The following is a 60,948-nucleotide window of genomic DNA, read 5'->3' on the forward strand; positions in this document are numbered from 1 at the left end:
TCTTGGAGCACCGATCTGTAGACGTGTCAATTTGAATTTTGTTTAATTTGTGATAGACCCGCCATCTATTGATGATTTCGAAAGCGTTAAAAGAGAGTTTTCTTAGGAACAAAGATAGATGATGAGCTGTTGGAACCTGTAAGAGCATGAACTGCTGGTAAAGGAACATATATTTAATAAAAAAAACTATACATGCACAATAAACATGGTGCATCGCGAACCATAATTCCCACTGGTTATAAAACTCGTAACCAGCACACAGTTGTTCCATGTCTAGAATACAAAGAAGTGTCAGGTCATCGTTGACCCTCTGACAATAATTCTCTTAAATTGTCAATCCGTATTTAGAATAAGAAGCCTGAAGATATCATAGTATAAGCCCGATACCTTTGATAAGTATGATTAAAAGGACACTATGACTAAATTCTCTGAGGTAAACAACTATAACTTATCGTATGGCCTAAATGAAGAAGCAATAGCCAACACTGTATAATAATCTATAAAGGTTTTGAAACAATTTTAATTAGATACCCAAAAGCTTGATTCATGCTCAAAACTACAAACAAAAGCAAAAATCATAAAAATCAACTAACGACAACCATAATGAATAACAAATCAATTTGAAAGATATCCAGCATATGATCGATTGTTTACGTTAGACACGCGTTTCGTGTACATAAGACTCGTCGGTGACGCTCGAACCAAGTAAAACTTGAAGAATATTTAAAAACACGTAATCCTATTTAAAATACGACTTAGGTTATATGTACGCCTGAGGTAGAACATTTATTGTATTTGAAATATCTACGAAGAATTAAAAATTTGTCAACCGAATTAATAGATATCCCCATATATTAAGGTATTTATAGCATGTCAACATACAGGCCCTAGCACATACACTATGCTTCCTCTAAAATACTGACCAAATTTGAATCATCAATAAGTCTACCGTATGCGATGGTTAAAACGGTAGGAAATTTAAAAGGTGGACATATATCACGTTCAAGTTCATGGGGAAAATATCAGATTGGACACATTTTTGCGTAATTTTAGTTGCAAAACTTAATTGTGCATTGATCAATTGAGAAAGACGTATGTTTCAATAGTTATTCATAATATCTGCCTTTTGTAAGTGCTAATTGACTAAGAATAATAAAATATTGGTTTTCTACCAAGCCTAAAAGAATGTTGACATCTCAGCTTCTATGGTCCTTTGATTATTTTTAATACTTTGCGCCAAATATTTGTACCAAACAAATTGCCTTCATGGTTATTCGTACTCTTTTTCGAAGCGTTTAGGTCCGTTAACTTGAGGGAAACTAACAGAGAAAGCCATTTCGAAAATTTGATTGAAAAAGAGGAGTGTGTGAACGTGTATAAAATCCAGAATAATACAGTGATAACAATATTTATTTAACAAGTATTAGTAATGAACTTACGAACATCATAAATTTGGGTTTCAGGCCGAAAATATCTAAGAAATGAAGAAAAATATGAAAATTGTACCATTTTTATAGAAATTCCAAAAAATGTTACAAAAATCTTATTCTTTTCGCCAAAATTACTTCTTTTATTTTTGAAAAGTATTTTTTTATACATTGACATGTTAAACGTACATAATTTTTGAATTGTGACAACAGAAAATAAAGCTACATGTTATGTTTTCACGCTTCAACACCGTTGGTCATTTTTTAATTTGGAATTATTTCTCGATTTTAATTCAAATTTTACAAAAAATGCATCGTACGATTTTTTTACGACCGACCAAAAAAGGAAGTGCAGATATTATACTATAACATATAAAAAAAATCAGCTGTGTGTTAGGTGGGTGCATTAAAGACACTAACTAAGCGTCTTTTCTGAAAATGTCACTCGCCTATAACTGAGACCCCTAAATATCAGACAAAATGGGAAAAATTGTATAGCAAGTACATAAATTGGGGAAACAATTGGCTAAATCTCAATAAACTAGATATTAATAGAAAAGTTTAAGAATTTCAATGGAAACGTATACACAGGATTATATATACCGAAAACAGACTGCAAAAAATGCGTATGTCATAAGGAAAATGTCACTCATGTGATGAAAATAATAATATTGAAACTTTCGAGCATTTATTTTACCAATGTAACAATGTTAAACCATTGATAGAAACAGTTATCAGAAATTTACAACTGTATAACTTAATTAATAACGATATACTCGTTGAAAAAAGATATTGTATTAGGAGTCTGTTTAGATAATTCGAATAATATAATTGTTAACGCAATAATACTTTATTTTAAATGGGCTATTTCGAAAATACGTAATAAATGCAAATTCGAAAAAAATAAGCTGAGTATGCAGTCTATACAGGCTATGTTAAAATTGCATATGAAAAACGAATTAAAACTACTTTTACTACGGTCAGATATAAAATATATGTAGATTAAAAGTTGAACTCTTTATCGGAAATATGTAGGTAAGTATTTTTAGTTTAACTGCTCTAAACTAACAGTGTGTTTGATTCCATATGTAATAATAATACTATATCTTAGGAAGAACTTAGGGAATAATATTTTTTGTTTGTTTGGTATCGGGGTTTTTTCACAGAAAAAAAGATTTGTACTGTAATTGATATTTGAATCTATGTCCGTGCATATTAATATGTATATTAGTAAAAATATAAAACAACACGTTTAATAATTTATTGCGTCCGAAGCGCTTTTCTGGATTTACCTTCATCAGGAACGCTCAAAGCCAAACATTTGAAATCCAAAGATGTATAAGTACCGAAAATCGTTGAAGAGCTATATGTTAAAAATACCTAAATTAAATAGCCAAATTCATCTAAAGCCAACTTTGCCTGAGGGAGTTGAAACCTTAGTTTCATAATAATTTCAAAATTTATAAACGGACAATTTTAGTAAAGTTTGTTTAATCATGTCAGTACCGAAACACTGACTACTGAGCTGATGATACCCTCGGGGACTGAAAGTCCACCAGCAGAGGTATCGACCCAGTGATGTAAAAATATAAAACAACACGTTTAATAATTTATTGCGTCCGAAGCGCTTTTCTGGATTTACCTTCATCAAGAACGCTCAAAGCCAAACATTTGAAATCCAAAGATGTATAAGTACCGAAAATCGTTGAAGAGCTATATGTTAAAAATACCTAAATTAAATAGCCAAATTCATCTAAAGCCAACTTTGCCTGAGGGAGTTGAAACCTTAGTTTCATAATAATTTCAAAATTTATAAACGGACAATTTTAGTAAAGTTTGTTTAATCATGTCAGTACCGAAGCACTGACTACTGAGCTGATGATACCCTCGGGGACTGAAAGTCCACCAGCAGAGGTATCGACCCAGTGATGTTAAAATATAAAACAACACGTTTAATAATTTATTGCGTCCGAAGCGCTTTTCTGGATTTACCTTCATCAGGAACGCTCAAAGCCAAACATTTGAAATCCAAAGATGTATAAGTACCGAAAATCGTTGAAGAGCTATATGTTAAAAATACCTAAATTAAATAGCCAAATTCATCTAAAGCCAACTTTGCCTGAGGGAGTTGAAACCTTAGTTTCATAATAATTTCAAAATTTATAAACGGACAATTTTAGTAAAGTTTGTTTAATCATGTCAGTACCGAAGCACTGACTACTGAGCTGATGATACCCTCGGGGACTGAAAGTCCACCAGCAGAGGTATCGAACCAGTGATGTAAAAATATAAAACAACACGTTTAATAATTTATTGCGTCCGAAGCGCTTTTCTGGATTTACCTTCATCAGGAACGCTCAAAGCCAAACATTTGAAATCCAAAGATGTATAAGTACCGAAAATCGTTGAAGAGCTATATGTTAAAAATACCTAAATTAAATAGCCAAATTCATCTAAAGCCAACTTTGCCTGAGGGAGTTGAAACCTTAGTTTCATAATAATTTCAAAATTTATAAACGGACAATTTTAGTAAAGTTTGTTTAATCATGTCAGTACCGAAGCACTGACTACTGAGCTGATGATACCCTCGGGGACTGAAAGTCCACCAGCAGAGGTATCGACCCAGTGATGTAAAAATATAAAACAACACGTTTAATAATTTATTGCGTCCGAAGCGCTTTTCTGGATTTACCTTCATCAGGAACGCTCAAAGCCAAACATTTGAAATCCAAAGATGTATAAGTACCGAAAATCGTTGAAGAGCTATATGTTAAAAATACCTAAATTAAATAGCCAAATTCATCTAAAGCCAACTTTGCCTGAGGGAGTTGAAACCTTAGTTTCATAATAATTTCAAAATTTTTAAACGGACAATTTTAGTAAAGTTTGTTTAATCATGTCAGTACCGAAGCACTGACTACTGAGCTGATGATACCCTCGGGGACTGAAAGTCCACCAGCAGAGGTATCGACCCAGTGATGTAAAAATATAAAACAACACGTTTAATAATTTATTGCGTCCGAAGCGCTTTTCTGGATTTACCTTCATCAGGAACGCTCAAAGCCAAACATTTGAAATCCAAAGATGTATAAGTACCGAAAATCGTTGAAGAGCTATATGTTAAAAATACCTAAATTAAATAGCCAAATTCATCTAAAGCCAACTTTGCCTGAGGGAGTTGAAACCTTAGTTTCATAATAATTTCAAAATTTATAAACGGACAATTTTAGTAAAGTTTGTTTAATCATGTCAGTACCGAAGCACTGACTACTGAGCTGATGATACCCTCGGGGACTGAAAGTCCACCAGCAGAGGTATCGAACCAGTGATGTAAAAATATAAAACAACACGTTTAATAATTTATTGCGTCCGAAGCGCTTTTCTGGATTTACCTTCATCAGGAACGCTCAAAGCCAAACATTTGAAATCCAAAGATGTTTAAGTACCGAAAATCGTTGAAGAGCTATATGTTAAAAATACCTAAATTAAATAGCCAAATTCATCTAAAGCCAACTTTGCCTGAGGGAGTTGAAACCTTAGTTTCATAATAATTTCAAAATTTATAAACGGACAATTTTAGTAAAGTTTGTTTAATCATGTCAGTACCGAAGCACTGACTACTGAGCTGATGATACCCTCGGGGACTGAAAGTCCACCAGCAGAGGTATCGACCCAGTGATGAAAATTACACACACCATGTTTGTTACACATCAGTACTCACTACAAGTGTTTTATACTTTTATCATCCATACGTAAGTCACAGAATCATTTCAACTTGTTTTCACTCACATTAATTCAATAATTACCAATTCCAACAATAACTATTTTTTTTCTCAATCAAATATATAGTTTTCACGTTTAACAATGTTAAACCATTGATAGAAACAGTTATCAGAAATTTACAACTGTATAACTTAATTAATAACGATATACTCGTTGAAAAAAGATATTGTATTAGGAGTCTGTTTAGATAATTCGAATAATATAATTGTTAACGCAATAATACTTTATTTTAAATGGGCTATTTCGAAAATACGTAATAAATGCAAATTCGAAAAAAATAAGCTGAGTATGCAGTCTATACAGGCTATGTTAAAATTGCATATGAAAAACGAATTAAAACTACTTTTACTACGGTCAGATATAAAATATATGTAGATTAAAAGTTGAACTCTTTATCGGAAATATGTAGGTAATTATTTTTAGTTTAACTGCTCTAAACTAACAGTGTGTTTGATTCCATATGTAATAATTATACAATATCTTAGGAAGAACGTAGGGCATAATATTTGTTTGTTTGTTTGGTATCGGGTTTTTTTCCAGAAAGAAAGATTTGTACTGTAATTGGTATTTGAATATATGTCTGTGCATATTAATATGTATATTAGTAAATTACACACATCATGTTCCTTACACATCAGTACTCACCACAAGTGTTTTATACTTTTATCATCCATACGTAAGTCACAGAATCATTTCAACTTGTTTTCACTCACATTAATTCAATAATTACCAATTCCAACAATAACTATTTTTTTCTCAATCAAATATATAGTTTTCACGTTTAAATCAACACATGTATAATGTAAGTCAGTGAACCGGATATACGTTAATTATTATGTTGTACAGTGCCAGTGATGCGTATCAGGTAAAATCAATTGTATTGGTTATTCTTAAATGTATACCTATGTAAAACTATGGGAAGTTTAAACTCATTTGATATTTTCCCTGGTCAAGTGAGGCTGTTAACAAAGAGGGATCCCTAAGTATGCGACCTGGGCAAACTTAGGTATTTATATATCAGGAAATAATTGAATGAAAATATTTGTTATCGATAATAAAAAATAAAACACAAAAAAAAACTACTTTTTACTATACTACAGGTAGGTCAATGGTTATTATTTAAATGATATAAATATAAATTTTAAACAGTAAAGGCACTTAAAAGTCGGGTTGATTGTGGCTGAAATGTTCAAAAGCAGGACATCTTTCAGATGTCCAGAAATCATCAAGAGAACAACATTGTTAAAATATTCAAAATTGTTAACTCTTTTAGACAAATCCTTTATTATAGTTATCAAAGTAACCAGGATTATAGTTTTTAGCCAGTCTGCCTAAGAATCAGGCAGTGGTGAAAACATGACAAAAAAAAACCCACACAATTAAACATTGATTTTCAGTTCATAAAATGTAGTTATGCACAAAAATAACATTCATTTCTGTTTTCTGTTCTGGTAATAGAAGATACAATTTGGTTGAAATGCACTAGAAATAAACGAATAAGGGGAGATAACTCGGTGATTTGCTATCATTCTAACCAATTGTCTAACCAAGTCATTTGATATTACCAGACACACACATACGAAAGACCAATTGTTTTTAACTCAGGATGATGATAAGTATTAAATAGCATGATTAGCTAGGTGGGTTTTTTCTGATCATGTTTTGATTTTTGCCTAAATTGCCTGATTCTTACAAAGACTGGCACTTAATACGCCAGAGCATACAGGACACCAAATTCCAAGATGTTGTGCCGAAAACGGCTGAGGTAATCTATTCCTGGAATAGAAAAATCCTAATGAGTTTGAGCTCTAATTGTATAAGACACTATTGCGAACACGCAAAAATATGTTGTCATTGAGAAAATGTAGGACTTTCATGATTTCTCCCCACTTATAGTAGGTAGATTTAATATGTATCCCTTATTCAGGACAGAAAAAGGTTGTGTATGAATAATGGCAAATACATTTCTGATTAGATTTGCAAAATAATCATTGACTTAAATAACCAAAATTCTGTTAAATGACATTGTATGGAAGTTTAATAAAGTCAGCCGAATCCTTATGACTGTCAACATACTATCGGCCGGCACAAACATATATGCTGGTGGAAATTTGTTTCCCCGAGGGTATCACAAGCCCAGTAGTCAGCACATCTGTGTTGACTTGAGTTATCATTTATATGTTCTAAAAATAAATTAACTGTTAAATACTAAGGTTTTTCTACCTCAGGAATAGATTACCTTAGCTGTATTTGTCAAGACATTCAAAGAATCATAATATAATTTTGGAGGTATTCCGTTTTCACCAAAATTCACAGTCAAAGTTTAACGTGTCAATCCTGTAATATCATTGTGGGGATGAATCTCATTTCCAATTTGATGTTTTACAGTATCAAGTTGCAAGAATATTTTTGAGTGAACTGACGAAAGGTGTTTTTGGCGTACATATAACATATAAACTTCTATATACTTGTATTTCACAATATGAAAACCTTGATGTTTCGATGTTACAAAAAAAGGAAGTAATAAAGGTTTTCAAATTTACTAAATTAGAGGACAAATGAATTTTTCTTTTTCATATTTAATATCAAGAAAATGACATGTAGGATCCTCAAGATTACATTATAACAAGAGTAACTTTTGAGACTTTCATCTTTCCAGTGCACGTCAAAATGTGTAAATAACTAGATTTGTTCTAAAAATAAATAACGAATTCTTCACTTGAAACGAAATAGATATGAAGAGTGCCTCGCAATATATAAACCACGAAATGCAATTGAACACTGTTTTGAAAAATATGCACAATGGACAACACTACGATTGTAGGGATTATAGCGATGACAATTGGCGCCAGTAAAGTTTTAGAAGCATACTACGTTTGATTGTCGGACTAAACGTTTTAATTGCAAATACTGTTAGAATGTCATAGCTCAGTTTGTATGTTTAAATAAGTAATTCTCATATCATAAAATGTCTTTTAGTTAAAAGTGACATGGGATGTTTAAATTGGTGTTTGTTGGTTTTTTCCGCATTGCTCACACCGAACAGCAAGCTATAAAAGGCTCCAAAGATTTATGGTGTAAAACCATTCAAACGGAAAAACCAACTGTATAATCTATATAAAAAAGGACAAACGAGAAATACTTATCAACCACATAAACAGACGACAACCACTGAACATAAACCTTTTTCAATGAGTTGTATAGTCTGTGTCTGTACGCAAATACTGTACTCCAAGTAAAGAGTAAATGTTTACGACCAAGATCTACTTGTCTTAGTATTTTTTCTGGGCTTTGCAACCCACAAATCCAGTCTCTATTTGTATTATTTAAAAACTGTTTACTATAGTTGAGAGAGCTCTTAGGCGCTTGTTAAAATGATAAAGCATAAATCAGAGAACAATTGAAGGTCTTCCACATCAAGGTTCAAAGTTATTGAAAAAAAGCTAGTTCCTGTTTACTGAAAGTAGAAATTGGCATCCAAATATAAGTTTCTTCATACTGATCAGATGAATAATCGGTTTCTAATGACTTTTGTGTGAAATAAGGAAGACAATTAGATACTTCCGGTGAAGTACATGTCTCTTCCGGTCTCATATGAAAGCTTCATTCACGCTTATTCCAAAAATATATAGTTTCTATATACTGTTGCCTTAAAACCTGAAGATAATTGGCCACTTCCGGTCTTTCTAGGTTGAGTGATAAGTTAATGTATTTAAGTTGCACAATAGATGAATTCCCAGTACTTTTACATAAAAAAAGTGCAAACATGGCTTATTCCAGTTTTTCAAGCTCGCTTCCGGGTGTAATTTTTCAAGGTCATATGTCACCCGACCTTTTGTTAAAGGTCATTTGCCTTTATAATGAACCAACTAATGAAAAATTAACCGTATTAATAAACATTTCAGGGACAGTTACTCCTATAAGATGTCATTGGATTGTTACAGACCAAATATAATATATCTCCATTACAATCAAGCAAACATTTTGCACTGATTCTTTTATGTATATATATATGTCGTGTAGCAGTTGCAATTTTGTACAAGTTTAAGTTGCACAAAACTTTTATTCTTTTACATTTACACATACCAGACATATAACTGCCTTTCTTACCCTCACACTCATATAACTCTTGGGATTTCAGACACATTTAAAATTGTGTTTGCAAGAAATTAAACCTGGTTTCTACTCAAGTATCCCTTTATTTGTCCAACTAAGTCTTTAGTTCCAATTTTATAGTTGCCATGTTCATTCATATTCATCACAACGCCTGTTCTGTTTTTCTCATCGGCAGGACCCATATCAATGGACGGAATAGGAATGTTTACGTTGTCACCTTGGGAGATAACAGTTAATCTAGTTTTTCAGTTTTTATCAAGGCATCAGCTTGTAACTGCTGGCTAGAAAGGTCCCTCTTTCGTGCACACTTGATGTCAATATTTACAATTTCAAATAAAACCTTCACTGGTATTGACAGCAAGAATATCTCCACCAGGAAGTGCCCTCTTTCGGGGTAGATGTCATGCTGAAACTTCCTCACCAACCATGTTAGCATCACATCATTTCATTCAATTACCATTGTTTCTGTTTCTTACTCAATTGTTCTTCATTGTTGTCTGCTGAATCATGACCATTTAATTCACCATCAGTTTTAGAGTTTGTGTCAGTATTAATGTCTCTGACCTTATTTTGTCAGTATCAATTTCAGTGTCGGTATTATGTTCTGTCTCGGTAAAATGGTCTTCACGATCATTATTATTGGATACAGAACTTGCTTCAAATATTGCTTCTAAGTCTCCTTCTGTTTAAATGCCAGGTAAGAATACCAAATAATGTTTATTGACTACATGTGTATTTTGAAAGTCGTTAAGGTATGAAGTAATTATAAAAATACCCTATTAAACTGGTCATTAACTGTATCAAAAAGGTATCAGACTAACATGAATGGACAATAAAAACAAAACAAAAAAAAATGATTAAATATCATTGATGTTAATGGCATGTGTTGTAATAATAAAAACCTATTTTTGGTTTCAAATTTTGTACAAATTAAAACCATTTTCAAGCAATATTTTGTACATGTTATAACATGTATGAGGCACTTTTTTACATGTTATAACTTGTATTTTTGCATTGTACAAATTATAACATGTACAAAATTTTTGTACATGTTATAACCTGTACAAAATTGCAACTTGTACACGACATATATATATCTTTAAAAGTCTTTGAGAAAATGCAAAAATAAGCAAAAGTAAAAATTTAGGACTTGACCTTGACCTTTGACCTTGACCTCATTTTCTAAGTTAGGACCTACGAATATCAAATAAAAAAAATCAGGATTATACGGTAAAAGGTTTATGAGTTAAAAAAAAACACATTTTTTTTCTTAAACGTAGGTAACTCTTATAATTTTTCATCGATTCGCTTCAATGAAAATTAACCAAAAATTCCTGATTATGCAACGAACAATTTAGAGAAAGAATTTTGTCTATATCTCTTTTTGTTACAAAGGAGATGCACACATTTGATAAACAGTGAATAGGAAGATAACTCTTCCAAAGAAAACTGTTCATCTTTAAAGCGCATAAACTGTAGGATACAATGTAAGAAATATTTAAGCGACATATTGCGTAACAAAAAATTCAAAATTTGGCAGGGAAAAAAAAATAACATTTATAAACCAATTGATCGGGGAAAAATTGAAGGTCTTTCCACACCTATTTTTAAAGTTATAAAAAAGAAGCTAGTTCCAGTTTTCTCAAAGTTAAAATTGGTATCCAATCATAAGTTTCTTCATACTCATACGATAAATAAGTTGTTTCTATTTACTTTTGAGTGAAATAAGGAATACAAAAAGCTACTGCCGATTAATTTATTGTTACTTTCGGTCTCATATGATAGCTTCTTTCACACTGATTTCAAAAATATATAGAGTTTCTGAAAACTAAACTGGCGTACTAAATTATAATCCTGGTAACTATTTACACCACTGGGTCGATGTCACTGTTGGTGGACGTTTCGCCAGCCTAGTATTCAACAACTTCGGTGTTGACATGAATACCAATAATGTTGTCATTTTTTTTCTCATAAATTTCCTGTTTACAATACTTTGAATTTTTCGAAAAACTAAGTAGTTTCTTATCCCATGCATAGATTACCTTAGCGATATTTGGCACAACTTTTTCGAATTTTGGATCCTTAATGCTCTTCAACTTTGTACTTGTTTGGCTTTATTAATATTTTGCTATGAGCGTCACTGATGAGTCTTATGTAGACGAAACGCGCGCCTGGCGTACTAAATCATAATCCTGGTAACTTTGATAACTATCTATATACTGTTGCCAGAAACCAGGAGTTAGTTGGCCACTTCCGGTTGATTGGAAGTCACTTTTAGACTTTAGTGGCAAGGTAATGTATCTAAATTATACAATATATAAATTCCAAGTACTTTTCACGAAAAAAGAGCAAACATGCCTACTTCTGGTTTTCTTAATGTCACTTCCGGTTGTCACGTTTAAAGGTCATATGTCACCCGACCTTTTGTTAAAAGTCATATGGCTTTATGAAGAACCAAATTGAAGAAATAATCAATTTACCTAATAACTAGACATTTCATGGGCACTAACTCCTATAAGATGCCATTAGATTGTCTCAGACCAAATGTAACATGTCCGCATTACAATTATGCAATCATTTTGCACTTGTCCCTTTAAACATATCTTTTAAAGTATTGCAGAAAATGCAAAAACCAGGAAAAGTCACATTTGAGAACTTGACCTTTACCTTTGACTTTGACTTCATTTTTTCAGTAAGGACCTAGAGGCCTCAAATAAAATCATTCCCGGGGAATACGGTAAACGGTTTCTGAGTTAAAAGAAACATCCCGAAAAATGTATTTGGTAATGGGAGATAACTCCTATAAAAATCATCGAATCGCTTCGATCCAAACTTGCCAAAAATTCATGAGGATGTAACGAACAATTTCGAAAAATGATTTTGTCGATATCTTATTTTGTAACGAAGAAGATGCGCACGTTTGATAAACAGTAAATAGGGAGATTATCGGTTTATCGAAAGTCACTGTGAAATTTAAAAGCGCATAAACTATACGAGAAATATGAAACAAATATTATCGCAAGAACAAAATTAGGCGGGAAAAAAGAAATAATCAGAACAAATACAATAGATCTTTCCACAAAAAAGTGGAAAGACCTAATTACCAGAACAAATACAATAGGTCTTTCCACATAAAAATGGGCCTTTATCTATAAATACGTTCTTTAATCAAAGTGTGGCAATATGGGATTAACTTTCAATGTTATGTTCAGTAGACTTTGTTATACTTAACGTGTCTAATATTTAAAGTTTTCTAAAAATTGTATTTATATTTTAAGTATTTATAAATATAACATATAGTGCAGCATTCTCATGTTTTTATTGGCTATTAAGATCATCTGTTGAAAGGTTATTTGATGAAGCCGAAGCCTTGTTTCTATTTTTAAGCTATATTGACGCTGTGTTCTATTTATATGTATACTGGTGGTCAATTTAAAAAAAAATGATTTATGACGTCATGGCGTCACACATAACAACCATGGAGGAAGCGCCACATAAGACGAAAATAAAATGTTCAGGTTAATCAGAAGGATATATAAAAGATTTAATGTTCAAATACAAACAATATGAATACAAGAAATCTAACATAAAAAGCTGTGATCCAAAATTATTCAAGGACTATTTAAATGTTAAATAACATGTAAAACAATTTGCAAAATACAATTTAAAAATTCACAGACAGAATCCAAAACGACTGCATACGGAGTATATATCTTCCTATGTATACGATATTCCCGTGCTTGTATTTCCTATCATGATTTCCTTAATAAAGGATTGCCACTCACAAGAAAGCTATTAAACCAAGAGTTCCAAATGATGAAGTTGAAATCATCCCTTCGTAAATTTTACCGACGCCATCACGAGTTGGTTGACCGTTATGGAATAACCGTTTCACAGATGACATCGGATATGTTCCTTATGTCGTAACTACAATACCTTTCCCTTTTCATGATTGTGACCTATATAATTAGACATTTTACCGGATTTCTAATTACATAAGCATATAACACGACGGGTGCCACATGTTCAGTAGGATCTGCCTACCCTGCCGAGATCATCCCCAGTTTTTGGTTGCGTTCGTGTTGCTAAGTCTTTAGTTTTCTATGTTTTGTCTTCTGGACTATTATTTGTCTGTTTGTCTTCTTTTTTTTAGCCACAGCGTTGAAAGATTATTTTCAATCTATGAGTTTTAATGTCCCTCTGGTATCTGTTGTCCCTCTTTAACGGATATGCACAATATACAAGATATTGTTGCATATTGATTTAATAATGCTAATAATAATTACATTTCAACTATATTTATAGAAAGCATTTTCCAATTAACACCTTCTTTATCTACAGAGTCGTAGGAAGGTTTTGTCAAGAGGGGGTGCGAAGGGGGTTGTTGGAGGGCACTCCCCTCCCACAGCTTAGATCTTTTTTTTTAAATGGATAAACCAATTTCAGGGTTTCATACGTTTTCAGAACGTTAAATTCATGACTATCCATACTCTTCCAATAAGCTTATAAGTTGCACGTTGTAAATACAGCTGTTTCTCAAAACACGCCTCTTTTGGGGAGATCTTGAATATTAATAGAACATTAATTTTGTTTACATACTGGTTCCTAGTTATGCTCTCTGTGTTCCATCTCACAGAGACATAAATTGGGAATGTTACCAGTAAATAAACATATGCATATTGTTTACATTGAAATCTGTGGTAACCTTTCATTAGAGGTAGGGTTAGTTAAGAAACAGTGTTAGTTTAAACTCTGAGAAGTTCAGAGCAAGCATATAAACGTTGAAAATATGCCGCACAGCCCTATATTTTGACCTTTGAAAAATATTGTGGTGCATACGAACTTTCAATTATAGGATAAGATTTCAAAACTTCATAGTAAAAGTGATACAGTTTTAGCCGTAAAAGGAGTTCCTATGGGAAATTGCATTGTCAATATTTACAGAAATGCAACCTTTAAACGGTTATTATGTTGATATATAAATGAAGAAAACGTATACGCCATTGATCAAACTGAAGGTACTTTTTATTTCAACATATAAGATCAATATACCAGTGGTACCTTTCAAAGTTAACGTTACAATTTCATATATATGATAAAAAAAAATACATATATCACTTTTGTTCCGCAATTATTCGGATAAAGTTTACTTTTATTATTTAACACATACTGTGTTCATAATAAAAAAGTAAACTTAATAAGACGAATTATATGAATGACGTACGTGTATCTTATTACAATATGATGAATTATAAAAAAACAAGCAGCTAAATAAGCATCTATTAAAATCCTTTAGAAAAACATAGTTGATTCTTTCTAAAAATTTCTCAATTTAAGATTATGTCCTTTGACGGATGCATGATAAGCTTGGCTAGGGGCGATTCTGATTCTACAAATCTCATTTTAACACCCTCCACGGTCGCAATTCAGGAGTATTTTGGTCATTGGCGAAGCATTTAATTTTTTAGAAGTTTTGGAAGAGGAGTACATGTACCAACGATACAAGAAGAGATTTTTTGGAAATTATGCTTGCTTTAAGGTTAAGCCTTAACCTCTTGGGTTGAACTGTTATTGTTTTATTTGACATACAGAGCTGTAAGTAAGAAGTTCCTGTTCTTTTGAGAAGTAGTTTACGTTGCCAGTTCTAAATGACTTTTTTGTGTTACATTTAGTAGATAGAGGAATGTGACTGTCTTCGTGTCATATTGGTACCTTTTTCACATAACCTTCGGACATTTAGACCTCAATGACATAGAATCACCTGCATTACAACTTACTTTATACATATTAAACAAACTCGTCCTCTAAACGTAATATTATTTTTTTCAATCAAAAAGATTTCATCAGGTTCAGAATCTTTTTAGTTTGGGACAATAACAATCAAAACCAAGGAGTAAACAAAGACTCAAAAAATAAAAGGACATTTACATCAACAGTTATAAATAATAAATAAGAAACAACACGAACTCCACTAAAAACCAGGAGTGAAATCAGGTGCTCAGAAAGGGTAAGCATTTCCTGCAACGTATACGGCACCCGTCGTGCTATTTTTTTTAATCAGTTCGATTATGATGGAAGGTTAGGATGACTGAGGGAAAATATCAGATATGATTTCTGACACAATTTTTTCACTTCATGATGGCGACCGTAAAATTTCTTAAGTGATGTCCTTAATTTGATTGATTCATAGCCCTGTATTAGCAACCTTTAATAAAGCAGTATGTCTCGTTCAACAAAATCAAGATAGCTGCAGAGTAATGTATCGATTGAGACACATATACTCCATATGCTGGTGCCGTTGGGATGTTGCTTCACAGAAATTGAAAGTTGACAATAGTAAAATTAAAATCATCGCGTTTGTCATAAATGTTGGTATTCAACCTACCATTAGTAGTCATTTCGAGAAAAAAGGTCTAAATATGAAGCAGATTTATACTATCGTCGATAGTACGTGTCTGACCTTCTATGTTGTCGCATTCTGTAACACGGTTGTTCCAGTGGATGTATTATATATTATATGAGCAAACAAATCAGTGCTCTCACTCTATGATTTGAATTAGACTGTTATTGTTCTGAAAAATACTCGACCCTAATAAACAACTTTGAGGTAAGGAGATAATGTTTTATATTTTTTTGCACACCTGTTATACGCATGTTGACAAAAAATGCGTTAAACGCACAACAACGTTTTATGCACGTTTATGTCCATGCTTAAAACATGATTGTCACTTTTTGCTGTGTACAATATCATAATTTGTTTCAATATTTAACGTATATTTAAAATCAAATGTTTATGTAACACGTAATATAGAAAGAATAAGGATAGCAAATGCCTGAAAAATAAAGTATTCGGTAGGTAAATAGGGGGTTATTTGTTTTGTTTCAATTAATTGTTAATTTATTTTTAAATCCATGATTCGATATGAGTTAAAATGTGTGTTAGTCAGTGTGAGTTTGATTTGCGCGTATCGTTTATTGTTGGGTTTTTGTACTTCATTAACCACGATTGTAATGAATATGTCTTCCAACAATGAATACGTCACTACAAACGGTTTTATGCTCGCATTAAACACATTGCAGTTTTAGTCTCATTTGCATGAAAAGTCAATCTTTCCGAAAGATCTCACAGAAGTAAAAGAAAAATATATGAAATGAACAATATATAAATATCAGCCGAAAACAATAAAACCAATACATTTCTAAAGGGATGTGTGGCCGTTATATACTTCTCTTACGCTGATTTGTTTAATGTGTAACAATTTTATATCATCGCTATCGTTATTGCTGTATTTTGCACGACATATATGATAAATAAAGGCAACAGTAGTATGCCGCTGTTCAAATCTATGGACAAAATACAATTTTGATTTAAAGACCACCCTCTTTTTTGTCAGTGTAGTTTGCATTAAATGAAAATCGAACATTCTCAATCGAATTCCGTTTTGTATAAATAAAGGCAACAGTAGTATACCACTGTTCAAACTCATAAATCCATGGACAAAAAACAAAATCGGGGTAACAAACTAAAACTGAGGGAAACGCATTAAATATAAGAGGAGAACAACGACACAACATTAAAATGTAACACACACAGAAACGGACTAAGCATCAGACAAAATGAGAATAACAAATATAACATCAAAACCAATTTAAAATATGAATTTGGGATAGATAAGTACCGTGACACGTCTTATAGTAATGTGAATTTACACTCAAAAATAAGAGGAAACAAACGACACAACGTTAAAATGTAACACACACAGAAACGAATTATAATATAACAACGGCCATATTCCTGACTTGGTACAGAACATTTTTAAAAGAAAAAATGGTGGGTTGAACCTGGTTATGTGGCATGCCAAACCTCCTTCTTTTATAGCCAAGTGAAATATAACATTAAAACGTTATTAATGCTTAATCAAGGATGGTTCAACTGCACTACACACTGCTGCAAGTACAGGAAATACAGAAATTGTTCAATTGCTTATTGATAATGGAATTGAGATCAATTTTCAGAACGAGGTAAGTAGTACATAACAATAATTAACAAGCGAAAAACTGATCTGAAATGATTATGTTAAATTTTTCGTGGCAAACAGTGTACAAAATGTAGATTGCATGTGAATATAAACCCAACGTTTGCTTAATTCACTTACGTTATGACAAAAAGTAGCCTGAACTATTGTAGTCTGATATTGAAGTAACTTTCTTCATTTTGTTTGTTTTAAATTAACCCCTTATACGCTTCTTTTTCGAAAAATACTACGAAAAGGGTTATGCATATTGTTGTTTGTTTGTCCTTTTCATTTTTAGCCATGGCGTTGTCAGTTGATTTCGATTCAAGAGTTGGACTGTCCCTCTGGTATTTGTCGTCCCTCTTTTAAAGTGCACGTAAATATATACCCAGCCTGTACTTATTGCAGTAATGTTATGAAAAAAAAGTTGCATAAGCTATTGTAGTCTTATATTGATGTTTTGTTTTTGTCATTTGATTTGCTTTGAATTAACCACTAATACGTTTCTTTTTTCGAAAAAAAAATAAAAAGGGTTATTTAAAACATCTTGTCAATTACTAACAGCATGAAATAATTTATGTCATCCTATATAACATTTTCACTTCCAATATAATTTTGTTGTTAATAAATATCTACGTTATATGATAAAACATTTGACGGGAAAAAGTTAAATTTTGTCGACTTAAAAGTTTGTGTCTGGACGCAATATTCGAGGCCAAGTTTAGAATTTACTGAACTTATTTCTTTATGAAATGATATATTTTAAATGCAAATCCATTAACTATTTTGTCAGTCCATTTTTACACATTATTATCCTTTAACAGTGAAAAAGTGACAACAATATATTTTAAGAAATCTACGTGTTTTTACGCAACATGTAAAAGAAGGGTAATAATCCTGTACTTCAATATTTCATAGGGATTTAAAGATTCTTTTTGAAAAAAGCTCTACAGTTACAGGATATTCTATCTAATTGTAAAATTGCATTTTTTTTTAATTGTTCTTATTAGGGAAATGATTTTTATGTTCCAATGTTCTTCCCGATCACATTTCTCTTGGATAACATTTCTCTTGGAAACACTTCTCAAAGATATTGTGGAAGTAACTTATGCTCTATAGAGCAAAACTAAATTTCAAGGGAAAACAAAATATAAATATACCGGTTATTGAAAGTGTTTTAGCTTTGAAAATGTTAAACATGTGGTGTTCATAAATCACAATGTTGCATACTTTGTTCTTAAAATTTGATCCTCTGAGTAGAACCAATTTTATGAAATATGCAATTTGGTTGTTTCTGATTTTTATCAATATTTACATGTACTATCAATAGGAGTAAAATCTACTTTAGTCTTACATACTAGGCGGTAATACAAACTATCATAATAATACTTGCAGAGGTATACTGGTATTTTTCAGTCATATAAAAACCTACAAGTTGCATTGAACACGACATTTTGAGACTAAATTTATTTATATGTGTTCGGTTTTTTCGAGAGCAGTCCGGGCTTTTTCGAGTGTGTCCGTGTTTTATTAAGTGATTATACAAATTTCCTTTAGCGTATTAAACATCTTAAATGTCTGTGTATTTATGTTACACAATTAAAAAAAAGAGTTCAAATTATACATGAAACCAATGCATTCATCAGTTTGATAATGGTGTACTACGATTAATCTTTATAAATAAGTATCGTACTTTTGTATATATTGTTGTTTTTCACTTCACATAAATTACATGTTCATTATATATTCATGATGTCAACAATCTAATGAAAGCATACAGAATTTGGATTGAGACGTACATATAGTGTGTTGCCTTGAACTGATGAACTATTCATTTCATTGTAAACCGTCAATATAATTATGAAATTTATTAATTCAAATCTATTGTAAATGGGGGAAAAAACTGGCGGAACTTGTGTGTGCATGTTTTATTATATTTTTTGTGATTTTATTTTGTGGAGGCATGGCTTAGACTTCTTTCATTATACTATATCGTATGACATAGCATTTTCCTGATTCTTCTCCGCTGTTATGTAGGAGTCTTACTGCGTTTTTTATGACAGCTGCGCCATGCGCACATGCTTCGCCCGTAGCGTTTTCAACGAATAAATATGAAACAAAAAAGATGTGGTATAATTGACAATGATATAAAGTTCATTCTCTTATGGTTGTGGTTTAATATCAATGTCTTGCATGAATAGACATATCTCGTAGCACACTGCAGAGAGTGTGATACGAAAAAGTGATACGAAAATCTGCCTTAATGTGATTTGCTTATCAAGGATTTTAAAATGATATTACGACATCTCATTGGCTATTCGTTAGGTCATTGATGAGAATGGTATACCGTTTGATATCAACTCTCGTTATCTTATTTAAATTAAATAAACTCGCTGTATATATATATCCATTCTCACTTGTTATTAAACCAATCAATAATTTCTCAATGTCATATCAAAAACTTGTGAAAAACTTAAGGAGGTTGCCTTAATCTTTGTTAATCAGTCACCAAAGTTTCGTAAAAACTTCTAAAAGCTCTTTAAAAATATTGTCTGAAAACTGTAAAATCACCGTTTTTTGCTAATGTGGCCAAAAAGGGAAGGGAGATTTTCGCATCTCTTGGCGTTCGTCTCTGGTCGTTTTAATCGTCCGTTTACTTTTACAAAAATCATGTCCTCTGAATCTCCTGGATCAAGTTCATTATTGTTAGAAATGTTCGCAACTGTAAGCAGCGATAATGTTCAGTAAAGTAAGAATTACAAGCAGGTCACAATCACCAAAACATGGAAATTTGTCATGAATGATATTCTTGTCTGATGAGTCCCTTTTACTATGTTTTAAAGACCTTTTTAAAGGATCAAATAATTTCTAACTTAATATTTGGAAGTAGTTGTAGAACGTTTTCCGATCAGAATTTAATGGAAAAAGGTAAACTTTGATCACCGTAGTAATCTGGTTTTGTGATTTGTTGGGAAGATATGATATTGTCTTTCACTTGATTACAGTTATAAACTAGAAAAAGTCCGAACTACACTCGAAAAACACAGACCGAATCACTCGAAAAAACACGACCCTAGCCGGACATCGTGTAGACATTCACTTTAATATTTTTTGTTCTTTTTTATCAAGGTTGGAAATACTGCGTTACATTTAGCTGCTGGCAGAAATAACGATGGGATAGCAACTCTTTTATTAAACAGAGGTTGTAATCCAAACTTAAAAAATACAGATGTAAGTACCAGTACAAGAGTCTGTTGTATTATTACAAATCCAGTAATTGCTGTAAAAGAAAACAAACATGCATTGTTACTTCAGCTGATATTCATCGATGTTTTTGTTCATTTTGTATTCATGCATGCCTATATTGTAATCTAGACATTTGAATGTAGCTTGTATTTTTTTTTATTGAAAATTCATTTAACAGTGTTAAACTGTGTTATCATGAAGTAATGTACAAAACGATAAAATTCGAAATTTTGTTGAAATAAAATATTCAAATTGTATAAACCAGGGAAGCTTAATTTAAAGTAGAAGTCATCTCTACAGAAAAAAAAATCTAGTTGACTATGCATTTGAAAAAAAGTTAATATTAGAAAATATACTAGGGGCAAACGATAACAAAACTTCATACATGTGCTGATTGTCAAAATGTATAAAATATAGAAACTTTATGTTTAAAATTATTATAAGAAAGTCAAAATCAAATGTCAATACAATTCCCTAATATGCTTACTAAAGAAATAAAATATTTCTTCAAAGATCTTAAAAAAGACTATTCAAAAATATGTTTTCTTTTTCTTGACAAGCATAGTAGTTTGAAATTATAGTTGTTGGTAACACTATAAATTTATTGATTAATTTACTGATTGATAAGATTTTCAACACAATTGTGATATTTCGTGGAACCCAGTTGTTAATGGCGGAGGAAGCTATAGTGCCCGGAGAGAACCACCGACCTTCGGTAGGAAAACTGACATTCCTTGTCAGCCACTCGGCCTCCGAGGTCCCTTAAATAAGATGAAGAAATATCTTAACGGTTGACCAATTTCAAACATGTTGCAACACTTAATCATATTTATCTATGTATGTCTAATATTTATCTTAACTGGCATATATCAATGTAACAGGATAAATGCTTGTTTATTTTTTCAGGATACAATTACTCTAATTACGTAAAGTGTTTTTCCTAGATTTCAGTCTCGTATGAAATATTTTAAAGAGTCTGGTTTCTTCCAAGTAAAAATATTTACTTTCTTTATATAATCTTCTAACGGGGTCATTTATGTTGAAAAATTTCCTTGGTAACACAATTTTTTCTTTTAGTTTTTTAATATAAATATTTCAGTAATGAGACGTATCTTGATTTTCCACTTAGATATAATCTCGAATTAAGAATGGAAATGGAAACAACCATCTAAAATAGTAGAAAACAGTCCCAATGACTGTCTGATTATCAAATTCCTCAACCTTCTTTTGTCATATAAGTCACAGGTATATCTAATACGTAATATTCAGATTATCCGTTCCGTGTTTCGGTTTACCTTTAGTCTCGCCCTAGTCATAACGTTTACTGCGAGACTTTGGGTTATTATGACATGTTTTTTGGTCTAAACACATGTACAAGATGGACGTCATGTAAAATTATTTTAATAGTTTTTGAGCGGTAAAGCTTCGAAAAGAAGCATGGTGAATTTTCCTTTCATAGCGGAGGGTTGCTCCAACAATTCACAAAAGAAACATAACGCTCTTTGGGTATCCTGATATGATTTTAAATGGATGTATCGTCGACTTTCATATACTTCCTTCAGCCATAAAGAATCCTAAACGAAGAAAGCTCTGGGTGTCTCAAATTAGAAGAGAAGGATTCAATCCCGACCCAAATTGTCACTGGCATGCACTTTTCTCCCGTCATTTTATTGAAGAAAGACCTACGAAGGAAAATGCAGTCCCAACCCTATTTGCCTACAACAACTACACAACTGGAACACCAAGAGAGATCAGGAACAGTCATTAATGTCCAATTGAACAATTGATCTTGACAATACGGTAAGTAGGAAAATAGTTGAAATTAGTGTCTTCTTTTACTTTCATCCTTCAATATTTGTTCTCTTGCTTGCCTTTTTTTTTCATGAAACAGTAAAATTGGTTTGGGAAGAACAAACGTTTGTCCCTTTTATAAGAGGCGGAAATAACCTCTCTTATGTCCATGACGCCCCAATATAATAATCTTTGACAATTTAAAAAAAAAAGTCTGAAATGTTGGACATACATGAAGATATATATATATATATATATATTTAGAATTATATATTTTACAGGCCAGCAAACATTGTTACAGTTTACAACTACCAAAAATACCAAGACAAAAAAAAAACATACCAGATATTCCAGGTATTTTTTTAAGCAAAATTAGTACAAAAAATATGTCAAGACTAAATAGTAAGTGTGCCACTATGGTACTGTTCAATCATACGGAGTTGCATGTAACGAAACCAAGAAAAATTGGGGTCAGTCTATTGCATGACTGCATGTTCTGATAGGCATATAGTTAAAATGCATGGAAGGTTTTCATAATGTGATTTTACAATAGTAACTTTGATGAATGATGATCAATGACGATATAGAATAAATTAGTAAACAATGCTAAATAACAATTATAATATTATTCTAATTAAAATACAAATAAAAAGGTCAAATATCAAATTTAAAACAATTTATCTTCACAATGTCAAGATGAAGTTAATGCCAATATTATTTCATCATAAAATAAACAACTTAATTAAAAAAACAAAAAATGTAAAAAGTAGTCACAGATTAATTTTGTCTGTACACTACACCCTCAACTGATATACTGGTGGACGGTCTTAAAGGTCCAGTAGAAAAGATATGTGTTCTGAGAGTTATGGTTCTCAAACACATGGTTCTAGTTTCTACAAGATGATTACTTACTCCAACTTTCTGAATTACATGCACACTTTGTACTTTCAATTCTTTTAATCAACAATTTTAAGAGCCTAACTGATGTACATTGTAGTCAAATGATTTTATTTAAATGGAACATATTTACTTACTTTCAGTAATTTCCTACATTGAAGAGCCAAGTTTATACCATACTTATTGCTGTAGTACTGAAGTTAGTGAAGATGTCTCCATTGAAGAAAAATGTGTGTAATTAATTGAAAATAACAACACCTTAGAGGTATGAAATTAAATGTGAATTTTTCATTAAATTATCGTTCATTTTATTTGATATTGAAAATTCCTCCATTGGATATAGGTATAGAAAGATGTGGTCTGAGTGCCAATGAGACAACTCTTCATCCAAATAACAATTTATAAAAGTAAACAATCATAAGTCAAGGTATGATATACATGTAAGAGTCAAAACCATGTGATAATTATTTTTTAATCTTTCTGAACAAGAAATAATATTTCAATCCAAAATTGATTTGTTTTTCATTCATTAGATGGCAGCTTATACTTCAAAAATGATGTAGGAAGCGAAGTGTTTTTTATATTCAGATTACATAAATATATCAGATCATATATGATCTATTCAAATATTTTACTAAATATATATTTACTTAAAATTTGTAATCCAACTTGAACATGCTGAAATATAGTATTATATCATTTTACCATATAACTGTATGTATGCATGAAATATTTGCCACTGAATGTTAAGCAACCAAAAAACAATCAATCATACAACTGTATTGTTTTATTGTTACCAACTTGACTAAAGTAAACAACAAATATAAACAAAAAACATTTCATAACTTGTATGCATTGATTATATTTATAATTATTATTTTTTTACAGCAAAAATGTCAAAGATATGAAACAGATAATAAACAGCTACGGAAGCAAGTTCAATTGCTACAAGTTGAGCTAAATACTACCAAAGAGTAAATAACATTTGAAATGAGAAGTTTAATAATACAGATTAACTGCTAAAGGACAAACGTTTTGAAAAGTTGTCTAAATCAAAAAGTAATGTTAAATGTTTTCTTCGACTGCCAGGTATTTCAATGCTTTTAGGAATTTTCAAATTATTGGAAGGACATGCATCAAAAATGAAATACTCGATGGGGCCCGAATCAAGTGACGGTAAAAGATGGCAAGTAAATAATAAGAACAAACTTGGTGTTTCAAGAAAGTTGACTTTTTTGAAGAATTTATTATAACTCTTTTGAGGTTAAGGCTAGAACTAAACGCACATGTGTTGTCTCTTTTGTGTGGTGTTTCACCGTCACAAATTAGCAGGGTTTTTACGACTTGTATATCTTTAATGGCACAATGTTTAGGACCACTTTTTAAATGGCCATCTAAGGAAAAGATGTAAAAGAAAACACTTGCCTCAATCATTTCGAATCACTCGTGTAATCATCGATGCAACTGAATTGTATGTGCAGAGACCAAGATACCCAACGGCAACAACACAGTAAAAAAAATGGTCAAATTACAAGTCAAAGAACACTTTTAAAACACTTGTAGGTATTACACCAAACAGAGCGTTTTCGTTTATATCTGACTAATGGACTGGTAACATTTCTGATAGGAGCATTACTGAAAGAAGTGGATTCATTGATCTCATTGAAAAGGAGGATCATGTAATGGCTGACAGACGGTTTTTAATCAAGGACTTATTATTATCAAAAGGTGCCACCATAAATATGCCACCGTTTACCAGACCATGTAAACATGGCAAAGGAAGATGTCTTACGACAAAGGAGATTAAGGAATCAAAATTCATAGAGACTACATGCAGAAAGATCAATCCAGAGACTGAAATCTTATAAATTCTTAAGTTGTATTATGCAAATAAATTCACTTCCTGTTGCTAATCCGGCTCTAAAGGTTGCAATAGTTTTTTGTAACCTGATGAAACCGTTAGTTCAAAAATTATAAAACGTGCTTTGTTTTATCATTTGAAATTAATTTGACATATATATTAATAAAAGGAGCAATGATTGGCAAATATTTTTTGCAATGTTTCTCTTTTTATTTAGTCTATTAATCATGTTGATAATACAAATTATATTCCTCGATTTCAAAAAAATATATATATATAGAGTAATCTGATTTTTTTATTTTATTAACCGAAGCATTTCTTTTTCTACAGCATGTGATGACATGTTTTGACAATAAGGCTAGAAATTGTCACTTGTGGGTTGTTTGTCGGTTGTTCTTTAGGCTCACTTCCCAGAATTTAAGAAGTGATTCTTGCTGGAGCTACTGTCGTGACTGGGTTAACCCATTTGGCTGCCTTGTCAGTATCAGAAATATCCGATCTATCGGACAAATCCTGACAAAATGTTTGCATTCCGAACAGGAGTGCTACCACTGTAAAACAATTACATACACTCAAGTATTCATTTATTAGAAGGGCTCGAGGGTTTAAACATTTAAATAATAATGTTTCCTTATATTTAAATTTTTTTTTTAAATTTATTTTGCTTGAATAAAACATCGTTTGTCTCTGAAAAATTAACTTATGACTATGTTTTCCTCGCTTTACTTGTTTGCATCCCTTTTATGAAGGTTATAATTCTCGGTAAAAACTAGAAATTAATTTTATGTGCCCTTTCCAGTTAATTTGGAGTGAACTGACAATATGGTACATGTAGGTTATATATCATAAACAAATGACATAATAAAAATACACAAGACCAACTTTCCTTACAGATTCAAACTCAAATTCAATTTATACCACAAAAGTGTACACATTGTGTGCAAATCCAACCTTTCAAGTGGCATTGAGGTTATCAAAATTAATTTACAATTTAATTGCTTTTAATGCAATTGATACATATTTTTTTTTTACACATCTTGAACATACACATGTAGTAAGCTGTTGTGGTAAAGAATATATTTTCATATCTTGATGGGACTATTATTTTTTTTTTAATCTTTTTTTTTTTCGTTCATTATTTTTTTTTTTATCTAAAGGAAATAATGGCTAATCAGAATTCTGTACAGTACTTGCAACCTTAGGCGTTACTATTTCAGCGATCAGTCAGCGGTCATCGATCAGTCACCGATCAGTCAAGTTCGCGTCAAACTCACGTCAGCAATCCGTCAGACTTATGGTAAAAATAATTGACTGATCGGACTGATCGGACGGATAGTACCGATCGACCTTGATGACGGATTGAACTTTAATACGTCACATGATAAACTAATACAAATTACGGAATCTTAGTTTCGTTTAATCTAATTAAAATGGCGACTCTTGAAAATCGAACGTTCAATGATACATTTTGTTTTATTAATTATTTAGCAAAGTTTTATGAATTGAAATTAAAAGAAATGTACAGATAAAACCTAAATTAAAATATCATCATTAAAGCATGGTCTTTTTCGTTTTATTTAGGTTATATATTTTCAAAACCGGCGACTTCTAAAACGGTGTCTACATCGCGATTTTTATTTTATTATTTTCCAAACATTCTCGGGAAAAACAAAAAAGAAAGAATCAGTTATTGAAAAATGTAGTCTATTTTTTTTCCAATATTTTCAATTTTTGTATCCTTATCATCATGATCATCATACAATTCTTAAAAAAAACTTATCATAATAACTGACTTTCAATATTCTCGTCACAATCGAAGCATTTAAAATAACAAATTACAAAAATAACTGCTGTATTTTTTAACAAGAAATAGAAAAAATTTTAAACAATGCAAACAACATTACGTGATATTTTTCTGATAGTCTTTTTTTTAATAAAAAAGATAACTTCTCCTAAACAATAAAAAGTACAAGAATCCAATGGTGGTAAACATAGATATATTCCTTAAAAAGAAAGAAATAAGCAGATTTATTCTTGAATAATTCACAGACTTGTCTCTAGATGGTAAAAATAACTGATTTCAAATAAAATAGTATCATTTTTGAAAAAAAGAAGAATAATTTTGGTTATTTTAAACAATGCGAACAAAATTTTAGTATGATTTTTCTGACATTCTTTTAATTTATGAAAAAAAACTATTCTTAAATATAAAAAGTACAAAAATCGAATGGCGGTCAATAATTTTCAGTAAAAAAAAGAAATATTTGCATTTCAGGCAACGCGTATAAAAATTTAATATCTTTTTCCTTAAAGTAAGCATATTTGATGAAGAACAGCCAATCATGATTTACAAAAAGTACTGAAATCATGTGACGGTTATTATTTGTATCAAAATAAATCAATAACTACATTCTTATTCCACAAAAACAAAAGTTTAAGTATTTTAATTCTCATTATATCTCAATTCTAATTAGAAGACTTGTCTCAAATGGTAAAAATAACTCATTTCAAATAAAATAGTATCATTTTTGATAAAAAGAAGAATATTTTGATTATTTTAAACAATACGAATAAAATTTAAGTATGATTTTTATGATATTATTTTAATTTTATGAAAAAAAACTATTTTTAACTATAAAAAGTACAAAAATCCAATGGCGGTCAATAATTTTCAGTAAAATGAAACAAAATTTGCATTTTAGTCAACACGTACAAAAATTTTATATGTTTTTCCTGAAAGTTAGATTATTCTATGAATAACAGCCAATCATGATGTACAAAAAGTACTGAAATCATATGAGGTTAATAATTTTTATCAAAATAAATCAATAACTACATTCTTATTCCACAAATAAAAGTTTAAGTATTTTAATTCTCATTATATCTCAATTCTGATTAGAAGACTTGTCTCAAAATGGTAAAAATAACTGATTTCAAATAAAATAGTATCATTTTTGATAAAAAAAAAAGAATATGTTGATTATTTTAAACAATGCGAACAAAATTTAAGTATGATTTTTATGATATTATTTAAATTTTATGAAAAAAAACTATTCTCAACAATAAAAAGTACAAGAATCCAATGGCGGTCAATAATTTTCAGTAAAATGAAACAATATTTGCATTTTAGGAAATGCGTACAAAAATTTTATATCTTTTTTCCTAAAAGTAAGTATATTTTATGAAGAGCAGCCAATCTTGATGTACAAATAGTACTGAAATCATATGACGGTTAATAATTTTTATCAAAATAAATCAATAACTACATTCTTATTCCACAAAAATAAAAGTTTAAGTATTTTAATTCTCACTATATCTCAATTCTGATTAAAAGACTTGTCTCTAGATGGTAAAAATAACTGATTTCAAATAAAATAGTATCATTTTTGATAAAAAGAAGAATAATTTTGGTTATTTTAAACAATGCGAACAAAATTTTAGTATGATTTTTCTGATATTCTTTTAATTTATGAAAAAAAACTATTCTTAAATATGAAAAGTACAAAAATCCAATGGCGGTCAATAATTTCCAGTAAAATGAAACAATATTTGTATTTTAGGAAACGCGTACAAAAATTTTATATCTTTTTTCCTAAAAGTAAGTATATTTTATGAAGAGCAGCCAATCTTGATGTACAAAAAGTACTGAAATCATATGACGGTTAATAATTTTTATCAAAATAAATCAATAACTACATTCTTATTCCACAAATAAAAGTTTAAGTATTTTAATTCTCATTATATCTCAATTCTGATTAGAAGACTTGTCTCAAAATGGTAAAAATAACTGATTTCAAATAAAATAGTATCATTTTTGATAAAAAGAAGAATATGTTGATTATTTTAAACAATGCGAACAAAATTTAAGTATGATTTTTATGATATTATTTTAATTTTATGAAAACAAACTATTCTCAACAATAAAAAGTACAAGAATCCAATGGCGGTCAATAATTTTCAGTAAAATAAAACAATATTTGCATTTTAGGAAATGCGTACAAAAATTTTATATCTTTTTTCCTAAAAGTAAGTATATTTTATGAAGAGCAGCCAATCTTGATGTACAAAAAGTACTGAAATCATATGACGGTTAATAATTTTTATCAAAATAAATCAATAACTACATTCTTATTCCACAAAAATAAAAGTTTAAGTATTTTAATTCTCACTATATCTCAATTCTGATTAAAAGACTTGTCTCTAGATGGTAAAAATAACTGATTTCAAATAAAATAGTATCATTTTTGATAAAAAGAAGAATAATTTTGGTTATTTTAAACTATGCGAACAAAATTTTAGTATGATTTTTCTGATATTCTTTTAATTTATGAAAAAAAACTATTCTTAAATATGAAAAGTACAAAAATCCAATGGCGGTCAATAATTTTCGGTAAAATGAAACAATATTTGTATTTTAGGAAACGCGTACAAAAATTTTAAATCTTTTTTCCTAAAAGTAAGTATATTTTATGAAGAGCAGCCAATCTTGATGTACAAAAAGTACTGAAATCATATGAAGGTTAATAATTTGTATCAAAATAAATCAATAACTGCATTCTTATTCCACAAAAATAAAAGTTTAAGTATTTTAATTCTCACTATATCTCAATTCTGATTAGAAGACTTGTCTCTAGATGGTAAAAATAACTGATTTCAAATAAAATAGTATCATTTTTAATAAAAAGAATAATAATTTTTGGTTATTTTTAACAATGCGAACAAAATTTCAGTATGATTTCTTTGACATTCTTTTAATTTTATGAAAAAAAAAAACTATTTTAAACTTTAAAAAGTACACAAATCCAATGGCGGTCAATAATTTTCAGTAAAATGACGAAATATTTGCATTTTAGGCAACGCATACAAAAATTTAATATCTTTTTCCTTAAAGTAAGATTATTTTATGAAGAACAGCCAATCATTATGTACAAAAAGTACCGAAAGCATATGACAGTTAATAATATGCATCAAAATAATTCAATTACTGCATTCTTATTCCACAACAATAAAAGTTTAAGTATTTTAATTCTCATTATATCTCAATTCTGATTAGAAGACTTGTCTTAAGATGGTAAAAATAACTGATTGCAAATAAAATGGTACAATATTTGATAAAAAGAAGATTAATTTTGGTAATTCTAATCAATGGGAACAAACTTTTAATATCATTTCTTTGACATTCTTTTAATTTCATGAAAAAACAACCTATTCGAAACTATTAAAAGTTCAAAAATCCAATGGCGGTCAACAAAAACCATTTTCGTAGAAATAAGTTCATGTTAACAGAGTCATATGATACAATTATGTATTATATGTCTCTGATGTTTATAATATTTAATACGAAAATATTTATCAACACAAACAATTTAACGCTCTAAGCATCTTATATTCTGTTAAACTATTTTTACTTTTTTATTGCAACTAATTTTATTACAAATTATAACGTGTAAATTAAGGTGTCTTCGTAGAGGTCCGCGTTCATCGATTGTAAACACTGTGGAGTTCGGTTTACATAAGAATTTTAAATATATACGTATCCGTCGGATCCGTGGATAAATTTAATTTACTGATCGATCGGTGACAGTTGTCAGGGTAACTCTCACATAGGTTATTTGACTTATCTGACGGATCCTATGGGTCACCGATCACCGATCACTCATCGATCAGTCAAACATCCGTCACCGATCATTCACCGATCAGTCAAGTTCACGTCAAACAGTAACGCCTAAGGTTGCAAGTACTGTAATTACTTGATAATTTCATGCCTGTGCACCTTAGTAGCAATATACCAACTTAACCTGCATATGGGATATACATTTCCCAAGATATTCGATATTCAAGAGCTTGCAGCTCCTTCTCAGACTTTGTAAAACGTCACCAGTGTCTGAGCAGAAGTTGATTAACCAGGGATACGTCAAAGAACGTACCTTTTTTATACTTTATATTCCTTAAGGTTTCCAAAATTAAATTTAGATGAAGCTCTACACTTATAAGATACTTTATCTATCCTGCAGAATTGTTTTACCAGAGGATTTCAAATAAACTTATGAGATATATTTTCGCCTAAAACAATTGTCCATATTACATTTGTAAGGAAATGGATTTCCTGATCCAATGTTTTTGTCGATATCATTTCTCTTTGAAACCAAAGATAATATTGAATTAACGTTAGTTGTATAGAACAAAACAGAATTTAAAGAGAAAAACAAAATATGAATAGTAGTGTAATACAAAATGTTACCGGTAATTGAAAAGTATTAAAGTTTTGAAATTTTTAAACATATGATGTACTTTAATCACAATGTTGCATACTTTGTTCTTTACAATTTGGTCCTATGAGTAGAACAAATTTTATAAGATATGCAATTTGGTTGTTTCTGATTTACATCAATATTTACATGTACTACCAAGAGGAGAAAATTCTACTTCAGTCTAAAATTGGAGTTAATGAAAACTATCATAATATTGTTTGCAGAAGTATATTGGTATTTTGTAGTCATATAAAAACCTCCCAATCATTTTTTTACATTAATAAGGCCGTTAGTTTTCTCGTTTGAATTGTTTTACATTTTCTTATCGGGGCCTTTTATAGTTGACTATGCGGTATGGGCTTTGCTCATTGTTGAAGGCTGTACAGTGACCTATAGTTGTTAATGTCTGTGTCATTTTGGTCCTTTGTGGATAGTTGTCTCATTGGCAATCATATCACATCTTCTTTTTTATACAATCACCAAAACAGAGAAATTTGTAATGAATGATATTCTTGTCTTGTGAATCCCCTTTACTATGTCTTAAAGACCTTTTTAAATGATCAAATAATTTCTAATTTAATACTTGGAAGTTGTGGTAGAACGTTTTCCAATCAGAATTTAATGGGAAAAGGTAAACTTTGATCACCGTAGAAATCTGGTTTTGTGATTTGTTGGGAAGATATGATATTGTCCTTCACTTCATTGCAGTTATCAACTAGAAAAAGTCCGAACTACACTCGAAAAAACACAGACCGAATCACTCGAAAAAAACACGATCCTAGCCGGAAATCGTGTAGACATTGACTTTAATATTTGGTGTTTTTTTTTATCAAGGATGGAAATACTGCGTTACATTTGGCTGCTGACAGAAATAACGATGTGATAGCAACTCTTTTATTAAACAGAGGTTGTAATCCAAACATACAAAATATATATGTAAGTACCAGTACAAGAGTCTGTTGTGTTATTACAAATCCAGTAATTACTGTAAGTTATATACTAAGTTACAGCCTGTAACTAAGAATATAAGAGAAAACAAACATTCATTGTTGCTTCATCTAATATTCATCGATGTTCTAATTCATTTTGTATTCAAGCATACCTATATTCTAATTTAGACATTTGTATGTAGCTTCTATTTTTTTTATTGAAAATTCATTTAACAGTGTTGAAATTTTTTTTAACATAAAGTAATGTCCAAAACGATATAATACAGAATGAACAATCAACTCTGTCCAAGGATGCTGTTAATTTTGTTGTAAAAAAATATTCAAATTGTATAAACCAGGGGAGCTTAATTTAAAGTAGAAGTCCTCTGTATGAAAAAAAATCTAGTTGACAATGCATTTGCAAAAAAGTTAATATCAGAATATTTATAAGTGACAAACGATAACTTATCTTCATACATGTGCTGATTGTCATAATGTATAAAATATAAAAACTTTATTTTTAGAATTATTATACGAAAGTCAAAATTAAATGTCAATACAATGCCCTAATATGCTTACTAAAGAAATAAAATATTTTTTCTTTTTCTTGACAAGCATAGAAGTTTTAATTTACAATCGGTAACACAATACATTGATTGATTGATTGATTGGTGTTTATTTCCATATTTAACACAATTGTGATATTTCGAGGAAGTTTGTTGTTATTGGTGGATGAAGCTGGAGTGTCCGGAGAGAACCACCAACCTTTGGTAGAAAAACTGACAATCATAGTCAATAAAGATTGGAGTCGAGTGCACACATGCCCCGTGCATGATTCAAACTCACAGCCTCTGTAATAAATGGCTAGTGATATATAGTTGGACTAATTAAACCACTCAGCCTTCGAGGTCCCTTAAATAAGATGAAGAACTATTTTTACAGTTGGCTAATTTCAAACACTTTATCATATCTATTTATGTATGTCTAATATTTATCTAAACTGGCATATATTAAACTAACAGGATAAATGCTTGTTTATTTTTTTCAGGATACAATTATTATATTTACATAAAGTGTTTTTCCTAGATTTCAGTCTCGTATGGAAGATTTTAAAGAGTCTGGTTTCCTCCAAGTAAACATATTTACTTTCCTTATATAATCTTCTAACGGGGTCATTTACGGTATAAATTTCCTTGATATCAAAAGTGTTTTAACATAAATATTTCCGTAATTTGACGTATCAAGTTCTTGATTTTCCACATAGATATAATCTCGAATTCAGAATGGAAATGAAAACAACCAACTAAAATAGTAGAAAACAGCCCCAATGACTGTCTGAATTTAAAATTCCTCAACCTTTTTTATCATATAAGTCACAGATATAGCTAATACGTAATATTCAGATTATCCGTTCCGTGTTTCGGTTTACTTTTAGTCTCGCACTAGTCATAACGTTTACTGCGAGACTTTGCGTTATCATGGGCATGTTTTATGTCGAAACACATGTACAAAATGTACGTTTTGTAAAAAGATTTTAATAGTTCTTTGAGCGATAAAGCTTCGAAAAGAAGCATGGTGAATTTTCCTGCAAAGCGGAGAGCTGCTCCAACAATTCACAGAAGAAACATAATGCTCTAAAGTATCCTGATATGATTTTAAATGGATGTATCGTCGACTTTCATATACTTCCTTCAGCCATAAAATATCCTAAACTAAGGAAGCTTTGGTTGTCTCAAATTAGAAGAGAAGGATTTAATTTCGACCCAAATTGTCACTAGCATGCACTTTTCTCCCGTCGTGTTATTGAAGGAAGACCTACGAAGGGAAATGCAGCCCCAGCCCTATTTGCCTACAACAACTACAAAACTGGAATACCAAGAGACATCAAGAACAGTCATTAACGTCCCATTGAACAGTTGATTTTGACAATACAGTAAGTAGGAACATAGTTGAAACTAGTGTCCTCTTTATTTTCATACTTCAATATTTTTTCTCTTGCTTGCTTGTTATAGTGAAACAGTAAAATTGGTTTGGGGGGAACAAACGTTTGTCCCTTTTATAAGAGGCGGAAATTACCTCTCTTATGTCCATGACGCCCCAAGATAATAATCTTTGACAATTCAAAAAAAATGTTTTAAATGTTGGACTGAGCATACATGAAGATATATATTTAGCATATTTTTTTTTATATATTTTACAGGCCAGCAAACATTGGTACAGTTTACAACTACCAAAAATACCAAGACAAAAAAAAACATACTAGATATTCCAGGTATTTTTTTAAGTAAAATTAGTAAATAAAATAAGTCAAGACTAAATAGTAAGTGTGCCACTATGGTACTGTTCAATCATACGGAGTTGCATGTAACGAAACCAAGAAACATTGGGGTCAGTCTATTGCATGACTGCATGTTCTGATAGGCATATAGTTAAAATGCATGGAAGGTTTTCATAATGTGATTTAACAATAGTAACTTTGATGAATGATGATCAATGACGATATAGAATAAATTAGTAAACAATGCTAAATAACAATTATAATATTATTCTAATTAAAATACAAATAAAAAGGTCAAATATCAAATTTAAAACAATTTATCTTCACAATGTCAAGATGAAGTTAATGCCAATATTATTTCAACATAAAATAAACAACTTAATTAAAAAAACAAAATGTAAAAAGTGTTTTGCAGAGATAAATATGAGTCAAAGATTAATTTTGTCTGCACACTACACCATCAACTGGTATACTGGTGGACGGTCTTATAGGTCCAGTAGAAAATATATGTGTTCTGAGAGTTATAGTTCTTAAACACATGATTACTTACTCCAACTTTCTGAATTATATGCACATTTTGTACTTTCAATTCTTTTAAACAACAATTTTAAGAGCCTTACTGATGTACATTGTAGTCAAATGTTTTAAATGGAACATATTCACTTACTTTCAGTAATTTCCTACATTGAAAAGCAAAGTTTAGACCATACGTATTGCTGTAGTACTGAAGTTAGTGAAGATGTCTCCATTGAAGAAAAATGTGTGTAATTAATTGAAAATAACAACACCTTAGAGGTATGAAATTAATTCTGAATTTTTCATTAGATTATCGTTCATTTTATTTGATATTGAAAATTCCTCCATTGGATATAGGTATAGAAAGATGTGATCTTTCTGAACTATAGAAAGAATATTTCAATCAAAAATTGATTTGTTTTTAATTCATTAGATGGCAGCTTATACTTCAAAAATGATGTAGGAAGCGAAGTGTTTTTATATTCAAATTACATTAATATATCAATATTATATATGAGCTCTTCAAATATTTTACTAAATATATATTTACTTAAAATTTGTAATCCAACTTGAACATGTTGAAATATAGTATTAGATGTTTTTTAATAATCATTTTACCATATAACTGTATTTCGTTCTGAATATGCATGAAATATTTGCAACTATATGTTAAGCAACGAAAAATCAATCAATCATACAACTGTATTGTTTTTTTTGTTACCAACTTGACTAAAGTAAACAATAAATATAAAAACATTTTATAAATTGTATGCACTGATTATATTTATAATATTTTTTTGTTACAGCAAAAATGTCAAAGATATGAAACAGATAATAAACAGCTACGGAAGCAAGTTAAACTGCTACAAGTTGAGCTACATACTACCAAAGAGAAAAATAACATTTAAAATGAGAAGTTTAATAATACAGATTAACTGCTTAAGGACAAACTTGTTGAAAGTTGTCTAATCAAATAGTAATGTTTAATGTTTTCTTGGACTGCAAAATATTTCAATGCTTTTTGGAATTTTTAAATTATTGGAAGGACATGCTTAAAAATGAAATACTGGACAGGTCCCGACTCAAGTGACGGTAAAATATGGCAAGTAAATAATAAGAACATACCTGGTGTTTCAAGAAAATTGACTTTTTCGAAGAATTTATTATAACTCTTTTGAGGTTAAGGCTAGAACTAAAGAAAATGGCCATCTAAGGAAAAGATGGAAAAAAAAAAGAAAAAAAAACACATGCCTCAATCATTTCGTAGAAAATATCCTAACACTCGTGTAATCATCGATGCAACTGAATTGTATGTGCAGAGACCAAGATACCCAACGGCAACAACACAGTCAAAAAATTGGTCAAATTACAAGTCAAAGAACACTTTTAAAACACTTGTAGGTATTACACCAAACAGAGGTTTTTCGTTTATATCTGACTTATGGACTGGTAACATTTCTGATAGAAACATTACTGAAAAGAGTGGATTCATTGATCTGATTGAAAAGGGGGATTATGTAATGGCTGACAGTTTTTTTTTAATCAAAGACTTATTAACATGATTAATATCAAAAGGTGCCACCATAAATATGCCATCGTTTCCCAGACCATGTAAACATGGAAAAGGAATATGTCTTACAACAAAGTAGATTAAGGAATCAAAATTCATAGAGAATACATTTAGAAAGATCAATCAGGCCTTGTTGATAAATATTCAGTTTCAACTTCACAAATAATAATAGATGGTCTTGGTGTATAGATTCTGCGAACTGACGTTGTTTATTATCTTAATACCATGTTATATTGTTTTTTAGTTGTCTTTGTTCTATTATCAATATTACTTTTACTGTTTGAATTTGTTTTCTATGATATCCATTTGACGTGGGTCGGTACCTATACATCCCGTCAATATGTTTGTATTATCATTCATTTTGCTGGTGTGTTTTGTATATGCCACTTTTTGTGTTTCTTTGGTTCTTATAATGTGACTCTGTCCTTTAAAGGTCCCGTCAGTATTTTATTGTTCTAGTATATGTCATTATGTTATAGTTATTATGAATTAGAAAATACTTTGAACGACAAACGACAAAATTATGTGTGTCGCGTAGTGTTATTAACTATTTGTCGATTCTTAAAAATTCTAAAGTTGTTCTGGACAATTTTTGATGTCGGTCTATTTCTGAAATTAATTCTGAAAATTTAGATTTTTCAACCCCGTATGCCAACATTCCCCATGTGAAATTATATAATTGTTCTTAATAAACATTGGACGACACAATTTCTTCCTATGTGACGTATAACTTTTCTGACGTCAGACACTCGAATTAATAAATGTGTTTTTAATTTGATAGATGCTTTTGTGTTTTTTTGTATAATTGTTTGTTTTTAGATTGTAACACAGTGATGACTCCTGTACCAATATTTTGACTATTTAATTTTTTAAGTCCTTTGTTTACCAACGTTGTAATTTTAACGGAATGTGATGAGACTGTCGTACAAATGAGAGGTTTAACGTTATAAAACCAGGTTCAATCCACCATATTCTACATTTAAAAATGCCTGTACTAAGTAAAAAATATGACAGTTTTTGTCTATTTGTTTGATATGTTTTGTCATTTGATTTTGCCATGTCATTAGGGACTTTCCGATTGAGTTTCTTCGGAATACAGTATTTTTGTATAATTATATTTTTCTTAATATTATTCTTTTCTGTAATAGGTATATTTTTTAACCAATCCATTCTTTTTTGTGTGTATTTTAACACCCCATTATTCTTAATATCTTTTTGCCCGTTGTTCTCTTTTCTGTAAATCCAATGGGCATCCACAACCTCGGATTCGGATTATGCTTGAAAAAACTTACGCCACACATGTACATTCTTCTGAATGTATAGACCCATCTAATAGGACCAATATCCAAACTTCGTACGGGTCAGCAGACTGTCTCTCTGGTACACATGTTGCTTTGACATAGTGTATATCGCTTTGACATTCAGACTGCCTAACATCAAGGATATGTCCATTTGAATGAAGACGGTAACTGTTGTCGTTTTTATAGGCTTTCAAACGTTCATTTGTCCGGTTACAAATGTTTTTTTAAATAATGATTAACATCAAACGCTTCAATTATTGGAATTGCATTTAAATCTTCAGACCAATCAATAACAGTTATGGGATGCGGCAACACACCATCATCTACTGTTCGGCGTATTTTATTTGCGAATAAGATATTGTCTGGTCCAAAGGGGCAATCTTTTGTAATTCAGCTTCTTCTGCTAGTTTAACTTTTTTATTCTTTTCGTATCCAGTTGTTTTACCCCTTTTAAGAAATGTTTGATTTCCGGAATGTTTTTATTCTTAAAATCAGAGTCCATTGTTGTTAATGTGAACAAATAGTTGCCCCGACGTCATACGACTTACGTTCCTTTATGTACAAAAGAGTTCTTGACGTTCGGTAAACTGAATCTTACGTATTGGACCTTCTATGACGATATTTACCCCTCGCTATAGTTCGTAGTAAAATGTGTTGCATAGAATGTCAATCCTTCGGTTAGATTGTAGCTGAGAAACACCCCCTCGTTTGAAAACCCTAAATAATCTTTAAATATTCATTGATACGTTTATAACATAGGTAGTATAATTTTGTTTATACATAAAAATGTTGCTAAAACATAAATCCCTTTGATTTGGCGTTTTGCAATTGCGCTCATCTGCATTTCACTTGCACTGATTTTATCTTTCATTTGCGCTGATTTAAATAAGAAAGCTAACGTCATAAATAATGTACACAAAAAAATGAACAAAAAATAAGTATGTAACACAGAAACAAATAACAAAAACTGAATTACTTGCTCCTGTCTTGGGACATATATACAGACGATGTATTTTACTTCGTCACATACACATTTATATTACTGTTGATCTTGTTTCAGTGTTATTTCGATTGAAATGAGTTAAACGTATATTTTATGTGCAATTATTGCAAAACAAATTTACTAATTTGGGCATGATAGAAAAAAACATTCCTGTCAAAGTACAAATGAAAGCTAAAAAAAATTTAGATTTATAAGCGATAAATGAGATATCGAATGACTGAAAGTTCGATAACTTATTTTAGTTTTGTGCTAATAAAAACATCACAATCAAATGTCCATAAGAGCATTGTTGTAAGACAATTTTTAAATCATAAAGAAATACAAACTATTTGATAGATATTGATACTGGCTGTGGTCTTCTATTGATCTTTTCGTACCCGATTTTTCTGTAAAAATTGATATTTGTTACACATTTAATGCTGATAAACCCCGTAGATAAAATAATACTATCCATCGATTTTGTTTGATTTCATTGGTAAATTGTGGTGTAATTAAGACACATGACTCAGTGATCCTTTGTGTGTATTTTTTTGTTATTTTCTTTCGCACACACAAGAACGTATTTACAGAGGATTCTCCCTGAGGCACAAGGATTTCAACATCTCTTGACTGGACTTTATGTTTGCAAGTATTCGTAAATAAACTTCACATTTCTGTGTGGAGATGTGTTTTGTGTCAAATAGTTTTTGGCAACCAATCTACCGCGATTAAGAAATATTTATAGACTATTTCCGAAACTTGCCCTTTTTGATAAAAACGTGAAAAACCGCTCGATTATTTTCGGAAAGCTACCGATGTGCGATGTTATACTGAAGACTCATAATTAGTATTGTTTAGGCTTTGTATATGTGTATTATCTATATTAGTAACACATAATACATATTGTAGTAAATATATCTTATATAAAATGTAATACATTCTTTGTTTTATAGAATGAATTACAAACTCGTGGGTTTTCAGAAGTTTCAAATCAATACTCAAAGGAAAATATCGTTTTAGGATATGCGAATTAACTATCATTACTGATTAACTGTGATGTCGAAAATATCCCGAGAATATAAAATGTTGATGGATAAAGTAATGCATGCAGTACATGCATCAAACAGTGAACAGACCAATAATCGAGTTTATAGAATCGATTTTGTTTTGTATTAAAACGAAATTACCAAATTATAATAAATGATATTACAAAAAATGCACTCCCAAAAGCAGCTTTATTTGTCTTGGAATATTAAATGGTAAATTTTTTAGTCTTCCTCAAGTAAGATTTTATGGGACTTTTTTCTGTGTAAATTAGGGGTATAATGCTAAGGGTTAAAACTTAAAAATCTTCTGTTGCAATTACTTTCAGGTTAGAGTAAAAATTTATGCTAGATTGACTGGACTAGGGTAAACAAAATTTAGTCCTGGTATCTTTGATGAGTTTCTCTACTATTCAGTAATTTGAGTTATAATGCTTTGCTACCTAGATAAATAAACACATTTGCGGATAAATCAACATCATAGAAAATTACATGACGAAGATTTCCAATTGCAGCAGTATACAAATACATAAATTTGTGAAAGTATTGAGATGGTCATAAATAAATGCAAATCCTAACTTTAAAAAGGTTTGATAAAGTGTTGATATATTTTATAAACCGCGGTCACTTATAAATGACCATAGCAGGATAAAACAAAATTATTGTAAATATTGACTACATGTAAAGACAAGATAAACTATATACAGCGGTTTGTATATATTTGTAAATAAGAATATATTTACACAACATTTGCATACCTCTTTATATCCGATATTTCGTGAAATGTGTGTAAAAAAACAGGTGAATGCTTTTATTATGTATCATAATACACATCATTGATAAGTCAGTTGCACATATGTTATCGATTGTCAATTATTTTATTTATGTATTTTTCTGTTATTCACTTCTAAGATATATTGATCATTCTACATTGATATACATATAAATTGGATATATTGTACTTAATAAATGTATATATTTCAGATAAATTAAACTTATAAGTACTAACCAAACTGTTATATATTCGGCGCATATGAAATAATCATAATCGGCGCAAATGAAAGAATATTTTTTTTATTTCGGCGCAAATGTCAAATGTTTGATTAAAACATACTCTTATGATTCAGGGGCAGAGGCCGATGGATAATCCAACCAACAATAAGAAAATAAGACAGTTATTTAAGGTAATAAAAGTATTGTTTTTCTTTTGCTAAGATTCTTATGATAAGTCATGCTAGTGTTTATATTGCAAATCCTATCTACAAATCTGCGTAATAATACATATGACTGATTAAAAATTTAAAAAGATATTATTTGTTAAGAATGTTAACATTTGATTATGCTTTCCTTGAAATATCTAAATCCGACACATAATATTACTTTATGTTTTGTTGCAGGATTATGAATCACGTTTGCCTGGTAAGTATTCAGTAAACTATTTTTATAGCGACTGCATCATTTTGTGCTAGTGATATCGAATTCATCAAAGGAATAAATAATTATAGATTTGTTTTTAATATGTTTTTCTAGAGTTGAATATTTACTTTTTGCTGTAACAATGAGTTTAACTATTTTTTCAAGTTCGTAAAAAAAAGGCAACAGAAGTATACAGCTGTTAAATAGTCATTATTCGATTAGGCAAAAACAAATCCGGGTATCAAACTAAAACCGAGGGAAATTCATCAGCAAAAAGAGAAAAATAATCTAAAATACCTGTTCACTTGACAAAATTTCAAAATTGATTTACATAATAGTTTGAAAAATAAAATATCAGGTCCGATCAAATACGAGCTTCAATAGTATTTAATATACTTAAAGTCAATAGCACTCGGTATGATCTAAACGGAAAAGTAAAATCACAAAAATAATGAACTCCGAGGAAAATTCAAAAAAGGAAAGCCCCTTTCAAATGGCAAAATCAAAAGCTCAAACACATCAAACGAATGGTCAACAGCTGTCATATGCCTGACTTGGTACAGGTATTTTCATATGTATAAAATGGTGGATTGAACCTGACTTTATAGCTAGCTAAACATCTCACTTGTATTACAGTCAAACCAAATTCCATTATGTTGACAACCATGCCTGAAAACAAAAACCAAATAGACACAGTAGGTTACATTGTCAAAATAATGGGTACATCAGTCAACATTGTGTTATCATCTGAATCGCTATAAAACACACAATTGTAACAAAGAAGCATTTTGTTTTTTATTATACGATTTTAATATATATTTAAAAGCCACCCATAAAGAACGACCTACTTTTCGGTATATTCAAACATGTTAAATAAAAGCAATAGTAGTATAGCACTGTTCAATTTTCATAAATCGATTTAACTGAACAAATCCGGGTCAAAAACCAAAACTGAGGGAAAACCTCAACTATAAGAGAAATAAAACGGAACAACAGAAACACTGAACTGCATGTACAAAACATACGCCAACGTAGATAGAAACGGACCATGTTATAACAACTGCCATATTCCTGACTTAGTACAGAAAAAAAATAAGAAAAACATTGATTTGAACCTTGTTTCATGGGTAGCCGAACCTCTCGTTTATATGACAATGTTAAAACTACCGCTACAATGTACAATGATCACATTACGTGACTGGAAAACAGTAAAAACAAATACAAGAACATTAAGGACAGGGAAATACATAAACAAACAATACAATAGCACATACAAACATGCAAACCACAGAATAACAACGAACACCTAAAATTAATTCATGAATGAACTCAACTATACCACAATAGAATTGTGCACTGTGCGTCACACTAATGTATCAACGCCACAAAAAAAAGACGTCTCAAGTAAATTTCCAAAAATAGAATATAACATTGGGATTAATATTAATTTCGACATAATGTATGTGCCTTTCCTAAGTCAGTTCTTTTCTCAGTTCAATTGTTTCAATTGTTTCATACTTTTCATGTCAGAGCCTTTTTTGGCAGACTCCATGGTATGGGTTTTTCTCATTGTAGAATTTCGTACAGGCATTTAAACAAAATTAATTGTAAATGGAGAGTATTTCAGGATTCGGACTGGGTTAAGATTTCATATTATAAGAAAACTAATTTGTTTGTAATCTGCAACCTTAGTTAGTTATATTTTAATTGAATATTGTTGTTTCATAGTAGCAACTCAGTTTCTTATTCATTTATCAATTTATTTCGGTAAACTATTCCTGCATTTACAAACATTGAAAAACTAATAATAAAACCACATTTGTTCGTACCGGAAAGTTGGTGTCCCAAATATTAGTGGAATTAGAAAATAAACAAATTATGAACATGTTTTTAGCTGTTTTATCAATGTTTTTACCATTTTTGTTAGCAATGATCAACTTACATTTTCCTTCTTTTAATTTGTTTTCTGCTCTTAACTCAAAACATTCAGTTTTCTGCTTATGGAACTGAATTGGGGGGGGGGGGGGGGGGTATCGTATACCATAATGTTATGGCTGACCATTAAGTATAACCACGAATGGCCTCAATCAATAATCAGGTGCTTACAATTTATTCTCAAACCAATCTAACAAATGGTAAGGAGCTGAAAATAAAAACAAAATACAATTTTACAACATGTTGAATTAATTTTATAATAACAAAATGTAAAAATAATACTCCGTTGAAAGCGAGAAAATGTCGTACTTCCAAGAAATGCTAAATATCCAGCATTTCATGGAGAAAAGGTTCTAATATATGAAGGCTTGAAATAAAATGATATATAATAAACTCACTGTGTGGTTAGCCACAAATGACATTGCAGTTTACCTGTAACGGATAAGTTTGGGAAAGGGAAAAGTAGCGATGATACGATGTTGGTATCAGGGAACAGTCATTATTTATCAGCTGAGGGGGTCGGTGCATTTTAGGGGGGGTCATTACCAAAAAAATCACACAGCTGGGGGGGTTGCCATCAAATTTTTTATTTTACTGGGGGGGTCACACAATGAAAGTTTTTATGTCTGTCAAGTATATTAATTGTTGACGATATTGTAAGTAAGTGTGTAATCTCTTTGATGATTTCTGTCATTTTGAAACCTTTGATAGCACCAGCAGGATGCCCAATCTCTCATTTGTAGTGTATCTAATCACTCATTTGTTATGGTTCATTATCCATAGGATGTGAAAATTTACAACCAATTCATAAGATTAACAACTGTATAAAACATGAAAAGTTTCTGAACATGCAGTTGAACATGTTTATTCCAACTTTCTAAAGTGTTAAAATCATGTTGATGATATTTCTTAGGATAGATGAAGGACTGTTAAACTAAAGGTGTGTACATTCTAAAATCATTTGATAATTATATAGATATTATTATTAAATTATTACAAAGTTATCGATTTAGATAAAGAATATTTAATGATTCAAGTAAGGGCCTTTAATTTTGTTGGGTAGCATGGCATTCACAAACAAAAAACAGTACACTCAGGGATTTTGTAAAACATTTCCACATTGAAATGAAATTGAATGTTCTTATAATAATAAACCTACATATGTACTCTCTGGGCGTACTGTATATATACATGATGTATATATATATAAATATAAGCTCCAAAATAATGTTACTGTATATTCATATTTGAAGCAGGACGGACCAGAACCATAAGTTGCACTCCCTAGAACTATATGATTAGAAAATTAAAATCCACGAAACATTTATAAAACTTTAAAATTTTAATAAAGACATTAAATGTATTGAGACATTTTCCTTCATTCTGTACACGAACCTTCAAGTTAAATTGCGATCTATATTTTTTTCATTTAAATGCTTATTTTGTCTTTTTTTTTCTTCCTGCATGTGTCAGAAATTCGTGTTTCAAGAAAAAAAAATCTGAAAAAAATCGATGTGATATTTCATGTATTCAGGCTGGTTTTCTCAAAGTAGAATTACACTGAAAAATATTAACCAAAATCAGTTCCATCAACTTCGAAAAAAAATTAAAAGAATATTGAAGGTCATGATGAACATCAAGGGAATATAAATTACCTTATAGTTTTTTTGCTTTATCCAATAAAAATATTTGAAAATAGTTAGAAAATATCAGTTATTAATGACTGCTAACATGCAGTCAAACTAAATTATCTTTATCAAATTAATAAGTTCAAGCTAGATATACTAAATAATAGAAAAGAGGAACGGAAGATACTAGAGGAACTTATAATTGTAGAATGTAATATAAAAAATCAGTACAAAATCAAAGAAAATGACTGCAATCAGAGAAAATTTCTTTCTGCCATGCATACTCGGTAACAGATAGTGTCAATGTCCACATTCTTCCCATAGTTATTTGCCCACTGTTAATTAATAGGGATTTTTTTTTAGTAGGGGGGGTCATACTTGTGAAACATTAATTTAAGGGGGGTCATTATGTGGTTCATAAAAATTATGGGGGGTTGCCAACAAAACTTTTTGATGTGCAAATTTGAACCGACCCCCTCAGCTGATAAATAATGACTGTTCCCTCATGTTAAAGATGAATATTCCTCCTAAACTGGAACACATTAACAGATAAATAATATAATCAAACGAATTATGTAAATTAAGGAATGGCGTAACATAATAAATAAACTAAGTGAAACTATATATCGTGCGTTGAACAAAAGGCTTAATAACAACAAATACAATTGATAAATGAACACGATGACCTATACCAGATGCCAAATGATAACCAATATGTCTAAAGGATACTATATTGTAAAAAAAACGATGTGCTACTCACATGCTTTCCAAACGTTGGACGAACAATGTATTATTAGTTTACGAACAATTCCTGAAAAAAATTGATAAGGCTTATGTGACGCTGCCATTTTAGTTCTTGGTTTACTTTGCATTCAATCAATCTGAATCGATCTGTGTTATGTTTAATTTGTTATTGTTGTTTCTCTGTCCATCCTGTTCATATTTTAACTTACAATGCTTTCATATTTAATTAGGTTGTCGATTTTCGATTGTCCATTTGGTGTCTGATATGCCTTTTTTTATGTTTTCGCCTAGCATATATATCATACGTAGAGTTTTGGGGCAACAGGACAATTTGGGACATGATTTCATATTTAGTCAGAAAAGATTTTCTCGTTTATTTCGCCAAAGCATACACGCACATCGAACAGCAATAGGGCCTACCACAAAACAAATGTATGGGTCGTTGCTTTGATCCAATATCGTACCAACAATATAATGGTGAAATATTTGCGGAAAATATACCATCTATACTATGCCACTATGTATATCGTTGTATATTACATGTGACCTTAGAGCTATTATTCTAAATTCCAGGTCTTCCAATTGAAATTCAAAAGTTAGACAAAAAATCCGCGCAAGTGTTCACCAGTCTGTTGGGAGAAGAAAGCTATCCACACTTTGAGTCAAGAGTAATGTTAGCTGGAGAACAGGGTACGGGAAAGACAACTATAGCCAGGTATCTTGTTGGTAAACGGCCAACTCGATTCAGAATGTCAACAGATGGAATAGAATTATACAATGGTCTTTCATATATGGACATTGAAAGGAGGGAATGGCTTGGTGGAGAGCAAGGTAATGCGTAAAACAAAACGAAACGATTCGAGCAAAAATGAAATTTATATTTAATGGACATTTCGTCTTCCGATATGATAAACGTTCTATAAAGACGATCAAAAATAGTTTTGAATTGAAAGTGCTGAAAAGATACTACGAAAAAAGGCAATATGTAAGGTATCTTGTTCAAAGAAGATCGTTACTCTTACTTTTTAAACATACGCTTTACTGTTTATTTTACTATGTTTCTATATTGTTCGGCGTTATAATACTTTTATCAAACAAAAACACAGACGTGGCAGAGTATTTATACATCCCTCATCAATAAAAACATGAAAGACACTAAGTCCAAAACTGAGAGTACTCGTAGTTGCTGACAGTTAGTTCTAAGCCAATAACAACTAATATAAAACAATGTTACTAGGCCTTAACTAACATAAGTACGCATCCAATATTCAATGATAAGTGGAAAGACCTAATTAAGTCAGAGAAAACAATGGCATTGTGACATGCCAACATATATGTATCGACAGATTGTAGTACCCTGAAAGTACATATGTGTTATATTTAGGATGGTTTAAATTTATTGATACCATCATTAAAATTTATACCAATAAAACACTATTCAAAGATGTTATTACCAATGATTACTATCTTGAATTTGTAGCCTTATAAATTAAGCATATTCAAAGGATTGCAAATTTCCGAGCTCCGTTAATGATATGTCCGTGACCTTAAGAATATGTTATTCTGTTTGAACTAAGTTTTCTATATGTACAGCCAAACTTTCAAACCACAGATTTGTATTTATGATAGGATTTCTAAAGCGTTGATGTAACGTGTGATTTTGAAATACCTGACTTATTAATTTACGGTTCCAAGGGAACATTATCGTAAAAAATGAAAATAACAGTTTTTCGTGTAACACAAATATCTGTTGTTGCTATTAATATCAGGTTTATTGAATGTCAGTTCCTTTGCGTAAGTTCCTGCAGTATATTTAGAGGATTCTTGAATTGTTTTAACAGGAAATGTTTCATCAAGACAACAATACGTGTTGTTGAATTTGTCAATTCAATAAAATTTAGACTTTTTTTTTACTGAGTTGGGCATACAATATGATTCATAACAGTATAAGAGCAATTCTGCTATTCTTATAACCTGTCGATAACCTTTATTGCCGAAACTTCCATAGATAATGTCAAGGAGAACATGTAAGGCTTTACTCATCTAGTAAGGATATCTAGCATATTTACCTTTTTCATTTGAGAGGCTGTATATAAGTTGCAAACGATAATTTAATTACATATGAAAACTGTTATTGAAGGTATCACGATATCGAATGCCATATCTCTCGATTTCCAAACTTTTTGACACACGTGTTCTTTGAATCGAGTGTAATAAAGATTGGGTCACCAATTTTGTTTTCTTTGTAATTTTCTTGGGCAAATTTCAATTTTGGCGACGTAGGGGAAATGCTTTTATTCGTCTTACTTTTTGTTAGATTTTTAAATGGATGGCTATGTTCTTATATGCGACGAAAAAACAAAAAAATAACATAATATCCAGGATTGCATACTGAGTCCATACACGTATAGAAACTCATTTGTCAACATCCTTTTTGATTTTGATTTATTTTTCTTTTATTTAGATAAATGGCTACAAAGTTAATCGATACGCCTAGAATTTGACCGAAAACGTGTAATGTTATAGTATACCTAATATAATGTTATTGCTACTCAGAGATATGAAAATGAGATTATGTATCGGGATCTGAATGGTGCTCCATTTATTTTCATTTCCCCTGTCGGGCTTCGTAAATTTACTGGTAATGCAATATAAAATTCTATTGATATAATTTCATTTCGTCCTGCACTTGGACATTTCTCTCCAATGAATTATCATTTTTCTGGTCTGATTTTCACATCAAACGAGCATATACTTAAAACTTGCGTGAACTGGTTGGTTCCACGTGAATCTTATGATAATAGTTCATGCATAAATCACTGGAATTTTGTACAAGTTAAATTCAAGTATTTTTTCAAGTAAAATTATTCAAATAATATCTTTATTCTAAAATTTAGTTAAAATCATGAAAAATACCTTCATATTTGTGTAATGTTCCCTTGAATATAACATGAAAAATATCACGTGAGATTCATCCCAATTATTGATTCTTTCACTGCATCATCTTAGACAAAAGTGGTGTCATCGCTGCATCAATGCAAATATAGAGTACTAAGTTAACATTTTTTTATTGCTCGGTTTGATGGTTAGTTTAAACATATGTAATTATAGTGGATTGGGAAACAAGTTTTGCAACTTATATATTAGTCCCTTTCAACTTTGCGGGTGCGAGTTCTGGTTTGTTGGTTGTTTAACGTTCATTGGCAAACAGTTCATGTTTGTTCGGAACGATACAATACAATTTTAAAAATAGTTGTTTATAAAAGACACATTTGATGCACAGGCAAAAAAAGGTTGAACATTCTGTTACTTGTGAAAATTATGAGGGCAAATAATGTTCCTGACTAAATGCAAATTCTGAAAAATTAAATAACAAAATCCAAGAAAAATTCAAAACAAAAAGTCCCTTATCAAATGACGAAGTCATAAGCTCAAATTCTTGGTATAGTGCACTCTGCGTGGTGTAAATGTGTAAGATGTTTTGTTAGCATGTTGGACAAACCTTGCAAACTGTATGCAAAACATCACAAAGGTCAACATTCTGTCATTTGTGAAAAAGTATTTACAAAACAAATCTTGATATCATTTATGCATTCTTTATACGTATAATTAAAACAAATTGCGAATCATAAAAAGTTTCAGCTTGAAATTCAACATGTACGAGATGTAAGCTGGAATTTGTATTCTGCGTGCGTTTATATTTTATCAAAATGCCTAATTATACTACACATACGTTTACTGAAACTACACATTAGAAGTAAAAAGATACTCGTCTTAGCATTAGTCACGATTTTCTTAATGTCTTTGGTTTTGATGTGGTTAAATGTTCAGATGTTGCTATCTTATAAATTGCATATCCCATGGCGTATGATTGCCAATGAGACGACTGTCCACATGACACAAAAATGATACAGAAATTAACATCTATAGATCACCGTACGGCCTTCAACAATGAGCAAAGCCCATACCGCATAATCAGCTATAAAATTTTAAAGAAACAGAATATCTAATTTCATAAGAATACAGCTTGCGTCATAAATAAGTATCTATTGCAAAAATAAACCAAGAATAAAAATGAAGTGATAAAACTCAATCTGTTATGCATATGAACATGAAGAACATATAAAGATAAATCGTGCAGATGCATAAATATTAAAGAAACAGAATCCCTAAAAACAATAGTAGTATTGAACAGACAAATTGCCGAAAAACGATAAAACAATCTATATCAAATAACCGTAACGTTTTGCTTCAAATCTATCGGTACTCTGCATCTAGGGAAAGTTACCGTTAAAAATGTCACATAGTTACCAAACATATAAGGATTTTTATTATTTAATCACTCTGTGATTGCAGAACCTGCTGCGTTGACGGACCAGTTTGTGTGAACGTTATTCGATAACATTAGGAATGATAACTCGTGGCGTAACGTCATTAGATATCGTGTTACCTTAACAAGATTGTGTGGAAGTGTAATATAAATATTAGAAAATAAAAAACTGTCAACTGAATTTAGTTCTAAATCGACCATTTTTGCCGATTTCTTATTCGGAACAGGAACTTGAAGCTAAGTTTAATGCTAGCTTCATTTTCATTTTCTGTGGGAGGTTCATGCTGTATGCCTCATTAGAATAAATGAGAATGTCCGAAAGCATAGGGATACAAAATTGATTCCCATGAAAAAGCCATTGGAAAGTACACTTAAAGAAAAAAAATTTTAGCATGTTTAAATGCATAGGCATCTGTCCTTTATCTATTATATGTTTTAGTCACATGATAAGGTTTCCAAGTTTCAGAGGTGTTTACCAACACCATAGTCCTTTTTTATACAGTTTATGCCATACATTGTTCAAACACAATTGTTAGAGACTTTGTATCCAGTAACGACAACACATAAAAGTAATGACAGATGTACCCCTAGTTTTCATATACCAATATCGTTTTTTAATTGATTAGCATCAACAATCTAACAGGTATCCTCAAGGTTATTACATTGCCTTGCCTATTTTGCAAATATAGATATATTTCACAAGTTAGCAAAGTCTCTCATAACATTAGTTTTGTGAGGTATAAGGCATCAACATAGTTTGTAATTGCATTTTTTTAAAGTTACCAAATATGTTAAGCGTTGCCATAAAGCCAAACATTGACGCAGGTTTAATTGAGTGCATACGTATACAAATATATAGTTGCTTCATTTTTTCAACTTGGTACAAATATTTTGAACTTTTCCAACACATTCAATGTCTAATGAATAGTTTTCAATAATCTATAAATTAGATTTTTCCCTGGAAGAAATCACCGTTAGCAGATCCCTTTTACGAGAAGATAAAAGAAAAAAGAATATTAAGTTACTAGATACATTGTCAACCAGTCAAGATTTATCAGATATGACGGAGTACGCATCAACATGGACCAGCGAGGGAGATATCAATTATAAATCAAATGAATCACCATCGTCAAATGCTTCTTCATCCACTCAAATCTCTGTGGCAAAATATGAAAATGTCAAAACCCTTTCAGAGCATCACTTTCAAACTTTACCGGATTATGCTAGAAATACGGCTATACATATGCACAAGAAATCACAAGTTCATGTATCAGGACAGACATCGAAAATGCAAGACAAAGATGATGCGTATGAGACAGCTGTGCTAGATAAACGCTCTAGTTCAGAACTGCAATCAGAGAGATTAGTTTGTGGTGGAAACAGTGTAGTTGACTCTGTCAATATGAATGAACGAGACGCACAAAATTATACAACAAGAAAAGAAAATACTGATGCTGCGAATGATACACAAATATGTGAAGCTTCGTTTGATAAATTCACACTACGGAACGATTCCCATGATGCTTCTATAAAGTCAGGTTTCACTGGTGATTTGCATATAGAAACTGTTACTGAACATGGAGTTATCAGAAAGCTAAAACGATTCTTTGGCATTACCAAACAAGTCAAAGAAGTAAAAGTGTCGATTACTAAGGAAAAATTCTTAGAGAAGTCTTCTAAAGTCGGAAAAAAAAAGTTACACATCAAAAATATAGCACCCATTATAATCTGGGATTTTGGAGGGCAGGATGTTTTCTACTCAACTCATCAGACATTTCTGACATACAGAGCTATATACATAATTGTATTGGATGGAAGTAGAAAACTTGATGATCCCTGTCCGTATGAACAGTACCTCCCAGGAAAGAGTGGACATAAAACATCAAGAGGTATGTATAAACATACATACATTTGAAATACACTCTAATGTGAAACAAAAGTAAACATGATAAACAACATTTCCAAATAAAGGTAACAGTAGTATACCGCTGTTCAAAACTCATAAATCGATAGCAAAAACAAATCCGGGTTACAAACTAAAACTGAGGGAAACGCATTAAATATAAGAGGAGAATATATAGTTATCAAAGGTACCAGGATTATAATTTAGCACGCCAGACGCGCGTTTCGTCTACATAAGACTCATCAGTGACGCTCAAGAACAGCGACACAACATTTAAATGTAACACACACAGAAACAAACTAAGTATTAGACAAAATCCGATTAGAATAACAAATATAACATAAAAAATGAATACATGAATTTGGGATAGAAAAGTACCGTGACACGTCTTTTAATAATGTGAATTGACACTCAGATATAAGAGGAAACGAACGACACAAAAGAAACATTAAATTAAAATGTAACACACACAGAACCGAACTGTAATATAACAATGGCCATTTTCCTGACTTGGTACAGGATATTTTTTAAAGAAAAAAATGTTAAAATAAATTCGCATGTTAACTTAAACACCCTCGAAAGTGAGTTTAGTATTGCAAGAATTAGCACTCACTTACTTTATTTAGTAGACAGTTGATTTCATACAGAATATATACATTGGAATGACTTTAATATCTTTTTATTGTGTTTTTTATTACAGATTATCTGTTATTCTGGATCAACACCATTGTAACATACTGTAAAGGAAGTATTCGGGGATTTCCTAAAATTCTGGTTGTTTTAACTCACAAAGATCAGGTATCAGCTGTAAGTAGATTGTACAACATGTTCTACATTTAAAATGATGGACTGTTTGTATTTAGAATAATATGCAGGGGGGATGTCTTTTAATCGAATAAATGGAGATTTATAATCGTCATTGCTCATTGGATTTATTTGGTTAAATTTCTTAAACGCAGTTTATATAAACAACCCTTCAGTTCAAATTAATCACTTAGTTGATCTATGAATATGCATGCTTAACATTTTTCTATATCTACATGGCATGAACACTATGCTATAACCAATTAAAATGCGAAATAGGGTCATATCTATGTTGTTTTTTATATATATATTTTATATTTTTTATATATATATTTGTATTTTTTGTACTTCTATATATATTGATATATTTTGTTTCATATGAAACGCACAATACCCTTACATTTACTCCTGTACTTCAATTCGCCAAACTACTGTTTCGTCTATATAAGGCCGGTGTCTAGAGAACGGTTACAAGCATACTAGGTCTATACTTTGTAACTAAAGATTTGTATATAAGATACACACCATCGTTAGGTATGTATATTCATATTCTTTTCAGAGTGAGGTTAAAAAAAGACGTCGTGACATATTTGGAGAAATCTACCAGATGTTTCACAAAACGCCATTGATGCAGCAGTTGGTGATTGGTGATAAGATATTTGTAAACGCTAAAGACAAATATGACCCAGAAATGGCGAAGATAAAGGCTGCTATCATCAGGGAATCAGAGAGGCAACCAACATGGGGCGAATCTCTCCCAAAATGCTTTATCCCTTTAGAGTTAGAATTTGCATCACTAATCAGACGAAATATTTCTCTAATTACACTAGATCATCTACAGAAAATAAACTCGCTGCAGCCTATAAGATCGTTGTCAGAAACTGAGTTGAAAGTATTCCTGAAATTTCAACATTCAATTGGCAAGTTATTATACTTTGATGAACGTAAATTGGCCGACCGTGTTATTTTGTCTCCCACCCTTCTCATCGATGCATTTAAATCAATTGTAACAGACAGGCGCTTTTGTGAGGGAGACAAGAAACGAGAAGAAATATGGGATGCAATGGGCAAGAAAGGGGTGGTATCAAAACAAGCAATAGAGAGCATTTGGAAGGGAAAGAAATATGTAACATTTTACAAAGAAAAAGATTATCTATTGAATGTCATGACCCATCTGGATATATTGGTCGAACCAAAGAGATATGGTTCTGATCACAAACGTATCACTGCTGATTTCTACTACGTTGCAAGTATGGTGCGAGCTATAGACGATTCTGGGTACCTCCAATCTGCTGACATTATCAAACGAAATATTGCCATAGCCTTTCTTTCGTCTTCCATGATGATACCCCCAGCATTATCATTTAGATTTATCAGTTACTGTCTGTATGTCTGGGCGGTTAGGACATTTGGAGAGGCAAACAGAGACATGCTGTTCCACAGGTCAGGAGTATTCACTATTGATCCTTCTATTGATATGTATGTTCTCTGTGAAGATGAAAGGATTGTTGTCCGTCTTGTTCATCCTGAAACAAACACACTCATAATGAGGGATCTGGCTTCTAGTGTAAACGAATGTTTGGTATCTGCCTTGGAGAAAATCAGTCAGTTGTATATCAAAACAAGTAGCGATGAGAGTCAACACATTGATGCATCCTTTGTCACCAGCATATGTTGTAACTCACCAGATAATCCATGTATCCTACCATTAACAAGACTAGCAAACATTGACAACATCTGGACATGTCCGTCTCATGGCATCGAACACAACATACATACAATCACATCGTGGTTTGCAAGAAAGGTATTTACAAATAAGTTAAAAAGTGTTTCTGGTCCAATTTATAATTTGATTTGACAAAATTGATTGGAAACGAAAATAAAGATTGTTTCACAACACTTACAAGCTGCATTTGATAAAATGTGTATTGGTGTCAGACTTTTAAAAAGGAATTGTTTTAGTCCAGTCGCAAAAAAAATATTATATTATAACGGCATTGTGGATTAAAAAAATATGATTATGAGTCCGGTTTGTTTTAAAAAGGATTTCTTTCCGATAGCTCAATTAATTATCTATAGTTTTAGTATTGTCCCCTTTAAAACGAAAGAGTGAAAAAAAAACGCACAACTTTACACTTTTAAAATTCCTTTTTTTTTAATTTAGAATGCAAAATATGTGTTATTCAGAACGAAATGAATTTATAATAATAAAAGAAGTCAAATACAAGAAACATGAGCAATATAAGAATCTTTTTGTGACATGCTCGTCGTGCTTACATTTATATTGCAATGTTCATGGTTTATTTTAAATGTGAAACTTAATAAGATATCAAAACGAAAAAAATATTTATTTTGCAGCAAAATTAGAAGAATAAAAAAAAGTACAAATAACTTTTTGCAATAGCCAGTTTTGTAACACACAACAATAATAATTGAGAATAGGAATTCAATGACTATAAGATACGTTGATTGATATCTTAATTAACTGACAACATTTCAATGTGTATACCATCGTGTGAGTGATATGATGTAATGTAAAACACAAATTATCCTATTGTTTCTTTTCTTAAAGGATGAAAAAGAATGTGAACCAGGGTGTCCAGGTATGATATGCTTACCATTGGTAACATTAAAACGTTTAAACCCGCTGCAAATGTTTGCACCTGTCCCAAGTCAGGAATCTGATGCACAGTAGTTGTCGTTTGTTTATGTAATTTATACGTGTTTCTCGTTCCATGTTTTTATATAGATAAGACCATTGGTTTTCCCGTTTGAATGGTTTGACACTAGTAATTTTGGGGCCCTTTATAGCTTTTTGTTCGGTGTGAGCCAAGGCTCCTTGTTGAAGGCCGTACATTGACCTATAATGTTTTACTTTTATAAATTGTTATTTGGATAGAGAGTTGTCTCATTGGCACTCACATCACATTTTCCTATATCTAATTAGTCAATAACAAAGAATTATGTAGTCTGTATTAACGTCTTACCTTTGTTTTACGCATATTAATATAAAAATAACTAATGCTGTCTAATATGATATTTGGAGATATTACTGGAATTCATAAAATATTAGAAAATGAAAATGCAGAACTCTCTGATCATTATTCGTTTAATGCTGGTTATAATATACCCCGCTACTATGTCATACCAGCTTGACGTTCTATGAATCTATATTTTCAGGGAATTTCGGGTCCTCAATGCTATTCAACTTTGTACTTGTTTAGCTATACATCCATTTTGATCTGAACGTCACTGTTGAGTCTTATGTAGACGAAACGCGCGTATGGCGTACTAAATTATAATCCTTGTACCTTTGATAACTATTAAGAAAGAAACTTGACCTATAAAATGCAGTGCGAATATTGTATGTTGTCATTTATTTATAATACAGTTTATTTGGATTGCACTTACTCAGTTTTTCTTAGAGTATCGTAATTCAAAACTTAGACTGAAAGTCTCAAAATACATACTATGTATAAATGACTTTCTTTACTTATAATGTTTTTTAATGCATTTACAATCTTTCCATTCAAGTAACAAATGACGACTTTTTGAAAGTGACGCCATCAGATCTACACCTACGTCGTTTGTCATTATTGTTCAGTAAAAATGAAGTCAGGGAAATAGCAATTAAATTAGGAATGTCAACCAATGACCTAGATAGCATTCTAGAAATTGAAGATTCAAGGAAATGGAATTTTGAAGTTTTGAGACGATGCAGAGACAGTATTGGGGTGACTTTTAAACACATCAAAGAAGCAGTGGAGGCAAGTGGCCAAGAGGATGTCCACATACTTTGCAAGGTAAACATATGTTGTCGAATCACAAAACAAAGTTAAAACTTTTTGCCCAATTCCTTTAGTTTGGTTGTTTTCTTCCTTTGTTCCACCATTTCCTGTTGATATACCAGACAATCTTCAACTATACTATGTATATGTTTTGAAGTTTAGTATAAAATTAAGAAAGGAAATGGGGAATGTGTCAAAGCGACAACAACCCGACCATAGAGTAGACAGCCGAAGGCCACCAATGAGTCTTCAATATAGCGAGAAATTACCGCACCCGGAGACGTCCTTTAGTTGACACCTTAAAAAATATGTATACTAGTAATAATGGACGTCATACTAAACTCCGAATTATACACAAGAAAGTATGACGTCCATGTACACTGAACTATTATACATAATTGTTTAATCGCCTGCGAGGCAGGAAGCCGGGTTCAGGACTATATCGCTGTGTTGAAGACCCATTGTAGCATTAGCTGTGTGCTGTTCTCTGCTCTATGGTCGGGTTGTTTTCACTTTGACATATCTTCATTGCCATTCTCAATTTCAAATGATATACACAAATATAGCTAAATACAATCAGAGGCGGATTTAGGAGGGGGCAGGGAGCCCGGGTCCCCCTTTTGGGGAAAAAATTGGTTGCTTATATAGGGAATCACTGAAGCGTGAACGTAGCGGGTCCCCTCTTAGGCAGTCAGTGGGCCACCACTTATGATAGTTTCAGGATCCGCCACTGATAATATAATTGTAAAATAAATTATTCGTATCATATGATGACAGTACAAGTTATCTACTAGTAACTATGTTTTTCCTTGTATTACAGCTTGTAAAAGCAGATTCCATTGATTTTGGTAAGTTATATGTTTCGGATATTTGTTCTAAGACTGTGTACTATTATTTGTTTGTTTGTCTTATTCATTTGTAGCCATGGCGTTGTCAGTTTATTTTCGATTAATGAGTTTGACTGTTCCTCTGGTATCTTTCGCCTCTTTGTTTTTAACATGATGTTAGTAAAAGTATATCATTATTGTAAAATATGTTTTTTCCTCTGCGTTAATATAAGGTTAATGACCCCTTCTGTAGCTATTTTTGTACGAATTTTTCAAACTTCAATTGTATCAAAACTATAGATATAACGAAAAATAGGCCATTTTGTACATACACCAAAGGGAAACTTGATGCAAAGCATTATTATTTACTGTTTCATTTCATATAATAGAAAAGGAGTACTTTGTGGCAAATAAACAAAGATTTTTATAGAAAATCTACAGCCTTTAATACAGAGATTTTTGTTATAAAATTTGAAACATAGATTACTCACTTGCTTTTCTATGATGAACTAGTGTTTATTTTTTACAAAAAGTTCAAACCAACCTGTAAATTCCAAAATACCTCGTGCTGAGTCACTCAAGTCGAGCTCACCCTTAGAGGTGTACTTGATTTGGTCCATATTTTTATTTGTTTTAACCAATAACTACATTAATAGACTTGTTTTAAGGAAATCAATGCTAGCACTGCATGAAATAGTCCTATATATATCAGACATCAAATTGCCAAATATGAGAGTGCAAGGTTAAAGGCTGTGGATTTTCTATAAAATTTCCATATGTTTAGCATTGAATCAACACAAGGGTACATAATCCTGAGTGTCCCGATGAAATTTCAAGATGAGTCCCTAAATTCACTTTTTTTTTTAAAGTCCACTTTTGTACTGGTTATGTATTCATTTTTTTTTTTTTTTGTAAACTTGTTCTCAGGAAAACATTGTAAACTCTGCATGTTGTCGACCTTGATAACAATCTTTCATGCATGCAATATACGTGAATAAGGTTGAAAATTGTATGTACACCCTCCATATATCTTGCATTGCAACAGCATCAATAATATAAGAATGAAATAAACAGTTATCATTTGTTTTGCAAATCGTTGAGAAAAATTTGGTCACTTCAATTTTGACTACTAATAACCTACTGCCTTATTTTTGACAATCACAGAGAAGGAAGCACATAAATGGGACATGGTACCCACAGAGGAGCACATTGACAGATTGGCTCCATTGGTTGGAAATAACTCACTTCCGTTCCTGATAGAACTTGGAATGGAGTTTCAGACCTGGGAGCAGATTATCTACAGGCAAAACGAACGAGATTTGGTAAGACTGAACAAGGACATTTTAGAGGAATGGAGATTCCAGTTTTGCAAGATGCACAGTTTGAAACCAACTTTGAGGAATGTCGCAAATGCATTCATTAACATTGGGAAAAATGTACAAATCGTTGAGAAAACTTTATCAGATTTGTTTTGACTGCTATGAATAATAATATTCTCCTGTTTGCTCTGAGGAAAACACAAGTGCGCAATTCTCAGAGAATATTCAATTTTAAGAAAAGCAATAATAATTTAATTGTAACTGTTACATTTGTGTTAGTTCAAATATGATTAAATTAATAGAGATATTTTTACTGTGTAACAAAACAGGAATTTAGGCTTACCGTATTTAAACTTTTATGGTTAACTGATCATCTAAGTCTTCTTTTTGTTTGAAATATCATTTTTACGTTTTGTAGTATCATAAATGTGATAAATTAACTGTAAAACATGATTCTAATTTTTGTTGTATCTTTTTTTTTTCATGCTAGTTCGCCTATGTTTTTGAGATAACTCTAACTCGCCGTAAAATGATTGCTACAGATTATTGTCCAAACCGAATGTGATTATTGTTCTAAGAATTTTATAAATAAGAATAGTACATATAGTTTTAAGTCATAATTGAATGTGCTTATTGTTCTGAGAACCCTATATAGTATACGTACATATGCATGTATAATATAAAGGAACATGTACATCAGCAATGTTAAACTATACCTTCATAGTTAAAATATTTCTAAGACAAACACTGTTCAACAAAATCAAATACAAAACTTTGGCCTCTCTGCGATAAACACAACATGTGCTGATTGATGTAATTATTAACACAGTATGTTGTGGCTTTTTGTAAGTAACTGTTTTTGTTGGTTTTTTTATACTTTTCATTTTTGATTTCTGTGTATGGTATTATATTGATTATGATTTGTTTAAAAGTACTAAATTAAATAATGAAAATGGATGCTCAATTCTATTCAACGTGATTTTTTATATTTACAAGAATGATAAATGTTCTCTAGTTTGTGACTATCCTTTTAACAGCTTTGTCATATATACATAATTTTGTTTTGTAATTTCACAATAGCAATGGTTTGTAAAACATCCTAATTTCTGGTTTTCAAATGATTTTCCCATGTAAATTTTTTTTGACAGTATTTAATGTTTTATTCCTAATTTGCATTCAGCTAAATTTGATGTTAATTCATATACTAAAACGTGCAAATGGTTTTTTTTTCATTTTCATAGTTTGCTTATAGTGAGTTTGCTGTAAAGCAAATTCATAATAATGTATTTAATATTTCATAAGAAAATTTATTCTAGATTTATTAGAATATTTTTCCATAAAGAATTTATTTTAGATTTCAATTTATAATTATTTGCCCCATTTTTCCAATGAGAACGTATTGTAAATTGTTATTGATAAAGATAATCCCTTTTTTTCATTAAGAATGTATTCCAACTTTTGATTGACTTGTATTATTAACCTAACCCTCAGTCAATGATGCCTTATTATTGAAATCATGTATGAACTAAGATGGCTGGAATGGTTTGACGTCTCAAATTCAATCTAAAATTGTACCTTTTTATAACAAATTTAGTGGGATTATGGTTAAACTGATAAATATGCTGATTAGGTATTAAAGGTTGAATATACAGTAATTACTCCATCAGTCTTCGTATTTTATTTACCAACACATCATACATAATACCACATATGTTATTTTCCCTGTTATAATTATTGTTTTGTCTTTTTGCTTATATCTTATGTAGAATTGTAGTATGTTGATGCTTCAAATAATTATTTTACTTGATATATATAAGCAAGCCTATAAAATAGAGTCTGGCGTATTAAAGTTTATTTTGTTGTTCGTGATGTTATGTTGTAATCTGAAGGTATCATTTTTTGTTCTCTTATAGATTAATTCTTGTGTATAACTCTGGCTGAATTTGGTTTAGTTTTGTATTGATAATGCCGTTCGTTCTTTAAATAATGAACCTTTTTACTTCTAATTACCAACAGAGATGACATATGACTAATGAACAATGTGTAGAAAATTCTTGCTAAAGATATTGTATCCAGTCTGAATTTAGTTTCCAGTATTTTGCTTTCGAATTTCACCTTCACTATAATTGCAACGCAATTCTTGTGAATAACTTTGGCACAATTAATTTGTTTTGAATTTATAATCCCGTTTCGTTCTTATAAAAGAGTTTTCACTCTATTGATACTTTTCCTGACCTGTTAATTATTG

The 60,948-nt window shown here is 30.9% G+C and overlaps 1 protein-coding gene across 1 annotated transcript; it reads left to right on the top strand.

Annotated features, from left to right (window-relative positions):
- Window positions 1-41,400: 41,400 nt before the first annotated feature.
- LOC139503872 (uncharacterized) lies at window positions 41,401-59,679 on the top strand. Its single transcript, XM_071293831.1, has 9 exons — window positions 41,401-41,425; window positions 46,303-46,560; window positions 51,010-51,948; window positions 52,663-52,769; window positions 53,326-54,570; window positions 55,339-55,369; window positions 56,301-56,569; window positions 57,375-57,402; window positions 58,546-59,679. Exons 2-9 carry the CDS (start codon window positions 46,401-46,403, stop codon window positions 58,854-58,856), a joined length of 3,090 nt encoding a protein of 1,029 aa, XP_071149932.1. The 5' UTR covers window positions 41,401-41,425; window positions 46,303-46,400; the 3' UTR covers window positions 58,857-59,679.
- The last annotated feature ends 1,269 nt before the right edge of the window (window positions 59,680-60,948 follow it).

Source organism: Mytilus edulis, chromosome 14 (assembly GCF_963676685.1).
Source record: "Mytilus edulis chromosome 14, xbMytEdul2.2, whole genome shotgun sequence".
Classification (NCBI taxonomy): Eukaryota; Metazoa; Mollusca; class Bivalvia; order Mytilida; family Mytilidae; genus Mytilus; species Mytilus edulis.

What these genes read in the sequence shown, in the direction of transcription:
- LOC139503872 (XM_071293831.1), top strand. Translation starts at nt 46,401, where the DNA reads ATGTTAGCTGGAGAACAGGGTACGGGAAAGACAACTATAGCCAGGTAT. An exon ending in TGGACATAAAACATCAAGAG is followed by an intron (nt 51,949 to 52,662) that starts GTATGTATAAAC and finishes TTTTTATTACAG; the next exon opens with ATTATCTGTTATTCTGGATC. An exon ending in ATGTGAACCAGGGTGTCCAG is followed by an intron (nt 55,370 to 56,300) that starts GTATGATATGCT and finishes TTTCCATTCAAG; the next exon opens with TAACAAATGACGACTTTTTG.